This window comes from Lolium rigidum, chromosome 5 (assembly GCF_022539505.1).
Source record: "Lolium rigidum isolate FL_2022 chromosome 5, APGP_CSIRO_Lrig_0.1, whole genome shotgun sequence".
In the NCBI taxonomy this organism is placed as follows: Eukaryota; Viridiplantae; Streptophyta; class Magnoliopsida; order Poales; family Poaceae; genus Lolium; species Lolium rigidum.
Window position 1 is genome coordinate 103388912 of NC_061512.1, and position 72089 is coordinate 103461000.

General features: G+C 45.4%; 2 protein-coding genes across 2 annotated transcripts; both read left to right on the forward strand.

The window, feature by feature from the left end:
- The first annotated feature begins 19852 nt into the window (after positions 1-19852).
- Positions 19853-24527, forward strand: LOC124651386 (probable alpha,alpha-trehalose-phosphate synthase [UDP-forming] 7). Its single transcript, XM_047190479.1, has 3 exons — positions 19853-21911; positions 22803-23076; positions 23802-24527. Exons 1-3 carry the CDS (start codon positions 19888-19890, stop codon positions 24123-24125), a joined length of 2622 nt encoding a protein of 873 aa, XP_047046435.1. The 5' UTR covers positions 19853-19887; the 3' UTR covers positions 24126-24527.
- A 3452-nt stretch (positions 24528-27979) lies between these two features.
- Positions 27980-32834, forward strand: LOC124652346 (long chain acyl-CoA synthetase 9, chloroplastic-like). The gene is made up of 11 exons (XM_047191369.1): positions 27980-28451; positions 29327-29407; positions 29771-30043; positions 30194-30325; positions 30402-30575; positions 30653-30882; positions 30959-31076; positions 31361-31492; positions 31609-31743; positions 31814-32020; positions 32492-32834. Exons 1-11 carry the CDS (start codon positions 28002-28004, stop codon positions 32654-32656), a joined length of 2097 nt encoding a protein of 698 aa, XP_047047325.1. The 5' UTR covers positions 27980-28001; the 3' UTR covers positions 32657-32834.
- Positions 32835-72089: the final 39255 nt, after the last annotated feature.

Genomic DNA, 72089 nt, shown 5'->3' on the forward strand with positions numbered 1-72089 from the left:
CCTCCTTCGAGCCCCCTTGTCCCTTCACCAAAAAGGGCAAGGACTGAAGCAATTCCGGAGCCGAGTCTCCAATTGAGTAGCTCTTCTAACCCTCTCTTGGATGATGTAAGTTCTCAATGCTCTTATCTCTGTCTGTACTTTCTCTGTTTGCTTCTGTATGCCATTATATTTTCCTCATATCGAAATTTTCTTTCTTTTTCCCTTTCTTTTCTTGACAGCCCATGATTAAAGACCTTATCCGCATCGGTGCTCAATTCATTGGGTATCGTGAATATGCCAACAAAACTGAAGGTGATGCCTTGCTGCTTTCTTTTTACCATTACTCTGTTACTCCGTTGTTGTCGATATTTTAACGAAATTTTATCTTTCTTGGCGAGAAAAATTGGCGGCTATCAACGAGCGTGCCAATGCACTTGCTCAAAAATTAGAGCAAAGTGAAGAGGCTCGTAAGAAGGCCGAATTAGACGCTGTTCAAGCTAGAGCGAGAGGCTGACAAGGCCAAGGCCGACGCTCGCTGGTGTCGAAGATCTTAGAAAGAGACTTCACATTGCCGAGACTTCGGCGAGCGAGCATATAGCTGCACAATCTGCTCGCGAGGAAGCGATCCTTAAGCGTATAAGGACGCAAAGTCGCCGCTTTGTCGGTAAGTATCCGAACCACTTCATATCCTTTGTATTTTCTTCTCTCGCACTCGTTTGTTGCTCAATAAGTTTCTTCCTTGACAGATAGAACAGCTCAAGAGTTTGAACTTGAAGATCCCGACAATGATCCTCTTCTTGACGCCCTTTCATTCCTCGAGTTTCATGGGTCAGAGGCACGCGAAGGCATTGATCAAGCTAAAGCAGGGCTGTCGCGGCTCTTTCCCTATTTCTTCCCAAAGAAAGAGGAACCCGCAACTTTCCTTAACCTGGCCAAGTGCTTTAATCCACCAGAAGATCTTGGGCTGAAGGTGCGTCATGAGAATATGAAGGTCGCCGTTGAAAACACTATTGCCTTGGTTGCCGATAGCCTGACAAACTATCGGTCGGGCGAAAGTTGGCGACAACGAGCGAGATAGAACAATCGAGGTGGAAGTTGTTGATCAAGGCGGCTAAGCCCAACACGAAGAAAATCTCGGGCTATCTCGGGATCAAGCCGTCTTCAACTCCTAGCTCATCAAGGCCGGAGGTCTAGTTGAATGCCTCTTTGCTTTTTCTTTTTAGCGTACCTCATTCTTTTGGCATTGTCGCCGTAGTGTTCTTGGCGATAACGCGCTTCGATGAGGTCTCTAGAAGGTCCTTCTTTTGTAATAGACATGTATATATTATGGGAATGAATGGAAATCTATCTTTACTCGGTGATTGATGTCGAAATATTTCTTTTTTCCGGTTAATTTTTGACAATTATACGCCAGCTCCTGGTCCTTCCAATATTTCGCCTTCTTCTTCTCGCTCAAGGAGAGCTCTTGCGATACTACACTGTCGAAGATTCCTTGCCGCAAGAATTGGATGAACTTCGGCAGCAACTTCGATATGCGAAAGCGAGACACTTGTGATGTTGGAAAAGTCTCGTAAGTCATCTGAAGCCGAAAAAATTGCACTTCAGCAAGCTCACGAGGCCGCGGCTGCTAGGGAAATTGCTGCTTCCGAGGCTGAAAAGGCAACTGCTCGAGAGAATTTTATGCTCGAGTTAATGAATGAAGCCAGTGCGGATATGTCGGGTATGCGTGTTTCATCCTCAATATCTTCCGTTTTCATGCTACGTCTCTTAAAGTTTTCTGCTCCTTTGTTTTGATAGGTTCCTTTACTGATCTTTGTTGCCGAAGAGGAGAGGGTAAATACTAGGGCAAACCTCCTTGTTAACCTTTCCCTTGATCATGGTTCTCTGTTTTGGGCTACCCCAGAGAGGACCCGCCAAATTGTCAGATTTCAGGATCGCGCCTCTCAAACTCGCGACTTCCTTGACTTCTGTACTAAGACCTTGTCTATGGTTTATAACTCCATGTTTCCTCGGAACGTTCAACCAAAGACTCTTCTCGAGTTAATGGAGAAATTTAAGGATGCCCACAGGGATCCATGACTTTGTCAAAGCTCAGCCGGTAGTGGCGCGCAGTTTGCCCTTATCATGCTTCGGATCTCGCCACTCAAAGCTTGACCTGACCCAAGTTGTTGCGAAAGTTCACGCGAAGGTACGGCGTCGAAGAGTTGGTGTCGATCGTATTAATACGAAGGTTTCGCCTATAGCTGAAGAAATGATTGAAGACCTTCTTCGGATGGATGCCGACTTTTTTGCGGATGGTCATTATGCTGATTTTCTTGGCGCTGCTCCGAAGAAAACAGAGTTACCCTTGATGATATACTTGAATCATGACTAATTATTTTCCTTTGGTAGACAATTCTTCCTTGTAAATCATGATTGTGATTATATTGTGAAGCAAACATCATATTTCTATATTTGTCTAGCCCCAGAGTGTTTTCGGTGGCTATTCATCTGTATTTGTATAATGCGAGGTTTTGAACCAAGGCATTTATTCAATATGTAGTTTTGGCGAATATCAGCCCCAGAGCTTCTTTATTGAGTACTATTTTGTATTTTTATTGACTCACGAGGTATTTTAATACCAAGGCAAGGCTTTTCTTTTTGCGAGGAACTATATTGAAATTCGTCGGGTCGGGGATTTTGAGCATGTCGATAAAGAAAAGTTATATTGACACTATCTTTATTATATTGCAGCACCGCGAGCCCGCCTCATTAAAAACCTTTCCCGCTCCACTCGGTGCCCCGAAAAAGGAAAAGAGTGCGTCTGAAAACTCGCGGGCGTTTCAGTACATTGAAGTTTTACAAGGACTATATTTTAGCTCTAGGCGTAGAACCGCTCGAGTTGCGCCACGTTCCAGGGGTTTTGCTCCTCCACCCCTGTCTTCTTGTCCTTTATCCTGTATGCTCCTCCTCCGATTACTTCCGTGACTATATAAGGGCCAAGCCATGGTGACTCGAGTTTTTCATGACTTTTTTGCGTGAGCCGAAGAACTAGGTCTCCCACACGAAAAGATCTTGGCCGCAAACGTCGACTGTGGTAATTCTTCAAGTCCTGTTGATATTTGGTTACCCTTGATAATACTTCGTCTCGAGCTTCGTCGAGTGCGTCTACGTCGTCTTCCAATGCTATCCTGGAAGTTTCTTCATTATACTCGCGACTACGGGGAGTCGTGCTCTATTTCTATTGGTAGTATCGCCTCTGCTCCATGGACCAGAAAAACGGGGTCTCCTGTGTCGCTGTATTTGGTGTTGTTCGGATGCTCCACAACACACTTGGTAATTCTTCTGGCCAGGTATGTCGAGCTTTTTCCAGTGGTCCTAACAGGCGTTTCTTGATGCCATTGGCTTTCTCGACTTGCCCATTGGTTTGAGGATGTGCAACTGACGCAAAGTGCAACTTGATACCCACTTCTTCGCAATAATCTTTGAATTCGTGGGAGGTGAAGTTACTGCCATTGTCTGTGACGATGTTGTGGGGCACTCCAAATGCTGAAGACGAGGCCTTTTATGAATTTTACTCGCGGATGCTCCGTCCGGTGAATTTATCGGCTTCGCTTCTATCCACTTTGTAAATTTGTCGACGGCTACTAGCATGTATTCCTTCCCTCCACGGCCATGATTTGTGTAACTTGCCCACCATATCGAGTCCCCATTGTGCAAGGGCCACGACAATGGTATTGGTGTTAGTTCTGCTGCTGGAGAGTGAGGTTTCTTCTGCAAACCTTTGACACGCATCGCAAGTCCTTACTATTTCTTTGGCGTCCTCGATTGCTGTCAACCGGTAGAATCTCGCCCGAAAAACCTTGGCTGCAATTGCTCGACTACTCGCGTGGTGTCCGCATATTCCTTCGTGTACATCCTTCAGAATTATTCTTCCTTCTTCGGGTGTGACACACCTTTGCAGGACGCCTGAAATACTTCGCTTGTACAATTCTCCTTTGACCACCGTGAAAGCTTTAGAGCATCGAATTACTCGCCTTGCTTCAACTGGATCATTGGGTATTTCTTTCCGAAGGATGTATGATATATATGCTTGCATCCAAGGAACCTGTACCATCATCACAAGCTCTTGTTCCTCTTCATCTTCCGTTGTTTCTGTGAGGGGTGTCGAAGTTTTCTCTTCTTTTGCTTTTTTCTTCACCTTTTTTGGCTTCGTAGATCTCTCCGCTATTTCTTCCCAGAATACTCCTGGTGGGATTGGGAGGCATTGCGACCCGATGTTTGCGAGGACGTCAGCTTCATCATTGCTCAATCTACTGATGTGATTTACCTCGCATCCATCAAATAGCTTCTCGAGTTCATTATACACCTCCTTGTATGCTACCATGCTATCATTGACTGCATCACATTGGTTCATAACTTGTTGAGCCACCAATTGTGAGTCGCCAAAGATTTTTAGTCGAGTTGCACCGCAAGCTTTCGCCATCTTCATCCCGTGTATGAGGGCTTCATATTCTGCTTCATTGTTAGATGCGTTAGGGAACGTCATCCGAAGGATGTACTTCAATTTGTCGCCTTCAGGTGATATAAGTACTACTCCTGCGCCAGCTCCTTCTACTCTCTTGGACCCGTCGAAATTCATGGTCCAGGTTCTCGACAAGTCTAGGGGTCCGGTGTTTTGCAGCTCCATCCACTCTGCGATGAAGTCACGGCAAAACTTGCGACTTGATTGCTTTTCTTTTTTCATACGTGATGTCCCGAGGGAAAGTTCTATTCCCCAAAGGGAGACACGACCCGTAGCTTCCGGATTGTTCGGTATATTTGACAAGGGAGCCTCATTGACCACTATGATCGGGTGTGCCGAAAAATAGTGGCGCAATTTTCGTGCTTTGTTGTGAACACTCCGTATGCTAACTTTTGGTGCCGAGGGTACCTTTGTTTTGATGGCGATAAGACTTCGCCGACGAAGTATCTTGGCCTCTGTACTCCGTGGAGTTTTCCTTCTTCTTCTCTTTCGACAACTAGCACCGTGCTCACCACTTGGGGCGTGGCTGCGATATATAGCGAGGAGAGGTTCCTTTTCCTTCGGCGCCACCAAAATTGGTGGTGTCGAAGTCTCAGTGCTTCAAATCTTCGAAAGCTCTGTCGGCCTCTTCGTTCCACTTGGAATTTGTCCCCTTGCTTTATCGAGCGTAAAATGGTAATGCTTTTTCTCCCGAGCCTGGCGACGAATCTGCTCAGAGCTGCGACTCGCCCAGTTAGCTGTTGTATTTCTTTCAACTTTGTTGGCTTTCTCATTGTTACGATAGCTTGTATTTTATCGGGATTTGCTTCAATCCCTCTTGCTGAGACTAGAAACCCCAGAAGTTCTCCTGCTGGGACCCCGAAGGAACACTTCGTCGGGTTCAACTTCGAGCGAGAATTTGTCGAGGTTGTCAAAAGTTTCCTTGAGATCCTCGATCGGTGTTGTCCCTTTTTGGACGTTATGACGACATCGTCGATATATACTTGCACATTTTTCCCAATCGTAGTCGCCAAACACTTACGCATCATCCTTCGATATGTTGCTCCCGCATTTTTTAGACCAAAGGGCATTGTTCCGTAGCAAAACACGCCGTAAGGTGTAATAAACGCGGTCTTTACTTCATCTTCTTCTTTCAATCTGATCTGGTTATAACCGAGAATATGCGTCCGAGGAAGGAAAGACATTCACATCCAGCCGTGGAGTCGATAATTTGATCGATCCTCGGGAGGGGAAAGTGATCCTTTGGACAATGTTTATTGAGACACGTAAAGTCGACGCACATGCGAAGAACTTTAGTGTTTTTCTTTGGCACCAACACAGGATTTGCTACCCATGTGGCTTCGTGAATATCTCTTTGATAAAACCAGCTTCTTGTAGTCGATTGATTTCACGACGACGATAGCTTTGCGGTTTGGTTCCAAAAATGCCGCAAAGGTTGTTTGATTGGTCTCGCTAGTGGATCCAAATTTAGGTGGTGCTCGGCAAGTTCCCTGGGTACTCCTGGCATGTCAGCTGGACACCATGCGAAGATTTTCCAGTTCTCACGGAGGAACTCGACGAGCGCGCTTTCCTATGCGATATCCATGTCGTTTGCGATAGAAGTCGTCTTTTTCGGGTCTGTCGGGTGAATCTGCACCTCCTTAGAATTTTTCTCGGTATTGAAAGTTGATTCTTTATTTGGCCTTCCCACGTCTGGCAGTACGTCGTAATCAGTCATACTTTTTGACGCCAAGTACTCAGCTTGCATCCCGAAAGTTTCTGATAACCGATGAAAATCCTTGTCGCACTTATCGGCTAAGGCGAAACTTCCTTTAACTGTGATTGGTCCCTTTGGTCCAGGCAATCTCCACAACAGGTATGTATAGTGTGGTACCGCCATAAATCTAGCATATGCTGGGTCGTCCCAACAAAGCGTGAGTGCTCGCGATGGAAAATCCACGACTTCAAATTCCAGCTTCTCGATTCTATAATTTTCTCGGGTTCCAAACTGAACGTCGAGATTGATCTTCCCCAATGGATAACTTGGTTTCTCCTGTGTGATGCCGTGGAATCTCGTGTCTGTTGGTTTTAGGTTTGCCAGGGAGATGTTCATCTTCCTTAATGTATCTGCGTACATGAGGTTCAAGCTGCTGCCGCCATCTATAAATACGCGAGACACGTCAAATCCTCGCGATGACCGTTGGTAGTATAAGTGTCTGACCGCCCTGGTCGAGGAACTTGCTGCGGATGATCTGCTATGGTGAAGCCGATGTCTTGCCCCGACCAATTGAGGTACTCAGCTGTTGGTGGAGCCATTTTCTCGCCATGAACACTGTCGCGAGATTACTTTTTGAGTTCCGTTGGACGGCCTTCCCTTCGAATCATCGACACCGCTCCGTTTGAGTTAGGATCGACATAAGGTGGTGGTGGAGGTGCTGCCGCTATTCCGAGTCGATGCCGATTGTCGTCCGTAATCGCGGGAGGTGGTGGCAAGTGAATCTCGCTCCCGGGCTCCCGAGGATTTCTCCGTGCTGCTCGAGCGTTAGCGTTCTCCGCATACTCGAACATTGCACGAAAATTTCGACAGTCTTTCTGCAGGTGCCCTGACTGTCTTTTTCCGTTGCTATCGAGGAAAAAATGCATCTGGCACGGTCCGTTCATCATTTCTTCGGGGGATACGAAAGGCCTTGGGAACCTAGGCCCGCTATTTTGCCTGTTGCGAGAGTCGTCCCTGTTATCGCCTCGCTGCTCACTGCTTCTCTGATAATCATCTCTATTGTTTCCTCCTGTGTTTGCCCGAAAGCTCGCCGAAATTTGCCCCGGGGCGTCATAGTTCGGATACTGCCGAGGAAATCGTCGCCTCGGTTGGTAATTTCGACCACGGTCCTCCTCCGGCGACTTCGTGCCGTTTGTTGTGGACAGCATCCTCTCCATCTGCCCATCTGTTTGCTATCTCCATTAACGCGGATACTGTCTTTGGATTGGTCCTTCCCAAGTGCTCGACGAAATCTCCACGCCTAATTCCTGCGACAAACGCATCTATTGCTCTCTCGTCGGATATATTTTCTCGCCGAGTTTTTTATGATGTTCCACCTTTGGATGTATTTTCTCATTGACTCATCCGGCTTTTGTCGAATGCTCTCAGCTCTTCTAACGACGCGAGTTTTTTGCACGTGGACTCGAAGTTCTTGACGAATACGTCCTCGAAACTTTCCCAGTTGTCGATAGATCTCGGCGGAAGCTTTTTGATCCAAGATCGTGCGGCTCCACTTAAGTGCACCTGAATACTTTGCATGGCTGTTGCCCTAGTCCCTCCGAGTTAACTTCACCAGTCTCGAGGTAATCAACTAGCCAATCCTCTGGATCTTGCAGGCCGTCGATTTTTTTGAAGTGATCAGGTAACTTAAATCCCGAAGGGACTCGAGTTTTTCGTACTCTCCTTGTGAAGCACGGCAAACCGCACATATCCTCATCGTTTAGTTCTGGGGATTGTCGATGTTCCCTTCTGCCTTGCCGTGCTCTCGTCTACCCTTGCTTGTGCTTGCCGTATCTCTTGCTCCACTTGTTCCTTCGACATTTGCTTCTGCTCGCCGCCATAGGTCGTGGACTATTTTGCCTTGCGGCTCCTTACGGCGGTGTTGATACAAACGCCGTTCCCATGGCTTCAGCTCCCGCTATCGCCATGTTGTACAAAGCCTCCCTTGGATCTCCTGGAGGTGGCCTGGATGCAAGGATAAAGGCTTGTGTCGCCATATACCCAGCTTCTGGTGTTTTAGGGATAATATTCCCTCTTGTGTCTATCGACATAAAAGACATGTCGAGATTTTGAACCAGGTACTCTCTTTCTCCTTCGGGTATGTGTTGCAATCTGGACCTTGCTCGTTCCGAGCTTCTCTATGACTATCTCCCGAGGTTCTAGATTGTCGACTTAGATCCGCCCTTCGTACGCTTGACGCGGAGGCTGCCTCCTTTCTTTTATTTAAAGCTTCTGTCTGTTTTTCCAGTTCTCTTCCAGCTCTGGCGAGTCTGTATTGATAAGCTTGTAGTTCTTGGACTGTAGCGGTTGTCGTCATTGGCTCTGAACCATCTAAAGCTCAAGATCATTCACACATGCATATATTATGGGGGAGTTTGCTCTATATATTCAACCTATTTGTTACTTAAATTCCTTATATAAACCCTCTCAAAGAGATTGTCATCAATTACCAAAATGGGGGAGATTGAAAGTGCATGGAGCCCCCATGTGTGGTTTTGGTAATTAATGACAATCCCTATGGACTAATGTTTGCATTGAGTTATATTTGTAGGAGTTGTCCATAGGCAATTCTTGAACAATATGTTGGCTTCAAGGTTGCAATAAGAAGAATTTGATGAAGGATATCAAGTGTCAAGTATGTCTTGAAGATGAAGATGAAGTGAGCCCTCAAGTTACTTCAAGACATCAACATGTTTGTATTAGGTTGCAATAAGAAGAAATTGATGAAGGATATCAAGTGTCAAGTATGTCTTGAAGATGAAGATGAAGTGAGCCCTCAAGTTACTTCAAGACATCAACATGATGAAGAATGAAGAAATGAAGTGCAAGTTCAAGATGAGCCAACTCGAAGAATTCATAAGCTTGAAGCTTGCCATGGAGAAATGAAGTGCAAGTTCAAGATGAGCCATCTCGAAGAGGTCCTTTGCTTGAGTCTTGTCATCCATATGGTGATCATGGATATGTGAAGATGCGCCGAAGAAGAAGCTCTCCCATGGTGGATTATGGGGGAGAAATCCACATGGTGGTCATGGTTATGTGAAGATGCGCCGAAGAAGAAGCTCTCCCATGGTGGATTATGGGGGAGCAATCCACAAGACTTCGTCAAGAAAACACAAGCATGAAAGGCGTTCCATCTTGTTGAGGTCAAGATCGTCGTCATCGAGCTCAAGTGGAATGCGCAAGTATAAGGTTTTCTCTTGATAGGGTTTCTTTCTCACCGGTCTCATAGTGTAGTTGGAGACCGGTTTATAGTTTAGTTGCCGTACTATCAAGAGGGCTCTCGAGTGAGTAACTCGATCGTATCGTTCGGAGAGAGCTCAAACCTTTGCATCCTTGCATCATCTTTCTTGGTTGTTATTTGGACCTTATCCATGTGATGTTTTAGAGCTTGTGCTTATTCTCATGACAAGCTCTAGTTCATCGAAAACGGATTTCGCATAGATCACTTGTTGCGTTTTCAAGTTTAGTTCATCATCTTTCTTGGTTTTTTTGGATCTTATCCATGTGATTTTTTAGAGCTTGTGCTTATTCTCATGACAAGCTCTAGTTCATTGAGAATGGTTTTTGCATGGGAAACTTGTTGCATTTTCGAGATTGGAGGTTTTACCGGTATGTCTTTTTTAGATAGGTCAAACCTTTCATCATTTGTTTCTATCCTCCTTTGTTGTACTATTATGGTTTCCTGCATGATCTTGTAGAGCTTGTTCCTAGCTTCAAAACAAGCCCAAGATCATCAAAATCGGAGTCCGGATGCTAAAGTTATGCCCGTTTTAGTTTTGGTGTTTCTGCAGTTTTCTGGGGGGCGGATAATCCGGCCCGAATGGCCAATTCCGGGAAAATATCCGGCCAAATATCCGGCCCGAGTCCAGGGGCGATTTCGGGGGGCGGATAATCCGGCCCGGGGGCAAATTTTCCGGCCTGGGAGGCCCCAAACGGTCATATTTCGTTGGGAGGGGGTATATAAGACCCCCTTCTTCCTCCTTGGGCTGGGGGGTTCACTCTCTCTCTCTCTCCCCTCCATTGTTGTCCTTCAAAGCTTGCCCTAGTTCTTGATTCCTCCCATGATTCTTGCATATTCTTGAGGGAAAAGAGAGAAGAGATCTAGATCTACATCTTCACCAATCAAATCCCTCTCTTTGTGAGGGGAACCCACTAGATCTTGATCTTGGAGGATTTTGTGTTCTCCTCTTTGTTCTTCCTCTCTTATTCCCCAATAGCTTTTGTAGCTTTGTTGGAATTTGAGAGAGAAGGATTTGAGCATCTTTGTGGTGTTCTTGCCATTGCATTTGGTGCATCGGTTTGAGTTCTCCACGGTGATTCATGGTGGTGAAAACAAGAAGGTTGTTACTCTTGGGTTCTTGGAACCCTAGACGGATTCTAGGCCTTTGTGGCGGTTTGTTGGGAGCCTCCAATTAAGTTGTGGATGTGTGCCCCAATCTTTGTGTAAGGCCCGGTTTCCGCCTCGAAGGAAATCCCTTAGTGGAACCGTGACCTAGGCCTTTGTGGCGAGGGTCACCGGAGATTTAGGTGAGGCGCCTTCGTGGCGTTCGGTGTGTGGTGTGAGTACCGCATCTTGTGGTGAGGCCTTTGTGGCGTTGGTGTGCATCGAGCAACCACACCTCAAGGTGAGCCTCTTGTGGCGTTCGGGAGCACTAAGCAACCGCACCTCTCCACCGGAGATTAGCACTCGCAAGAGTGTGAACTCCGGGATAAATCATCGTCTCCCGCGTGCCTCGGTTATCTCTATACCCGAGCTCTTTACTTATGCACTTTACCTTGTGATAGCCATCGTGCTTGAAGTTATATATATCTTGCTATCACATACTTGCTTGTATTGCTTAGCTTAAGTTGTTGGTGCACATAGGTGAACCTTTGCTTAGAATAAGTTGTTGGTGCACATAGGTGAACCATAGTATATAGGCTTTGGGCTTGACAAAGTAAACGCTAGTTTTGTTCCACATTTGTTAAGCCCATCTCGTAAAAGTATTAAACCGCCTATTCACCCCCCCCTCTAGGCGACATCCGTGTCCTTTCAATCACGCTCGTCATCATCATCCTCATCACATTCATTCTCTTCATCATCATCATTAGCATCAGCAGGGGCACGAGCAGTCCTAGGAGGAAGACCACCATGAGCATACATGGAGAGGTCAACGTTCTGGAACATATCATCAGTAATGGGAGGCATATCCGAAGCAGGTGCAACCACATGCTCCATCTCATGTCCAGAAGGAGGAACAGGGGCATTCCTTGCAGCCATGAACTCATTATGTCGCCTCCGTGTCTCCTGGTTCAAAGCAAGACTTTGATGTGGACCATCATTGGTATTCTTGCACATTTTCCACAAGCTGGAGAAGAAGCGAGAGGCGTCGTGCTTGGGGCGCCTAGAGTAGCTGGAGCTAGCTGCATGATCATGTCGTTCCTTGGAACAGCGCTCAGAGGGCATCATGGCAGGGACTTTCGGACGAGTGTCCTGAGTGGGGAACTTGAATGGTTCCATCGTGATTCTTTGATCTAGCGTGTTGTTGGGAGGAGGTACCATCTTGTTGATGAGCCGCTGAACGTACTGAGCATAGTTGGGAGTCATGCGGCCCAGAACAGAACACTTCAGTTCACAGTAAAGGAGATCACATCCATCAATTTGCCTTATGTTGTCAGGTGGTACATCAGATTCAGGTGGTAGTTCCTAACTTCACTGGAGTCGCCTGACTTGCTGATGAGACTCTCACGGAACATCTTGGAAAGTACAAGATAGGATTAATACATCCCAGAGATAGTGGGAGGACCAGCTGTAGGGTTCGGGGGATAGCAAAAGGAAATGTCACCTTTAACGAGCCTAGGCCGAGAATGAATGCTGAACCCATGAGCACGGCCACCACCAAAACCCAAGGCCTCACAGAACTGAGTATAGGTGCATGAGTACTTCTCTTTGCCAGTCATCCAAGTCATAGTGCGATCATCATCATCATGGAAGAATACGGTGCAATGGAATTGACGGACAAGAAGGGGACAATAGGTGCCTTCTCTTTGGTCATCATCGGGCTTCAGGCACACAAGATCATACAGTCCCAAACTCCTCAAGGTATCAACCACAAAGCGGTACTTGGTGGCTTCATGCAAGGCAAGCTCTTCCGTGTTGATGACCTTGGGCATCACAATAGCACCATTCTTCATACACTCTCTAGTGTTGTAGAAATCTTCCCATAGGCTTGCTTGAGTCTTGGTCCAGAAGAACCTGTCCCCCCACCAGTGTAAGTCCGTTGCACGAAGCGATACGGATTTTCCTCCCTCACACTTTTCCAATCACCAAGATGTGCTGTGCCCACATTGTAGTCTGGCACTATTTCATCATCATCTTGGGCTGCGTGTTTGTCTTTCCTCTTAGTGCCAACTGACTTGCTTCTTCCCCGGTGGAGCTGCCGATGCCGATGAACGGAGGTGCTTTAGAAGGCACACGGCCGCTAGTACGGCATCCAGGAGGCCTTGTCGCATGCCTTCCTCTCTTGGCAAGACTACCACGGTCATCACCACTCGAACCACCTGTGAATCAGCAAATAGAGCGAGGATAGCAGTGGGGTAAGTGTACATTTCATCAGGAAATATGGAGACCAAAAAGCATAGCATATATTCACGTGTTTTGACGGAGTTGTGCAAAAAACTGGGCGACCCGGCGTATGGTCCGGTCAAACCGGACGAGAGACCGGGGTGGCCGGTTTCCTATCCGGTCCACCGGGCCACGCGCCGGACCGGCCGGTTGACCGGGCTAGGGGCCGGGTACTGTCGATTTGTGAGATGTTGCCCAGAAATTCCACCACAAAATCATGCAAAAACTCATAAACTTGAACATAGACTTGAAGTAGCCAAGCCTCCAGTTCCCTTCACATGTACCTATTGATCAAGTTTGAGCTTGTCGGTCCCCAACCAAGTTGGGTCCTAAGAGGTTAGTCACAATAGGCTTGGCAACCCAAATGGTTCTTTTCTTGAAACCACTTTGAGTTCCAACAAACTTGGCAAACACATTGCCATCCTTATCCTTCCCTAGATAATAATCATCATCAACAATTATAGGGTTAGATAAGGTACCACCTAAGCATGAAGAAGCAAGATGCCCCTTCTCACGGCATAAGTAGCAAGTGTTCCCCTTTTTCTTCTTTATTGATTTCTTCTCTTGGGGAACAATAGCTTGATACTCTTTGGGAAATGGCCTATCTTCAACTTTAGGCCGAGCTTGAGCTTGAGCTTGAACTTGACCTTGTGGCCATTTCCCTTGTTGCTTCTCACTTAAGTGCTTCTTCTTCTTCAATGGGCATGATCTAACATGATGCCTTTCAACCTTGCACTTGAATCAAACAATCTTGGCCGAATCCTTGACTTTGTCTTGGCCCTTCTTCTTGTTGCTCTTGCTCTTGGACTTGTTCTTGTTATTGGAGTTGAATCCAAGTCCACTCTTGTCATTGGGGGATTGTTGCATACTCAACATCTTGTCAAATACGAATTTCCCTTCATTACGCTTTTCCAAGTCTTTCTTCAAAGAAAGGACTTGGGCCTCGAGCTCTTTTATTTCCTCTACATGGTTAGTAGAAATACAAGTAAGTAGAATCTTCATTGTTAGAGCAACAAGGCAAAGCAAGTAATCCAACACAAGGTGTATCACTAGTTTTACTAGATGGATTACTAGGACTAGCACATGGCAAAATAGTATTTTGAGTTGAGGTTGTGCTAATGTCCACATGAGGCTCACAAGATACTACTTTAGTGATACTTGCCTCATGAGCTAACTTTAGCCCATCATAGGAAATTAGAAGATCATTATGAGAGCTTGAGAGCTTTTTATGACTTTCTTCCAATTCCCTATAATTGATAGTTAGCAAATCAAATTGAGCCCTTAGCTCAACACTCTCCTTTAAGGTAGATGCTTCCCAAGAATTAGAGTTAGTAGCACAAGCATCATCAATAGATTTTTCATTTTCAAGCTCATAGGATTCAATTTTTTGTGTGAGCATAAAGTTAGTATGCTTCTCATCTTTTAGCTCTTGCTTGAGGAGATTGAATCTCATTCTCCCATTTTCGACATGGGACTCCAACTCCACTATGGTTTCCTTGTATTTATTCAAGGTTTCCATAGAGTGTTCGAGATTAGCACGAGCTTCTTTATTACCAAGAAGAGAAGCATATACCATTCCCATATCATGCAACAAAGTATTATATTCTTCATCATTATCATCATCATCACTCTCATCATTAGAGGAAGTGTTAGGAGTCAAAGTAGGAGATACCTTTGATCCATTTGCCATAAGGCACATGTGCATACCGGAGGATGATAATGAGGATATTCTTGAATCCCCATTTGAAATCGTGTCTTGATCCATAGAGTGTTCAGTTTCCTCTACATTGTTAGTCAATAAACCACTAGAGGAAAAAGCATTTTGATTATGGAAACAAGACAAGGCAAGCATATCATCATGAGATCTATGTAAGCAATTTACACATGATATGCAAGGACTATGAACACAAGCATGTAGATTATTTTTAGTGCTATATGTGTTCAAGTCCAAAGAGGAAACATTGCAATGGGATAGAGATGAAGAATCATCACTATTGAGCACAATATCAATATTGCAATTTTCCTCAGCACTCACCATATCATTACCTTGTGTCTTGCAACACGTTGGTGAAGTGGAAGAAGATGAGAACTCATCACAGCCGGAGGTGGAAGCAACTTGGAGCTCTTCATGATGTGAAGGGGAAGAGAGCTCCGCGGAGACACCACCGACCAAATGAGAAATGGATCCACCAACCATTTCCTTAAGCTTGATCCACATCTCATGAGACGACTTTTGCTTTATATATATCAAGAACCTACGAAAATCTGTTCTCAAGGAGAATAAAAGCTCATTAGATACTTGAGCTTCAAGATGTAAGTTTTTCTCATCCTCTAAAGATAGATTTTGAGGATCCATCGGAGGAGAAAAACCTACATCTAGAAATCGCTCTATATTTGGACACAAGGTCCGAAGATTACAAAGCAAGCAATTTCTCCATAAAAGATAATTTGTGCCATTAAAGATAATTGTGTCATTGTGCACTATATTACTAGCCGACATCTTTACTCTCAAGGCGGTGAAGCCTTAAACAAGGAGAGACCTTGCTCTGATACCAATTGAAAGATCGAGATGTCGCCTAGAGGGGGGGTGAATAGGCAATTAAAAACTCTTACGGATTTGTCTTGTAAGAATGCGGAATTAAACTAACGGTTGGATTACATGCACAAACCCTAAATATGCTAATCTCAACTAAGTGTAACAATAACAACTAGAGCTAGGCAAGATAGGCACAAGATATATGTAGCACAAGTGATAGCAAGATATGTGTACTTCAAGCACGATGGATATCACAAGGAAAGAGAGCTCGGGTATAGAAATAACCGAGGCACGCGGAGACGAGGATGTATTCCCGTGTTCCCTTCCTTTGCAAGAAGGTACGTCACGTTTGGAGGAGTGGAGGTCCCACGAAGGATTCCCCAACGCCACGAAGGCTCACCCTATTCTCCGAGCCACACCCACGAAGGATAATGGCCCTTTCATTATGGTTAGCTTTTCCTCCACTCCGGAGATGGCAAGCTCCACAACCACTTCACAAGCTCCACGAAGGAGAAGCCGAGGCCCCTTCAGAATCTTCCACGAAGAGATCACCGGGACACCAACCAAGCCAACTAGGAGGTCTCCCTCCAAGAGTAACAAGCTCACGGTCTCTCACTCAAACTAATCGTGGTGGAGAGCTCAACACTATGCAATGATGCAAAGCAAGAACACCAAAGGTGTTCAAATCCTTCACACTCAAATCCCACCCAAGCAACGAATGCTAGGATGAGATTAGAGAGGAATAACAATGGGGAAAGTCAACAAAAGACTCCAAGATCTAGATCCAAAGGGTTCCCCTCACTTAGAGGAGAAATTGATTGGTGGGGATTGTAGATCTAGATCTCCTCTCTCAAATCCTCAAGAATGGGCAAGAATCATGGGAGGAATCAAGAGGGGAAGCAAGTTCTTCAAATAGCAACAATGGAGGTGAAGAAGGGGAAGAACTAGCTCAGCCCAAGGTGGAAGAAAGCTATTTATAGCAAAGGAGGAGAAATAACCGTTGGGGGAAAAAGACACACAAAATCGCACAGGAAAAATGGGCCCAGCCAGCGGCCCAGCCGGCCGATCGGGGCAGGAGCAGGCCAGGCCGGTCAGCAGCCCGACCGAGCCGGGGCCCATGCCAGATGGGGGCGACCAGGCCGCGTGGTGAGAGAATGGGCCAGGAACTTGGGGGGGGGGGGGCGCTCGGTCTGGCCGGGGGACGTGCCGGGCGGACCGGCGGCTGCCGGACCCTGGGAGGACCAGACCGGATGGCCCACAGTAGGCGGTCCGGCTGGCATCAGCGCTAGAGCCGACGCAAGCCGGATGGGCGGGTGGCTGGGCCGGCAGGCCGGTCGGTTGGCAGCCCCTTCCCTTTCCTTTCCTTTTTATTTCGCTTTTTCCTTTTCTTTAATAACAAATGCTCCCGAACTCCGAATTGAATGAAACCAATTTTGTTTGAGAGATAAGAACAAATGCTATCCTATGGAAAGTGAAAACACAAGAATCTGTAGGAGGGGATTTTATCATGAATATAAAATGTAGAACCTTATATCATGAATAACCGGTAAAATCTCCCAACCTTGAAAATGCCATAGAAGAGTCATACGAACTCCATTTTCGATGAACTTGGACTTGTTGTAAAGCTAGCAACAAGCTCAAGAACCTCACACAGAGAAACACCAAGAAGCAATAGGGATATGCAAAGTATGCAAAGGATTGAGCTCCCTAAGACGATGTGATCAAGTTACCCAACCGAAAGCCCCTCTTGATAGTGCGGCTATCTATCCTATAATCCGGTCTCCCAACAACCACCTTGAGACCGGTAAAAGGAAAACCTAGCAAGGCCATACCTTTGCCTTGCGCATCCCGCTTGATCTTGATGATTGCTTTTCAAGCTCCACTCAAGCCGGAATGCCTTACTTGATCATCGTTACTTCGTGAAGACTCACAAATGCTCCCCCATACACTATGATAGGAAAGCTCCATTGATGTACATCTTCACATGTCCATTATCATCAAATGGACGGCAAGCTTCAAGCATATGATCCTCTCGAGATGCTCAACTTGAACTTTCCCAACTCAACCTTGATGACGATCACCACTTGCCGTCATCCTCTCATGGGCTATATGAGATCTCACTTTTGATGCATTCCCATGGAAAGATACCATGTGACTTCACGTGGCACATTCTCCATGCTTCATGTGTTGACCAAACTTGATTCTATTCTTTACTCTTTGTATTGGTCAACCTTGTATCTTCTCATGCTCTATCATACTATCTTGATCGATGATCTTGATGCCAATACACAAGGTGTATCTTTATCTTCATGGCATCCATACTTGAATCCAACACATGGAATATTCCTTCATATAAACTCAATGAAAACATTAGTCCATAGGTCTTGTCATTAATTACCAAAACCACACATAGGGGCAATATACCCTTACAATCTCCCCCATATTAGAGACAAGTACGCAACTTATCCGAGAATAAGTTATATACAAGAGGTTGTATTTGATATGGTTAAGTAACACAAAGCTACTATCCCATATCAAAACCAACTCTACTCACACAACTACAACTAATGCAAGGGATGTGAGTAGAATCAATATATATAGAGCAAACTCCCCCACAATGCATGCACGTGTGATGAACATGAATTCACTGCATACATTGTCAAGATTAACCTTTGGGACAATTTCCACTATATATAAACAACCATGCAAGACATAATAAATATGGAATGCATGAGAGGCAAAACACTTAAGCACACACCAAACTTAAGCGTAAAACCATTCCCTTAAACCCTCTAAACTTCTTCCACATTGGCATCAAGTGCCAAAATGGGTGAAAAATATAGAAAGCCAATATAATGTGAGATCCTCCCCAAAGTGTGCACTTCTCATAATTTAAGTGGAATCAAATGCACATATCCAATGATGGCTTGAAGGAAGTCAAACTATATTGAGGATCAAAGATTGCATAAGATAACATGGTAAAGTAAGCTTCAATCAAATAAAGCAAGCAATCAAAGATCCAATTGGACAAACAAAGATATCATGATAAGATATATCAAAGAATATGCATCGTCTCTCATGTATATGGTCCAAGCTTTTACTAATTGCAGGTACTCAGGGCCTTGGAGAGGTTCAAGGCAACACATAAGAAGGGTTTCTATATGGTCCATTGCTGGGATAAGCCGAAGGACGCGCCAAAGTGGAGGGTTGGCTATGCGGCCTACCATGAAGCTGTCAAGAATGGGACAACAACGGTTGTCGTCAACGGCGAAGACGATGATCCTGGGAAGAAAGCCCTTCCACCTCGTCTCCGGGGCCATAAGTCTACCAAGGCCGATCTAGCCCGGGAGGCATCAGCCCTTGCGTTGAGCCAGACCTTGGAGAAGATCATGAAGGACTCTCAAGCCACCCTGGACAAAAGGGACGAGAAGAAGCGTCTGGAAAAAGAGGCCGCAACTGCCATGTACCTCAACCTCAACAAAGATGTCATTGAGGTCCAAAGGATGTATGTCGAGGCCAAAATGCGTGACGCCGAGGCTAGAAGGATGCATGCCGAGTCCAAAATCCGGGCAGAGGACACAATGATTATGCTGGCCAATTTGAACAACATGGACGACGACACTAGGGCATTGTTAATGAAGAAGCGCGCCTAAATCCACGCGCGAGACGGATCTGATTTTCGGCACCATTGTTAACCACCATGGCTTCTTTTTTGACTATATTTGATGTTCTGGTCATGTTTGGGTACCTTTTGGACTACATGTTTTGTCGTATCGTATGCACAATGTGATAAACTTATTTGAGACTTTAATTTAAACCATATGATGGCCCACGGCCAATATACGTCGGGTCTCTAGAGACACCCGACGTAACGGACGCATAACCATTTTTACGTCTACGTAAATCGATGATATTTTAGATATCCAAAATATATCGGTACCATAGAGATGCCGTGAGTTACTCAGAAGAACCGGAACGAGACAGGGCACCTCGGCTGCGCCTATACACATGAGGGGCGCGCGGCGCAGTCGTTGTGGTTTGTCCGCGTCAGGCGCGCGTCCCGCAGCCCGAGCCGCTCGTGGTCCCACTGCCTCCAGCCCCACGGGCCAGTGAGACATCGCCGTCTCAGCTAGCTCCGGTGGGCGCCCACCTTATCATCCGTCTCCTAGTGCCATTCCCGCATGTGCTTGTCGCGGCCCGCTGCAGGCACAGGCCTTCCACGTCGCCCCGTGGACCTCGGCCGTCCGATCCGTCGGCGGGCGGCCCAGATGGAACGGGCCTTCCTCTCGCCGCAAATAAAATATCTGCCCCGTTTCTAGAAGCTGCGTGTCGCACGACGCCCTCCCCCGTGCCCTCCTCCTCCCGGGGCTCCCTAGCCCTCCTCTCCTCCAACCCGCATCTTCCGGCGCCGCTCCTCCGGGCTCGGCCGGGGCGGATCATCGTCGGGAGGATCCGGCCGGAGGCGAGGTCGATTCCATTGGATTCGATCCACCCACCAATCCGATCCAGGCGGCGGCGGCGGCGGCACCATGTTCTCGCGATCCTACACCAACCTGCTCGATCTCGCCAACGGCAACCTCTCGGCGCTCGACTATGCGGGCTCCGGCGGGGGCGGCGGCGGCGGGGGCCGCCCGCCGCGGCCCAGGCGGATGCAGCGCACCCTAACCACGCCGGGGACGCTGGCGGACCTCGACGAGGAGCTGGCGGGCAGCGTGGCCTCGGACGTGCAGTCCTCGCTGGCCAGCGACCGCATCATCGTCGTCGCCAACACTCTCCCCGTGCGCTGCGAGCGGCGCCCCGACGGCCGCGGCTGGGCCTTCTCCTGGGACGAGGACTCGCTGCTCCTCCACCTCCGCGACGGCCTCCCGGAGGACATGGAGGTGCTCTACGTCGGCTCCCTCCGCGCCGACGTCCCCCCCGCCGAGCAGGACGACGTCGCGCAGGCGCTCCTCGACAGGTTCCGCTGCGTGCCGGCCTTCCTCCCCAGGGACGTCTGCGACCGCTTCTACCACGGCTTCTGCAAGCAGACGCTCTGGCCGCTCTTCCACTACATGCTCCCCTTCACCTCCGACCACGGCGGCCGCTTCGACCGCTCCAACTGGGAGGCCTACGTGCTCGCCAACAAGCTCTTCTCGCAGCGCGTCATCGAGGTGCTCAACCCGGAGGACGACTACATCTGGATCCACGACTACCACCTCCTCGCGCTCCCCTCCTTCCTCCGCCGCCGGTTCAACCGCCTCCGCATCGGCTTCTTCCTCCACAGCCCCTTCCCTTCCTCGGAGCTCTACCGCAGCCTGCCCGTCCGCGACGAGATCCTCAAGTCGCTCCTCAACTGCGACCTCATCGGCTTCCACACCTTCGACTACGCCCGCCATTTCCTCTCCTGCTGCAGCCGCATGCTCGGCCTCGAGTACCAGTCCAAGAGGGGATACATTGGGCTCGACTACTTTGGCCGCACCGTCGGGATAAAGATCATGCCCGTGGGGATCAACATGGTGCAGCTCAAGTCGCAGCTCCAGCTGCCTGATCTCGAGTGGCGTGTTGCCGAGCTCCGCAAGCAGTTTGCTGGGAAGACTGTCCTGCTTGGTGTCGATGACTTGGACATATTCAAGGGGATTAACCTCAAGATCCTCGCCTTCGAGCAGATGCTCAAGATACACCCAAAATGGCAGGGCCGAGCTGTGCTAGTGCAGATCGCAAACCCAAGGGCTGGTAATGGAAAGGACCTGGAAGGATTAAAGGCTGAGATCGAGCAAAGTTGCGCCAGGATCAATGGACAGCTTGGCCGGCCGGGGTATAGTCCTGTGGAGCTTGTTAATAGGACCCTGTCGAGCGTGGAAAGGATGGCGTATTACACTGTGGCCGAGTGTGTCGTTGTCACTGCAGTGAGGGATGGGATGAACCTCACACCGTACGAGTACATTGTGTGCAGACAAGGGATTCCAGGTCTGGATGGTTCTGGTAGCGATACACAGAAAAGAAAGAGTATGCTAGTTGTGTCAGAGTTCATAGGTTGCTCGCCCTCACTGAGTGGAGCAATCCGGGTGAACCCTTGGAACATCGATACAACCGCTGAGGCAATGAACGAGTCCATTGCTCTGTCGGATAATGAAAAGCAATTGCGCCATGAGAAGCATTATCGATATGTCAGCACACATGACGTTGCCTATTGGTCCAAGAGCTACATTCATGATCTGGAGAGAAGCTGCAGGGACCATTTTAGGAGGAGGTGCTGGGGTATTGGGCTAGGATTTGGATTTAGAGTGGTTGCTCTAGACCGCAACTTCAAGAAGCTTACCGTGGATTCTATTGTGGCTGATTACAAGAAGTCAAACAGCAGGGTTATACTCCTGGACTATGATGGAACTCTAGTGCCACAAACGACCATCAATCGAACTCCGAATGAAACTGTGGTTAACATAATGAATGCTCTATGTGCTGATAAGAAGAATGTTGTTTTTATTGTCAGTGGAAGAGGTAGGGTTAGCCTTGAGAAGTGGTTCAGCTCCTGCCCAGAGCTTGGCATCGCGGCTGAACATGGCTACTTCATGAGGTATGATGTAGTTTAATTCTAGCATGTATTGCATTGACTTTGTGCCTTCTGATACTACTAGTATTTGTTTCCATCTTCTATGAACAAATGCAAAACCTACCATATTCCAGGCTCTCACAAAAGAAAAGGGGGACAGGGTTCAGTTTTGTTGTGAGTATCTTGGTAAAATATTTTGGATGAATAACAATATTATGGCATAGTGACATCATAGAGCGATCTGTGAACAACCTAGGTCTTAACTCGTGTGGTACAGGACTACACATCCATTAAAGTTCTGGGACAGCACATATATCTGTCAATTTTTTGTAGACCCATTCCTTGGGTGAAATCACCAACATGAACCATGTATTTTAATTGCTGAATGTTGGTTCCTGAAGGTATATATGTCATTACGAGGAAGACATTGCCACATCAACATCATCCAGATCATTAGTAGGTTAACCTAATAATGTTGAGAACATGATAATCTGTTGATGTGACTTACAGGAGGATGATGTTACATGTTTGTGCTGCAATCAAGAGTAGTATTATAGGAGGTTCTACCCTAATAGCTCCCATGTTAGCCATTTCATGAATCATGTGACAATTAGGACCTGTAGTAACATCAGTTGGTAGAAACTATTTCAGCCGCAACCATTAGGTATATGTCTCATGACCCAATCAAGCAGTAGCACAGTGAAAAGTTGAACTATAAACAGTTGGAGGCAAAAAAGTGGATTCAATTTCTTAATTCTGCATACTTTTAATTCTTGTTTGTGACCATTGAACCTGGGTATATCTTTTACTGGCAACTTGTGGATTGTTTTATGGTATTCTTATTAGTCATGGGGTTGATTTGGCCTAAAATGTTGAGTTTCAGCTAGTTTCATCTCCACAGTTCTTCCTTTGCAGGCGGACCAGAGATGAGCAATGGCAAATAAATAACCAGTGCTCAGAGTTTGGATGGATGCAAATGGCGGAGCCAGTAATGAACCTATATACAGAAGCAACTGACGGATCATATATTGAAACCAAAGAGAGTGCTTTGGTCTGGCACCACCAAGATGCTGACCCTGGTTTTGGATCTGCACAAGCAAAGGAAATGTTGGATCATCTGGAGAGTGTTCTTGCGAATGAGCCAGTCTCTGTGAAGAGTGGCCAACACATTGTCGAAGTTAAACCTCAGGTACTACGGTTCTCAATACATCATTGATCTAGTACTTGGTAGACTCTCAGAAGGTGCAAAATGCTCAACCTAGTAATGTGGTGATTAATAATTTAATATTTGTGAGTAGATGTTGATTTTAAAAAGGAACACTATATATAGTACTTCCTCCGTCTGGAAATAAGCGGCTCGGATTTGTCTAGATATGCATGTATCTACACAATAAAACGTGTCTAGATACATGCGAATCTAAACAAATCCGAGTCACTTATTTCCGGATGGAGTATGATTTTTAGGCCACAGCAGTCATAACATCCAATGTTTCATGTTTACGTATTGTGATTCTCTGGCTGGAATAGCAAATTTTGTAGATGTTTAACTTGTGAAGGATGTAATAAGAGTTGCATTCAAGCCTAAAAAATATTACTACTACCTCTGTCTATTTTTAGATGTCAAAAGTTTGTCTAAATTTAAATGTATCTAGACACTCTTTAGTACCTAGATACATCTGAATTTAGACGAACCTTCGGACATGTATTAATGGACGGAGGGAGTACATCCGTTCCGAAATATAATCCTTTTTAGAAACCTAATTTAGCTTTCTAAAAGGGCTTATATTTTGGAACAGAGGTAATAGTTCATAAAAGAAATCCTGAATGCTTGTCTGGAAACTGATTTTTTCATCTGGCAATAGCCATTTATTTGCTTGCTTGCTGAGTTCGTAATATGCTTCTGTTGAATTGCAGGGTGTCAACAAAGGATTTGTTGCTGAGAAGATCCTATCAATGCTGACAGAAAACAAAAGACAAGCAGATTTTGTCCTCTGCATTGGCGATGATCGATCAGATGAGGATATGTTTGAAGGAATTGCTGATATTATGAAGAGGAGCATTGTTGATCCCGAGACCTCGTTATATGCCTGCACAGTCGGCCAGAAACCAAGCAAGGCCAAGTATTATTTGGATGATACTAATGATGTTCTGAACATGCTGGAGGCACTTGCAGATGCATCAGAGGAGGTTAGTTCACCAGAAGAATCGGAGATACTATCTCCATCGGAAGATGCATGATGAAGTGCTGGATGTCCTGGAGATGTCAGAAGAAGGAAGAGCATAGTTTGTAGTGCACTGCAACCAGCAGTGTTCTGACTAAAATTGATGGCAATTTCCGTCAGCAGAAAATGCAACTTTAGCAATATTCAGATAGTCAGATCAATGTCAATAATGTAGTATTGATCTGTGTTCTTTTTGCTCCTTTTACTTTTTTTGCCTTATCTTATTTTTGGGGTAAATTTTCATTTTCTCTCGATAGATAAGTGGCCTGGAGGGAAGAATCCATGGCGGGTACCTTTTCTAGCCTTTTTTTCACCTTAGTATTAGTATCAGGTAGTGTAAGTAAGATTTGAGTTTTCTGGAAGTTTATAGAGTATAAGTCAAAATTAGTATGTGACGATCATATGGCCATTTTGCCTACTCCTGATTGTTCGTGATGCTCTCTGCTATGTCTGACCCATATTTAGTTATGCAAGCATTGTAGTGTGTATTGGGTTCATTCGTGTATTTTGATGATGAGCCAGACGACCCTGGAGTAGATCTTAGTAACTACTCCCTTCGTTCTTTTTTAATTGACTCAAATTTAGTATAAAGTTGTACTTGACTTAAATTTAGTATAAAGTTGTACTAAAATCCGAGTCAATTAAAAGAGACTGGAGGGAGTACTCTTGTATAGTGCCTGCAACTGTACTGTGTGTTTGGGACTTTGGGTTCATTGGTGTATTCCCTGTCATTGTCACGCTCTACACGGTAGAGTCAAATAAAATCCAAAAAGACCACCACAATTGCGAATGAAGTTTTCTATATTTGGCATATTGTTGGAAATGATATTACTTCGGAAGTCTTAAGTGCAATTAACAGTAGGGTGATACCGGAAGGATGGAATTCTACCACGGTGGTAGGGTGGAATTCTACCACAGTGGTCTTTATTTCGAAAGTGGACCCTCTAGAATGTATTACTCAGTATCGTCCGATAATTAAGTCTCTATAATATGATTTACAAGATTAGCTCTAAAATGTTTTTTAGATGATCTCTAAAATGTTAGCAGGATAAGTCTCTATAATGTGATTTACAATATTATGTCTAAAATGTTAGCAGGTCGGTTGAAAGAAATTCTCCCTGGGATCATTTCAGAGGCCCAAAGCACCTTTGTACCAGGATGGTTGATTACTGACAATGTCCTGGTAGCGTATGAGTGTGTACATAAAATCAAGAATAAACGCAAGTGGAAGAAGGGTCTTTGTGCGGTGAAATTGGACATGCACAAAGCGTATGATCGAGTGGAATTTTCTCTGAAACATGATGATCAAGATGGGTTTCCATGAACGATGGGTGGACATGATGATGGCATGTGTGTCATCGGTGTCGTACTCCATTAGGTTCAATTCTCAAGAGACAAATTCTTTTGCCCCGAGTAGATGGCTACGCCAAGGGATCCATTGTCCCTTATTTGTTTCTATTGTGTGGAGAAGGCCTTTCTAGTATGTTATTGCACGAAGAGGAAGTTGATGACATCGATGGGATTAGTGTGTGCATGAATGCACCGTCAGTATCACACCTTTTACTCACTGATGATTCTCTAATTCTTATGAACGCAGATATGAAAAATGTAACTTCAGTGCAACGGGTGCTAGATGACTACTGTGCAAACACATGACAGCTGGTGAGTGTGGAGAAATCAAGCGTTTATTTCAGTCCAAATACAAAGGTGGATATGAGAGCAAATATTTGTCAAGTCCTACACATTGACACAAAAGCTTTATTTGATAAGTACCTATGCTTGCCAGCCCTAGTGAGGGTAGAAAGAAGTGATTGTTTCATACATCTTGTGGAAAGGATTCTTCAGCGCCTAGCAGGATGGGAAGAGAAGTTGTTGTCTCTTGGGGGAAAAGAAATTCTATTAAAAGTTGTGCTTCTGTCCATTCCAGTGTATACTATAGGAGATTTTGAACTACCAAAGAAGGTGTGCAAACAAATTTCTTATTCCATTGCAAACTTATGGTGGCGTGATGATGAACAACACAAGAGAATGCACTAGTATGCTTGGTGAAAAATGTGTTTCTCAAAGAAAGAAGTGGAGATGGGGTTTCGTGACCTTCATTCTTTTAATCTTGCAATGTTGGCTAAGCAAGTGTGTCGGTTGTTAGACAATCCCGATTCTTTGTGTGCCAAGGTTTTGAAAGCAAAGTACTACCTAATTGTTACATCTTACATGCGGGCAAGAAGAGTGGCTCCTCTTTTACATGTCAAAACATTACCTCAGGGAACCAAACATTCAAGAGAGGATGCATTTGGAGGATTGGTGATGCACAACACGTTGATATTTGGTCAGACCCTTGGATACCGTCTAGTCCAAACCGCAAAATTCTTACGCAAAGAGGTACCGTGTACTCCTTTCCAAGGTACACGAGGCGGTTAGTTCAATCAATCTTTTCGCTCATTGATGCTCAAAGAATTCTGCAAATTCCTTTGAATCATGGTGGTTTTGATGATTTCCTAGCTTGGAACTACACAAGTACTAGTTATTTTTCAGTCAAGTCGGCATATCACGTTGAATGGAAACATCAGTTCATCGGTAATACTTGTACTGAATCTAGAGGTGGAGTCAGATTGTTTGGAGGTTATAAATATTTGTTCAGGTGATGATTGATCGAATAGGGGGACCAACCACGACGATATGTGCCATTTGATTCGTTTCGATAGGAAGAATTGGTAGAGTGGAGTTTGCTTATTGTATTGCAAACAAAGCTGCACGTGAGATACTAAGGAGTGTTTTAGATTGCAAAACTGTTGTAATCGGGTAGATGTTCCTCCTGATTTCCCGTTGAACTATCTCGTGAACGATGTGATTTTATTTCGTAATCAATAAAACTTGCCGTGGTGCCGTGGTGGCTTTCCCTCACAAAAGAAAGTTTGCAAACCCACCACTTTTTTTTCTCAAAAATCAAGAGGACAGTTCAAATTAGCAGACAGAAGGTCCATGTCGGCCCATCTTAGCAGGCGCTACCCTATAGATTGGGCCTTGGGCCTTGGGCCTCACTGGATAGAAGAGAATCGAGGGGATTGGTGGGGCCAGAGCTCACACCGGCCTCAAGCGAATTTAGCGGCTGGAGACTTGGAGCAGTGCGGCCTCCTCTCTCCTCTTCTCTTCTCCCCGCCCCGCCGCGCCGATCGATCCTCCTCCGCGTGACGTCACGCCTCCTCCTCCTCCTCCTCCTCCTTCTAGAACCTTCCGCGCCCCGACGAGACGCCCCGACAGAAGGTACGCACCCGCATCCTCCTCTCCGCACCTCGCAACATCTGAACTAGCGCTCGTGGTCGTGGAATCTAGAGAACATGACCAGCTTCTCGGTAGATTCCCTAGGTTTCAATGCATCTGTGGGAACGGGTTCCTTGTGCATCGCGTCGCATTGTTACGCCGGATACTGGATTTCATCCGTGAATGCAGATAGATAAGTAGTACTGAAGCGGTGTTTCATGGCGGTGTGGTACGTTTCTACCGGAGCGCATCTGTGCGCGCGGGTGCACGGGTAGATTCCACCAGGTTTCAGTTTCAGATGGTACTTCTGATGACTGGAAAAGCAATTGTATTTCTGCTCATCTGTAAAAAAAAATATGTAAAAAAGTTTAGATGTAAAGATGATTATCTTTATGAATGATCTTCCTTTACCTGACTGCTGAGTGCTTTATACTTAGCCAGTTGCTATTCTATCGATTACTGGAGTGGGTGTACAATGTACATAAAAATACTAACCGTGCAATTAGTTTCTGCATTACAACCTGTACGTACAGGAATTTCAGTTCTCTTACCCCATGAGGTTATATTTTGCAGATTTTTTCTTCAAGGCATCTGGACTCTGTAGTTCTAGCTGTCAGATCACCCTTGCACAAGTATGAATCCTTATTTCGTTGGCCTTCTTGTGCCCATCGCGGTCTCTCTTCTGCTCCAGAAAAGGCGAAAGGTTGAAAAGAAGAGAGGGGTGCCCGTTGATGTTGGTGGAGAGCCTGGCTACGCGGTCCGCAACCATCGATTTGAACATCCTGTTGAAACGCACTGGGAAGGGGTCACCACACTTGCCGAGCTATTTGAGCATGCTTGCAAGGAGTATGTCTACATGCCCCTCCTTGGCACCAGGAAGCTCATTTCAAGGGAAATGGAAGCATCGCCTGATGGGAGGTCCTTTGAGAAGCTTCATCTGGGGGAGTACGAGTGGAAATGTTACGCTGAGGCCTTTAAGAGCGTTTGCAACTTTTCGTCAGGGTTGATTCAATTAGGTCACCAGAAGAATGAGCGTGTTGCTATTTTTGCTGAGACACGGGCCGAGTGGCAGATTGCACTGCAGGTAAACCATTTTTCTTCTGCAATCGATAGATAGACCAATCTGTGCCTTTTTGTTTCTTCACGTGGAACTAAGTGAGGTGCATGCTTTTGGTTATGTAAATTGAGGTGCACATGTAATGCAGAAACAAGGCTAATCAGGGTTCCTGCATCACAGAGTGATTATACACACACTGTGAATTCGAAATGAATTCTCCAGTTATCTTGTCCTCTTTAGATATTTAGTGAGTGGACGTGGCTAATCACTGCTAAAATTTTACTATAAGCAATACACTGGGAACAACTGACATTCAACTAGTACGGGGATATCCTGATAACATTCGTTCCTTCCCTTCACATTGTCATGTAAACCGAGGATAAAAATTTCATATGTGTCTGGCTAGCATGATGTTCCATATTATTATGCTTGACAGGATGTCAATAGTAGTTGTGGCGGCAGATTCTAGATGGATGGAGACTTGAGTATACAGTTGCACCCCAATTTTATTTGAAAAATGAGTATAAACACCTACTGATACATTGATATATACCTTGTTTTTCTCTGTTTCACTATAACTGTCTCTGCACACATATCAAATAAATGCTATATTTGAGAAAAATAATAATCATAAATGTCCATGCTTAACCCTTTTAAATGATATATTGTCCAGCTTAATACACAAGGAGCATATAGAAGTATACAGCTTCTACCTTGATCTCTTAGGGTTTGAACACCCTTACTGTGTAGTTAGAGTGTGTTAACTTCTCTACCAACTAGTAGTTGTCTCTTCTGTACAAACAATTATTCTGGTATGTTCATTGTACATGTCTTCATAATGTTATGCATTGAACTCTGGTCACCGGTCTCAAGTTCTGAGTTACTACTTCTGTGTTTGCAAGGCATGCTTCAGACAAAACATATCAGTTGTCACCATCTATGCCTCCTTGGGGGAGGAAGCACTATGCCATTCACTAAATGAGGTTAGTACTGTTACTTGTGTCATATGTTCTACACTTATCCTTTGCTCTTTGCTATGTTTTTTTATGTGGTCTGCTTATAATACTTTATGAAGAATAGGAAATTGTAGACTTCTGGTAGCATTTTCGCTATAGGTAGGCTACAGATATTTCTCTGCAGTGGCCAGCGTGCTCGAAAGAGTATTGCTTAATGTAATTAACATTCATTTGCTGTTTGGTTGATTTATAATTTTTTTTTGCTACAGATAGGCTACAGATATTTCTCCGCAGTTGCTAGCGTACTCCAAAGAGTATTGCTTAATGCAATTAACACTCATTTGCTGTTTGGTCGATTTATAATCTCGTTTTTTCCCTTTGGCTCTACAGACTGAGGTCACAACCGTAGTATGTGGTCAGAAGGAATTTAAGAAGTTGATTGATATAGGCTGGCAACTTGACACTGTTAAGCGTGTGATCTACATCAATGAGGAAGGCATCTCAGCCGAAGTTTCTCTAGCTAAAAACAGCACTAGCTGGACAGTCGCGTCATTTGAGGAAGTAGGCAAATTAGGAACTGAAGCACCTGTTGATGCAAACATGCCTCTCCCATCTGATGTTGCTGTAATAATGTACACAAGTGGAAGCACTGGATTGCCCAAGGTCCGTTGATTTTGACTGTTCATTGTGCTACAAATATGTGCTTGTTTATACAGATTTTTTCATAATTTAAAAGATGACCTACCTTTGCTATACATGTTTGATCAGATCTTACATCTTATGAACAAATATGCCCCCCGTATGTTCTTGTAGGGAGTTATGATGACCCACCGCAATGTCTTGGCTACACTTTCAGCAGTTATGACCATTGTGCCTGAACTCGGCAAAAAGGATATATACATGGCCTACCTTCCACTTGCACACATTCTTGAGTTGGCAGCTGAGGTAACTGTTGAATAGCATTTCAATATATTAACATTTTTGTTGATTAAGTTTTCATCATCTGTCTGATTTTTTGTAGACGCTTATGGCTGCTGTTGGGGCCTCCATTGGATATGGATCAGCTTTGACCTTGACTGATACATCAAGCAAAATAAAAAAAGGGACTCTAGGTGATGCTTCTGCACTGAAGCCAACACTGATGACTGCTGTACCTGCTATACTTGATCGTGTCCGTGATGGTGTGAGAAAAAAGGTATTTTCCATCATTGTTTGGATCATGTACTCTCATTGGTTTACTGATTGCTAATTTTCACATTGAAATGGTTTTAGGTGGATGCAAATGGTGGTGTAGCGAAGAAATTGTTTGACATTGGCTATAGCCGTCGGCTTGCTGCTATCGATGGAAGTTGGCTTGGTGCATGGGGAGTAGAGAAACTATTGTGGGATAGGCTAGTCTTCACCAAGGTGCGTGCTATATTGGGAGGAAAGATTCGCTTTGTACTCTCAGGTGGAGCACCTCTGTCCGGAGATACGCAGAGATTTATCAATATATGCCTTGGGTAAGATTATCTACACCATGATTTTATGTCGTTACTGGCAACCTAGTTTACAGTCCTAAGGCTTATGTAAATTCAGGGCTCCAATAGGCCAAGGGTATGGCCTGACTGAAACTTGTGCTGGAGGAACATTTTCTGAGTATGATGACACATCTGTTGGCCGTGTTGGTGCTCCACTGCCTTGTTCATACATTAAGGTTAGATGATAGTGTTGCCTCACTTTTTTTATCATATGAGCTGGACCCATTTTCCACATCAAATATGTTTGTTCCTGTTCCAACTTCTATAATTACTATTTCTAATTTCTGATATCTGACAAGGCCAATGTCTTGAAGATATTCCTTAATGAGAGGAATTAATTTTTTTCTTCTTCTTTTTGATATCATAGTTCATGCTTTGACATTTCTGACATGATCTTTAACTTGGGATATCTGACATATTATCTCATGATTCTTAACATAATGGAAACTGTATTTTGCAGTTGATCGACTGGGCTGAAGGTGGATACTTGACAACTGATTCACCAATGCCTCGGGGGGAGATAGTCATAGGAGGCCCCAATGTAACGAAGGGCTATTTCAAGAATGAAGCTAAAACAAGTGAAGTCTATAAGGTATGTTGCCGACTTGTTACTGATCTGTTCATACACCCGTCATGCATCATTATTAATGGTTACTGACTTCTCTTTCACAATATTGGTCTAACATGTTCCTCATATATCATGTAAAGGATGACGAAAGAGGTCTGCGATGGTTCTATTCTGGTGACATCGGGCGTTTTCATCCAGATGGCTGCCTTGAAATCATTGACCGCAAGAAAGACATCGTGAAGCTTCAGCATGGTGAATATGTATCTCTGGGGAAGGTAAACACGTTCTTGCTCTGGTGAGATAACTTTCTGGTACCATTTGTATTAACTGATTAGATGATCACAGGTGGAAGCTGCGTTGGCTATGAGCCCATATGTTGAGAATATCATGATCCATGCCGATCCTTTCAACAGTTACTGTGTTGCACTGGTGGTAGTTGCACAAAGTGAGCTTGAAAAATGGGCAACGCAGCAAGGACTTGCATACAGCGACTTCTCTGATTTGTGCCAGAAGCAAGAGGCTGTTAAAGAAGTGCTTGGGTCTTTAGCAACGGTCTGTGTTCTGTGTTCTTCTCAGTCAATTTCTGGTTCCTTGACTTGTTTGAATTCAATCAGACATAGATCAAAATCACTACCTATCCAAGTAATCTTTACAATATTGAAAATAAAAAAATATTTGCAACAGTATATGAAATAAAAGAAACAAGAAAATTTCGAGCAATAGCATATTCACAGTTTGCTTTGTTATAATTTCTCAGAAGTTATCCACTATTGAGCATGTTGTCAATATTCTAAAGAGTACTGAAGCATTTGTGGTTGGCTTCCACTTCCAAACTTTGGCCAATACCATATATGCACATATCCTTGGAAGACTTTACATGTGTGTGAAGCCAAAAAAAACTGAACATATTGTGTCGTTTGATCCAATAGCATGCTGAGAGTTGCAGCCAAGATTAAGCTAGACAAATCCTGCATGATGTATGGACAACAGTTTCAGTATTGACATTCACTTTCTGTACTTCAGGTTGCGAAACAAGCACGTCTAGAGAAGTTTGAGACGCCAGCCAAAGTCAAGCTGATACCAGATCCATGGACCCCTGAGTCGGGCCTTGTGACAGCTGCCCTCAAGCTCAAGAGGGAGGTGCTCAGGAAGAAGTATGAGAACGATCTGGCTGAGTTATATGCCTGATGGTTCTGCTACTCTTTCTGATACGTTGGGATGACATAGGATAAACCTCTTATGCCGACACCTAGATGTCGGGGTAGATCACTGAGGGAGTATGACTGTCTTATGCGGCAGTAACCTGGAATCTTGGAGTTGCCTTATGTCCTATTCCGAAAATCAATTTTGTGTTTCCTGTGGCCTAGCTCTACACTTCATTGCTTCTACTATGCATTCTAGCATAATTGCACCAAGTTTTGACTGTATTGTTCATCTCTGATCGTAAGATATTTGATATTATAATTTAGAGTGGTAGCCTTCTGTCAGATATTTTAGCCCGAATGCTCTAAATATGGATGAGTTCCTTGTTTTTTTATTGCTAGACCTTTTTCGACTTCACAGATGGTTTATATATCTGTATATTGGGCGTGTAAGTGCCAAATAGCAGCCGACAGTACTTTTAACTAGGTTACTGTTTCACTGTCAAGTCTGATAATGATATCTCATTCTGGAAATGTGTGGCCTATTGGCCATCTTGACGATCTACAGTAGACCATCAGTTTTTACATACGAGAATTACAGGGTGGAGGTGCTAATATACGAGATTAATATAAACGAGGGCACAAGCAATGACGCAATCCCAAGTGGAAGTTTGACAACTGAAGGTCTTGTCCTGGACGGAAGTCTCACGCATTGCCTCCGGGACTCTGATTTGCAGATCGAACGGCAGCATCACCACCTCCAGGCAAGGGCAAGGGGGCAAGGTCACCAAAAGTGACTGCACGCGTCCATTTGAGTCGGATCGTGGACGTGGCAACGGTTGCCATCCCACGAAATACCATTTGTGTCCAGGGATGCCCCCGACGGCCCTACGCATTTTTTTATAAATTTTTCATTGATAGAGATACATAATTGATATGGTTTAAACAAAGTAAAAAAACACAACATAATCTAAAAACGTAGGAAAATCTACTTGGCGTCCAGTTGTCGCCAATGAGGTCGACGATCTCCGTCATCTCCCATGGCTAATGCGGCACCGGTGGCGGGATACGGTATACCAGTGGCGCAAGAGGAGGAGGAGGAGCAAGGGTAGCACTGCCGCCATCTTAGACCACGGATCCCACACCATGGGAGGAGCAGCAGACGGGCCACGCGTGCCGCGCTCCGGAGTCACCGGTGTCTCCTGCGCCTGCGCACAGTCGTGAAGCTAGAAGGCGAGGCCATCCCACTGGGCGAGCTGGTTGAGCTCGCTCTAGTCAATGGCGAGCTGGATGGCCTCGTCCTCGTTGAGACCAGCGGCTGGTTCCTGATCCCACGCCGCGCCGCAGTCATCGAAGTGGACGTCGCCGTGGTCATTGGCTTCCTCATCACCGACCTCCTCCTCGTCACTGTCCTTTTCGTCGTCCATGAGGACGCTTACGAGTTCCCGCTTGAAGAACCCAACCTCACCAAGGTATCCCGCTCGGCGGTGCGGGTCGAACTCACATGTCTTGAATGTGATCCAGTGGTACGAGTTGAGGTCGAACGCCAGATCGTCACGCAGATCCAGCAACAGTATGAACCGGCAGCGTCGGACCTCGTCGCGCCGCTCTCGTCCCGCATGCGGCACAAGAGGGACCGACACACGACGGGAGTTGATGTACCAGCCTCCGCCCGGTAGGCTGGCATCTTGGCCATGGCACCGACCGGTTTGCCTATAACATCCCAGGTTTAGAGGCTAGAAAATGGAGAATATAGATGTGTGCATTGCATTCATGCATAGAAAATCTGGGAAATTTTCGCACTTCCAAATAAAACTAGTCACAACGACTGAAGTATCACTCGAGTTGATGGAATTGAAGCAGATCATCAACTCAAACGCTATAAATTTAATATGACCTTTACTAAAACCTTGTTTTGGGTAGAGATGATTTGATCTATGGGTCAGATCAAATGAACTTAGCTTTATTACAATAACTCATTAAGTGAGGATCGAATACCATATCTTCCAAATGATCATTGTAACACCCCATTTTTCAGAACCTGCATATTTTCCAAACAAGTTAAAATTTTGAGCCAACAAAAACTTTGGTTTAGCACTTGTGTTTGAATGTAGGTTAGAATCTTGCTTAACTTGAACTCAACTACCTCCTTTGTGTTTTGTTTTGTATGTCACCACTTTATGAACTAGGCAAGCACACCACTTCTTATTATTTTCATGGTAGCACTTTTTAATTTATTGGGCACCATCTCTCGGTGCACCTCACCCCTCAAAACCCTAACCCCGGCATGGTGAGCATCACTTCGGGTTAAGAGGGAACACTTGCCCCTCTTCTTTACACCACCACCGGACCACCTAGGGTTACATCACCAACACCACCCTCACCTTATTTTATTTTCCCAAAAACTTTCTACACCCGTGCATATGCACTTGGTCACATCTTGGCACATGCACACGGCATGGCCCCCTCTCTTTTTCACCCTCGCCCCTTTTTCCTTATCTCTCTCTTCTCTCTTTGGTTTTGGCCGAGAGACAAGAGGGGGAACTTCCCCTCTCTTTTTCCTTTCTCTTTTCTCTCTCTTTCTTTTCTGTTTTGGGCCGTGGACACCACCACCTCTCTCTCTTTCGGCCCAAACCTCACCAAGGCACCTCTCTCCCGCCCAAAACCCTAGCCCCTTAAACACACGCGCGCGCCACGCCGGCAGGAGACATGATGGCGTCGCCTCGCACGACGCGCCATCGCCCTCGACCGCCCGCCCACCGCCTCGACTCCCTCCCGACGCCGACGCCACCAGGGCGACGTCACCGTGGGGCCAGCCCGTGACGCCAGCCCTCGCGCGCCCGTTGGCCGCCGCCACCGCCCACGCCACTACCGCGCCCCCGCCCGCCTATAAAACCCTCCCCAAACGCCACCCTCTCCCTTCGGCTCCCACCTCCACAGCGCCGTTAGGCTGCCCCACTCCACCCCGGCCGCTCGAGCCGCCGCTCGGGCCGCCGCCACCACCGCCCGACGCCATCCCGTCGTGGTCACCGCGAGGGTGACGCGCGAGTGGTCACCCGTCGCGACGCCGCCAGGCACTCCTCTCCTCACTCTCTCTTCACCCGCACCCTCTTCTCGCTTGTCCTAACCCCGCTCCCCGCATCCGACGCGCGGATCGGCGGCGGAACGACGACGCCGACGACAAGCCGACGCCGCCCGTGTTGCCGTTGACGCCGCCCGAGGAGGAGCAGACGCCCCCGGACGCCGCCGCACACGCACCCGACGCACGCCTACGCCTCCACACCACCTCGCACCGATCCGCGCCACCGCCGGCCGCCGGTAAGCCCCCGGCCGCCCCTTTTTCCCTCCGCGCCGGCGAGCGCCTCCGACGTCGCGCACGCGCCGGATCCGGGCCGTCGGATCCGGATCGGGCGGGCGCATGGCGCATGCACGGCCACGTCGGCGTGCATGGCCACGTCGGCCCGCCCGGCCCGCCACGGGCCCCCGGCCATTTTTCTTTTTTCTTTTTCACCGGCCACGGGAGAGCCCCACCGGGCCGGCCCATTCGGCACAACACCCGCACGGCCCGTGGCGTTCCCGCCCTTTTCTTTTGTTTGAAAATTAATAAACAGTAAATTAAAATGTAAAAAGGGCAGTATACTCGTTTTGCTAATTAAGTTAGTTTGGTAACTCTGATTAATCTAATTCCAATTGCATTAGCACCGGCATAAAATTATCTTTCAGATGCCACCGGCCTAGTATTTTTAGGATTTTTGTGCGATTTTTAATAAATATAACAAGATTTCTGTTTCTGGTTAGTATTCCTAAATCCTAAAATTGAAAAATTAATATTTTTGAATGATTCCAACTCGGGTTAATCTTATATTGTTACTGTGCACCTAGAATAAATACCTGGAGCCTCCGATAGTAATGTTAGTCTCTGGTTATGTTTATATGTGTGCCACATGCAATGATAGGTTATGAATTAGAAGTTCTTAATTTAAAATATTGATGCATTATTTATAAAAATGGCCAAATCATGTTTTGCTATCTGTCAAGCAACTCCCCTGCATATTCTTCTGTTTTCTTTTAGTTGCTCTTGTTTCTCAAGTTATGTGTTGATTGTATGCAACGTTTATTTTTGCGACGCTAGATACCAACGAGGGAGAAGTAGAAGGGGAGGACTTTGGTGAAGAACTTGAGGAAGACCAGGGACAAGCCAACCAAGGCAAGCCATCTTTGATCTCTGATTGATGTCAAGTGGATGTCATTTGTTGATGTCCCAAAGTATCTTGTTTCTATGTGTGTTGTTCTCTTTATATGTGTCATCTTTATATGATTGCAAGTGGGGTACTCTCTAGTGGTGCTACCCCACCTTTGCTCTTATGTTGGTGGGAATGCATGGTATTATGGCCGTGCTACCCTCATTGGTCTACTAGAGTACCCAACATGATCATGTCTTGTTCCAAGATAGAGGTCTACATCACACCCACCACTTTGTTAAATCTAGAGGTATCCAAGTCATGAATCTTGGTGTAATTCTCAACTTGAGAGAAGTATGCCGTGTACCCTTGTGAATGTGGATTGGATAGTGAACCATCACCATCCAAGTTGTATCATAACACCACCAAATCTGAAAGTTGATCCACCCTATATTATCATCTTACATGCTTACCTTAAGCAAGTGAGACCCTTTTCTTTTACCACCCACTTATACTCTCATGGCATGATGACCCTCATCTCGGCCATGGTGCCATAGTAGTTCCTTCTCAAGAAACTTTAGGATGGGAACCCCTCAAGGTTTACCTTGTTGTAAATGTTTATGAAAACCTTGGGTGAGTCAACCCAAGTGTATGGTTTATGAAAGCAAAGGATCTTGATAAAGATGTTTGGGAAAGATATGTATGTGAGATGGTTGAGCAACCGTGGTGTTGTGGGGAAAAGGAAATGGTTTTTCTAAAAAGGAGCACCGCGTATAAGTGTTCGCCGTCCCAACTTTTATTCGCGCAACCACATTACCCAAAGTGGGCACGGGCTTAGTCCGTAGTCTCGTTGAAATTGGCATAAGCACCCTTCACAACTCTCTAGGGAGGGTCAAGAGGACCTCCGACGCCGGGTTGCGCTCCGGAGGAGGCAATACACCGTCTTAACCGATAGCCGGACGATCATCGAGGGTCTTCCGTCGTGGCGCCGGAGATACGCTCAAAAGGAGGTATCGTCGCCGGGGTGCCGGGAAGGGGTAAGCCCGCAGGGAAGGACTTGTGCCAAGGGAGACGGGCGAAAGACTATGACTAATTATCCGAGACTCGCATACTTTCGTATGACGACCCGGGGATGATCCCGGCGGATTTATTAGTTCTTGTGGGGAAAGTGTGCAAACTCTGCAGAGTCAAATCTATTCGAATAGCCGCGTCCGCGGTCATGGACGGGTTGAGGTGGCCATACTTAATCGGGGCTTGTGTTTTGTTTTGATAAATGCTTTGCAAAGAAAGTGTTGTGTTGGATGTACCGGAAGGGTACGGAAAAAGGGTGTGTGTCGACCATATGGAGATGGTCGAGGAAAAATGAGACCAAGTGGGGAACTCTTTCCTAGTGTTTCATGTTGAGGAACTCTTCTTCAATAAAGATATAGAGATGTCATAGAACATTCCCTCGCATATCCATCAATTGAGATGGAGAAATGCAACTCTTCTTCAATAAAGATATAGAGATGTCATAGAACATTCCCTCGCATATCCATCAATTGAGATGGAGAAATGCAACTCTTCTTCAATAAAGATATAGAGATGTCATAGAACATTCCCTCGCATATCCATCAATTGAGATGGAGAAATGCAACTCTTCTTCAATAAAGATATAGAGATGTCATAGAACATTCCCTCGCATATCCATCAATTGAGATGGAGAAATGCAACTCTTCTTCAATAAAGATATAGAGATGTCATAGAACACCATTAGTGCTCACTTCACTTGAGAAGCCGAGACGCTATGTAGACAGATTGTTGATGCACGCTATATCCACCGAGAGAAATTGTTCTTCCTCTCGTGTCTCCTTTAGATAGCTTTTGTAGCACCCCTTTTGATGGTTTGCGAGTACAATTCCAAATGTACTCACGGCTTTGTCCCCGGCTATTAACTTGGCCAGACTATGAGGAGGACTATGAAGAGGACGGAGGATATCATGACGACTATGCGACCTAGGACGCTTTCCAAGTCAGTCGCCCGTAGGTCTAAGGCATGACTTGGGCCCGACGACGTTGATGTGTATCCGCTGCATGTGTTTGGTGAACTTGCCCATCGAGGCATTTGTGTAAGCTTGGTCATGTGACCCGCATTGTAAGACTTTATTATTCGGTACTCGTAATGGATGATGTAATTCTGGATATTCGGTTCGGTTATGTGCTCGCGATGCAATGATCATGGGGTCGTGAGTTGAATGCATAACAGGGTATTTCGGACAGCTAGTCCGGGGTCCCCACAGAGCTGGTATCAGAGCCATCCTGACCATAGGAAGCCCTAGTTAGCATGGACGTTAAGATAGTGAAAAAAACTATTTTCTACAATAAAAACGAGATGACTATATGCTGAAATAATGCCTAGTCTCTCCCCTACTTTCTCTTAGAAGTTAACTTTACTTGCATTAATTATTACTGTTTTACCTTATGCACTTAAAATTTGGCACACTTTGATCATCATACTAATTAAGGAACTTAAAAATTTTTGTAGATGGATCCACCGATGTTCACTGAGAGCATCCAGCTTGGCTACAAGAAGCCTCCCTACCTGTTCGAGACCTCCCTTGTTGAGGTGTCCCGGCTGTTGGACGCCTGGCGCCCGAAGTGAAGGGAGGACAGATGGAGAGCACCAAGGACGGTGAGATGTCCCGGATGGTGGTTTGCACACTCCGAGGCTCACATGTGAAGCAGCTTGAGGAGATTGAGGTCCAGGTCTTTGACCGCACATGGGAGGACGGACTTGTGAGGGTGCTCCAAGCGGCCCTCTCTCGTCTTGTCTTTCACCACCGTGTCGAGTTGGAGGCCATGGGACTTCCTCATGCCTTCTTGGGACGCCGCAATGAGGAGGGGGTTCCCACCATGATCCCCTACTTTTGCCCCCTTGGACGTCAAGTGAGCCAGATGGAGAACTTGTTGTTCAAGACACAGCTCAGCCTTGACTCCAACAGGATGGAGAATGAGGTGTTGAAGCATGAGATGGAGGGGCTCAAGATGGACTTGAAGTTGGCTAAGCTCAAGCATCGTCGCCAACAGAAGAAGACCCTCCGTGTTCGCGAATCCAACTACATGCTCAAGGTTAAGGTTATGCACCTCAAGGCCGCCCTCCGCGAGGCCGAGGAGAAGCTTGAAGAGACTCAGGATGACGGCGAAGATATCCGCAAGGAGAACACCGCCCTTGTGAGCGATGATGAGGACTACATGGAGGAAGAAGGACTTGATGGGCTTGATGATGAAGATGACGAGGACCGCGCCTTCATCAACGACGCGATCGAGGAGCCCGCACCCCTTCACACCGTGGAGGCTACTCCGGATGATGAGGAGGATCCCGAGGAGCCCCCGTTCGATGGCCCTTCCTCACCACTTGATGATTTCTAGATGAGCACCTTCGAGGCTTGGTCGATGTTAGGATGTCCCTGTTGATGCGATGAACTTGTTGGTCCGTATGTGATCATGTTGGTTGTGAACTAAATGCTTTTGGTGGTATCTATGTTTGGGATTTCATTTCAAAAATTGAGTTGGTTGTTATTTCCCTTTTTGTTGAAGTTTCTTTTATGCATGCGCATTCCTTCCCCTTATTTCACGGGCACTTGAACCACCGAACTTTTCCACCATCTTATTTTCCCGTATGTCGTTTTCCCCTCCGCAGATGGTTGAAACCCGCCATGGAGGTTCCACTTCCGGAAACCCACCACCACCACCTCCGGACCCTAGCATGGCTCGCATCCTACGCCTCTTGATGGAGGATCGCCGGCGTGCCCGCCAGAGAGTGAAGCCAACATTGCCGCACTTCGGCAAATCGCTCAAGCAGCGGCGGAAACCGCAACAATGAAGAAGGAGAAGGACACGGCGAGGAAGCACCAAGGTCACGCCTTAGGGACTTCCGAATACCAACCCGCCCGTGTTCTCCAAGTGTGTCGCTCCCCTCGACGCAGATGATTGGCTCCGCACCATTGAAAATAACCTTGAAGTCGCCGCGGTAGGAGATCACGAGAAAGTTCTTCTCGCCACTCATTTTCTCTCGGGACCCGCCCGAGCTTGGTGGGAGAATGTCAAGGCCATGCAAGCTCCTGATCATGTCATCAACTCGGATGGAATTCACCGCCAAGTTCCGTAAGGCTCACATTCCCACGGGTCCGATCAAGATGAAGCGTGATGAGTTTTTCAACTTGAAGCAGAACAACTCCAACGTGGTGGATTATCTTGAGAAGTTCAACACTCTGGCCAGGTATGCCCCGCAAGATGTAGACACCGACGAGAAAAAGCGCGACCGTTTCATGAATGGTCTGCATGAGGAAATACAGAGTATCCTTGTGGCTGTACCTTACCCCGACTTGGAAGCGCCGGTAGACGCCGCCATTTTGGTGGAGTCTAAGCGCAAGGCTGCCTACGAAACCGGAAGCGCAAGATGCAACGAGCAGCAGAGTGGACCCAACAATCCCAAGTACCGCAGCCCGCCCTCATCAAGGCCTGCTCACCCTCCCCGGAGGAACTCAAACCCAGCTCCAACTTATCGCTCCAACAACTACACCCCCAACCGTTCAGCTCCACAAGACCGTTCCGGAGGGGAGGGTATAATAACAACCCTCGCCCCAATCAGCCGGCTCGTCCTCAAGGAGATGGATGTTTTGCTTGTGGGAAGCCGGGGCATTTCTCTCGAGATTGCCCTACCAAGATGAGGACACCTCGGCGTGCCAACGCCCCTGCACCCAATCAAGCTCAAGCTAGGACAGCGTCGGGAAAGAAGCCGGTTATCAAGAAGCGAGCAAATCTTGCTCATGGCCATCTGAACCACGCCAACGCTGAAGAAGCCGAGGAAGCTCCGGATATCATGATGGGTACGTTTCTAGTTAACTCCACTCCTGCCCGAGTTCTTTTCGATTCCGGCGCATCTCATTCCTTCGTTACCGAACCTTTCGTTAAAAAGAGTGGGCTAAAACCAACCATAATGAAACGCCTCATGTTAGTCCAAATTCCAGGATCCACCGCCAAAACCCGTTTATCTTGCAAACAAGTTCCTATAACTATACACCAAGTACCTTTCCGAGCGTAACTCATAATCTTAGGAGCCCAAGGCTTAGAGGTAATACTAGGAATGGATTGGATGACCAAGTATAAGGGGCAAATAAACTGCGTTGAAAAATCCATTACCCTCACCAATGATCAAGGTCTGCCAGTAAAGTACACTGCTACCGTACATTCATCCAGAGCCTCTCGTAGGAAAAGCATCTCTAGACCCCACCCCGAACAAGTCCCTATTGTCTGTGAGTACCCTGATGTCTTTCCCGAGGAATTGCCCGGTATGCCCCCAGACCGCGACATCGAGTTCATCATAGAACTAATTCCGGGTACCGCCCCCATAGCCCAGAGACCTTACCGTATGAACCCCCAAGAACTAATCGAGTTAAAGAAACAATTGGATGACATGTTGGCCAAAGGACTGATTCGACCTAGTGCTTCGCCACTGGGATCGCCTCGTGATCTTTGTGGACAAAAGAGACGGAACCATTCGCTTATGTGTGGATTACCGGAGGCTCAACGAAGTCACCATTAAGAATAAGTACCCTCTCGCCCAAGATCGATGATTTGTTCGATCGGATGAATGGAGCTAAAGTTTTCTCCAAAATTGACCTTCGCACCGGGTATCACCAACTTAAAGTGCGGGAATCCGACATTCCCAAGACTGCTTTCACTACTCGTTACGGACTGTATGAGTACACCGTAATGTCTTTTGGACTCACTAATGCCCCCGCCTACTTCATGAATCTCATGAACAAGGTTTTCATGGAATACCTGGACAAGTTTGTTGTGGTGTTTATTGATGACATCTTGGTTTATTCCAAAACCGAGGAAGAGCATGAAGAACATCTACGACTCGTTTTGGGCACCCTTAGGCAACACCGGTCGTATGCTAAATTCAGTAAATGTCAATTCGGCTCAAGGAAGTTGGATTTCTTGGTCACGTATTGTCGCCGAAGGACTCTCTGTTGATCCCTCTTTGATCAAGTCCATTGTGGACCGAAAACCCCCTAAGAATGTTACAGAAGTGAGATCCTTCCTCGGGTTGGCAGGATATTACCGCAAGTTCGTTGAAGGATTTTCGAGTATCGCCAAGCCAATGACCCTCCCGCTTAAAAAGGGTAAGAGGTTTGAATGGACGGAAAAGTGTGAAGAAAGTTTCCAAGAGTTAAAAAGGCGGCTTGTATCCGCCCCCATCTTGACCATGCCCGATGTTACCAAGGATTTTGTGATCTATTGTGATGCTTCCAAAATTGGGCTTGGGAGTGTCTTAATGCGGGAAGGAAAAGTAATCTCTTATCTCTCTCGACAGCTGAAGCCCCACGAAGCCAATTACCCCACTCATGACCTGGAATTAGCAGCCGTGGTTCATGCTCTCAAAACTTGGCGCCACTATCTCATCGGAAATAGGTGTGATATTTACACCGATCACAAAAGCCTTAAGTATATCTTTACCCAGAAAGAGTTGAATATGCGACAGAGGAGATGGATAGAACTCATTAAGGATTATGACCTTAGTATCCATTACCACCCAGGAAAGGCTAATGTTGTTGCCGATGCCCTTAGCCGAGAACCATGTTCCCCGAACTCTCGTTTAAAAATCGAGCAACCCTTGTCTGTATCAAGAATTCGAAGAATTCGGATTAGAATTAGTCGGCCATGGATTCCTTGCTGCCATGGAAGCCAAACCCACCCTTCGGGATCAGATCAAGGAAGCCCAAGTTGGGCATGATAGTATTGAAGGGATCAAGCGTCGCATGAGCTGGAAAAAGCTAGAAGGATTTTCGATAGACCCCAAGGGTGTACTTTGGTACAATGGGCGCCTCTGCGTACCCAATATTCCCGACTTGAAAAATCTTATAATGGAGGAGGCCCATAATACCCCTTACTCTATTCACCCTGGAGGATCCAAGATGTACCAAGACCTCAAAGACACTTTTTGGTGGCATGGGATGAAGCGGGATATTGCCTTCTTTATTGCCCGTTGTGACATCCGCCGAGAAAGTTAAAGCTGAGCACCAACGCCCGGCTGGTTTGTTGCAACCCTTGAAGATACCCGTGTGGAAGTGGGAAGAGGTTGGTATGGACTTTATCACCGGACTTCCCAGATCTAACCGAGGACATGATTCCATTTGGGTGATAGTGGACCGTCTCACCAAAGTCGCTCACTTCCGCCGCTCAAGACCACCGATCACGGAAAAGCGTTAGCCGACCTCTACATCTCCCGTATTGTTAGCCTTCACGGCGTTCCCAAAGTTATTGTATCCGATCGAGGCACCCAATTCACATCTCGTTTCGGCAAAAACTTCATGAAGCTTTGGGCACCAAGTTATCGTTAAGTACCGCCTATCATCCCCAAACCGGAGGACAGACCGAAAGGGTAAATCAAATCCTGGAGGACATGCTCCGAGCCTGCGTTCTCGCTTACGGGACTAAGTGGGAAGATTGCTTGCCCTTCGCCGAGTTCTCATATAACAACGGTTATCGTGCCGGTCTTCGGATGGCACCTTTTGAAGCCCTCTATGGGAGGAGATGCCGAACCCCTCTCAACCGGACCGAGACCGGAGAAAGCCAAGTGTTCGGACCAGATATACTTCGAGAAGCGTAAGAACAAGTACAGCTTATCCGTGACCGTCTCAAGGCTGCACAGGTCCCGCCGAAGAGCTACGCTGATCCCAAGCGTCGAGAATTAACCTTCCGCGCCGGAGATTTTGCTTATCTCCGGGTAACTCCTCTCAAGGGAATGAAGCGTTTCCATGTTAAAGGCAAGCTTGCGCCAAGATACATTGGTCCTTTCAAAGTACTAGGGCGAAGGGGAGAAGTATCTTACCAGCTGGAGTTACCTCCCGAATTGTCTGAGTTCCATGACGTTTTTCATGTCTCCCAGCTTCGAAAATGCCTCCAAGCACCAAGCAAGCCTGAAGTTTTTAAGGATATTGATTACCGTGCCATTGACCTCAACCACGACTTAACCTACCGAGAGAACCCTATCCGTATTCTGGATGAGGCCGTTAGGGTCACCCGCCGAAGGAAGATCAAATTCTTCAAGGTCCGATGGAGTAACCACTCGAGAGACGAAGCCACCCGGGAACGGGAGGATTATCCGAGACAAGAATTCCCACACCTATTCAAGCTCTTAGCCGTGGAATCTCGGGACGAGATTCTTCTAAGGGGAAGGTCCGTAACACCCCATTTTTCGGAACCTGCATATTTTCCAAACAAGTTAAAATTTTGAGCCAACAAAAACTTTGGTTTAGCACTTGTGTTTGAATGTAGGTTAGAATCTTGCTTAACTTGAACTCAACTACCTCCTTTGTGTTTTGTTTTGTATGTCACCACTTTATGAACTAGGCAAGCACACCACTTCTTATTATTTTCATGGTAGCACTTTTTAATTTATTGGGCACCATCTCTGGTGCACCTCACCCCTCAAAACCCTAACCCTGGCATGGTGAGCATCACTTCAGGTTAAGAGGGAACACTTGCCCCTCTTCTTTACACCACCACCAGACCACCTAGGGTTACATCACCAACACCACCCTCACCTTATTTTATTTTCCCAAAAACTTTCTACACCTGTGCATATGCACTTGGTCACATCTTGGCACATGCACACGGCATGGCCCCCTCTCTTTTTCACCCCTGCCCCTTTTTCCTTATCTCTCTCTTCTCTCTTTGGTTTTGGCCGAGAGACAAGAGGGGAACTTCCCCTCTCTTTTTCCTTTCTCTTTCTCTCTCTTTCTTTTCTGTTTTGGGCCGTGGACACCACCACCTCTCTCTCTTTCGGCCCAAACCTCACCGAGCACCTCTCTCCCGCCCAAAACCCTAGCCCCTAAACACACGCGCGCGCCACGCGCGGGAGACATGATGGCGTCGCCTCGCACGACGCGCCATCAGCCTCGACTGCCCGCCCACCGCCTCGACTCCCTCCCGACGCCGACGCCACCGGGCGACGTCACCGTGGGGCCAGCCCGTGACGCCAGCCCTCGCGCGCCCGTTGGCCGTCGCCACCGCCCACGCCACTACCGCGCCCCCGCCTGCCTATAAAACCCTCCCCAAACGCCCACCCTCTCCCTTCAGCTCCCACCTCCACGGCCGCCGTTAGGCTGCCCCACTCCACCCCCGGCCGCTCGAGCTGCCGCTCGGGCCGCGCCACCACCGCCCGACGCCATCCCGTCGTGGTCACCGCGAGGGTGACGCGCAGGTGGTCACCGCCGCGACGCCGCCAGCACTCCTCTCCTCACTCTCTCTTCACCCGCACCCTCTTCTCGCTTGTCCTAACCCCGCTCCCCGCATCCGACGCGCGGATCGGCGGCGAACGACGACGCCGACGACAAGCCGACGCCGCCCGTGTTGCCGTTGACGCCGCTCGAGGAGGAGCGAGACGCCCCCGGACGCCGCCGATACACGCACCCGACGCACGCCTACGCCTCCACACCACCTGCACCGATCCGCGCCACCGCCAGCCGCCGGTAAGCCCCTGGCCGCCCCCTTTTTCCCTCCGCGCCGGCGAGCGCCTCCGACGTCGCGCACGCGCCAGATCTGGGCCGTCGGATCCAGATCGGGCGGGCGCATGGCGCATGCACGGCCACGTCGGCGTGCATGGCCACGTCGGCCTGCCTGGCCCGCCACGGGCCCCCGGCCATTTTTTCTTTTTCTTTTTCACCGGCCACGGGAGAGCCCCACTGGGCCGGCCCATTCGGCACAACACCTGCACGGCCCAGGGCGTTCCCGCCCTTTTCTTTTGTTTGAAAATTAATAAACAGAAATTAAAATGTAAAAAGGGCAGTATACTGTTTTGCTAATTAAGTTAGTTTGGTAACTCTGATTAATCTAATTCCAATTGCATTAGCACCGGCATAAAATTATCTTTCAGATGCCACTGGCCTAGTATTTTTAGGATTTTTGTGCGATTTTTAATAAATATAACAAGATTTCTGTTTCTGGTTAGTATTCCTAAATCCTAAAATTGAAAAATTAATATTTTTGAATGATTCCAACTGGGTTAATCTTATATTGTTACTGTGCACCTAGAATAAATACCTGGAGCCTCTGATAGTAATGTTAGTCTCTGGTTATGTTTATATGTGTGCCACATGCAATGATAGGTTATGAATTAGAAGTTCTTAATTTAAAATATTGATGCATTATTTATAAAAATGGCCAAATCATGTTTTGCTACTGTCAAGCAACTCCCCTGCATATTCTTCTGTTTTCTTTTAGTTGCTCTTGTTTCTCAAGTTATGTGTTGATTGTATGCAACGTTTATTTTTGCGACGCTAGATACCAACGAGGGAGAAGTAGAAGGGGAGGACTTTGGTGAAGAACTTGAGGAAGACCAGGGACAAGCCAACCAAGGCAAGCCATCTTTGATCTCCGATTGATGTCAAGTGGATGTCATTTGTTGATGTCCCAAAGTATCTTGTTTCTATGTGTGTTGTTCTCTTTATATGTGTCATCTTTATATGATTGCAAGTGGGGTACTCTCTAGTGGTGCTACCCCACCTTTGCTCTTATGTTGGTGGGAATGCATGGTATTATGGCCGTGCTACCCTCATTGGTCTACTAGAGTACCCAACATGATCATGTCTTGTTCCAAGATAGAGGTCTACATCACACCCACCACTTTGTTAAATCTAGAGGTATCCAAGTCATGAATCTTGGTGTAATTCTCAACTTGAGAGAAGTATGCCGTGTACCCTTGTGAATGTGGATTGGATAGTGAACCATCACCATCCAAGTTGTATCATAACACCACCAAATCTGAAAGTTGATCCACCCTATATTATCATCTTACATGCTTACCTTAAGCAAGTGAGACCCTTTTCTTTTACCACCCACTTATACTCTCATGGCATGATGACCCTCATCTCGGCCATGGTGCCATAGTAGTTCCTTCTCAAGAAACTTTAGGATGGGAACCCCTCAAGGTTTACCTTGTTGTAAATGTTTATGAAAACCTTGGGTGAGTCAACCCAAGTGTATGGTTTATGAAAGCAAAGGATCTTGATAAAGATGTTTGGGAAAGATATGTATGTGAGATGGTTGAGCAACCGTGGTGTTGTGGGGAAAAGGAAATGGTTTTTCTAAAAGGAGCACTCGCGTATAAGTGTTCGCCGTCCCAACTTTTATTCGCGCAACCACATTACCCAAAGTGGGCACGGGCTTAGTCCGTAGTCCGTTGAAATTGGCATAAGCACCCTTCACAACTCTCTAGGGAGGGTCAAGAGGACCTCCGACGCCGGGTTGCGCTCCGGAGGAGGCAATACACCGTCTTAACCGATAGCCGGACGATTACCGAGGGTCTTCCGTCGTGGCGCCGGAGATACGCTCAAAAGGAGGTATGCTTGCCGGGGTGCCGGGAAGGGGTAAGCCCGCAGGGAAGGACTTGTGCCAAGGGAGACGGGCGAAAGACTATGACTAATTATCCGAGACTCGCATACTTTCGTATGACGACCCGGGGATGATCCCGGCGGATTTATTAGTTCTTGTGGGGAAAGTGTGCAAACTCTGCGAGTCAAATCTATTCGAATAGCCGCGTCCGCGGTCATGGACGGGTTGAGGTGGCCATACTTAACTCGGGGCTTGTGTTTTGTTTTGATAAATGCTTTGCAAAGAAAGTGTTGTGTTGGATGTACTCGGAAGGGTACGGAAAAAGGTGTGTGTCGACCATATGGAGATGGTCGAGGAAAAATGAGACCAAGTGGGGAACTCTTTCCTAGTGTTTCATGTTGAGGAACTCTTCTTCAATAAAGATATAGAGATGTCATAGAACATTCCCTCGCATATCCATCAATTGAGATGGAGAAATGCAACTCTTCTTCAATAAAGATATAGAGATGTCATAGAACATTCCCTCGCATATCCATCAATTGAGATGGAGAAATGCAACTCTTCTTCAATAAAGATATAGAGATGTCATAGAACATTCCCTCGCATATCCATCAATTGAGATGGAGAAATGCAACTCTTCTTCAATAAAGATATAGAGATGTCATAGAACATTCCCTCGCATATCCATCAATTGAGATGGAGAAATGCAACTCTTCTTCAATAAAGATATAGAGATGTCATAGAACACCATTAGTGCTCACTTCACTTGAGAAGCCGAGACGCTATGTAGACGAGTTGTTGATGCACGCTATATCCACCGGAGAAATTGTTCTTCCTCTCGTGTCTCCTTTAGATAGCTTTTGTAGCACCCCTTTTGATGGTTTGCGAGTACAATTCCAAATGTACTCACGGCTTTGTCCCTGGCTATTAACTTGGCCGGACTATGAGGAGGACTATGAAGAGGACGGAGGATATCATGACGACTATGCGACCTAGGACGCTTTCCAAGTCGGCCGCTCGTAGGTCTAAGGCATGACTTGGGCCCGACGACGTTGATGTGTATCCGCTGCATGTGTTTGGTGAACTTGCCCATCGAGGCATTTGTGTAAGCTTGGTCATGTGACCCGCATTGTAAGACTTTATTATTCGGTATCGTAATGGATGATGTAATTCTGGATATTCAGTTCGGTTATGTGCTCGCGATGCAATGATCATGGGGTCGTGAGTTGAATGCATAACAGGGTATTTCGGACAGCTAGTCCGGGGTCCCCACAATCATAGTATGGTATTCCTTGCAACCACATGTGAATACTACCCAGTTACAAATTAAAGCAACGAAATAGAATTTATAAAGTATTCTTGACTGATCTTTTCCATGTCTTTAACTAAACCATGTTCCTACCATGAACCTCATGGTATATTTTCAACTCTAATCTTGAACTCATGTCAAGAACATTTACACAAGATCTTTTTCAAACCTTGACTATTCCAATCTTGTATGTCCAAATCTATCTTCATCAAACCTCAGAGAAAGGATATGACTATCCATATATCCAATTGATTATACCATCATTCATTGAGTAGAACCCTAGGTGATTAATCAAGTCATTCCCTAGTAAGTAAAATCATAGATACTAACCTTAGCCATGCCTAGATCAAAGAGAGTAGAAGATAAGTACTATACCCTAACTGATCAAGCCAACACTTGATATGGGAGGTGAGAACCCTATTTGACTAGTGATACCTTATGTAGTCAATACAATGATCATCAAAACCTAGTAATGATCATAAACCCTAATAACCTTAAGTAAGAAGCTATTGAGAATAAGTCGATCATGTTCCATGCATGATTATGCTTTGGATATATAAGAGGATAAGTTAAACCCTAGTGTGATAAGAAGATATTATCCATCACATGAAATGATAGGGAGACTGCTACTAATCAACCTTAGACCATTCTCAACATCTTAAGCAGAGAGATAAAAAATGAAGGACCACAAGACCTTGCTTAGCCAAGCACCTATGTCAACCCTAGCAATATTTTGAAGCAATTATCATTTGAATTGTGAGGAAGAGCAAGCCTAGTCAACTTAATATGATATCAACATACACCGATAACACTCTATGTCCAGATCTTAACTTAGCTTGTGTATTACTAGAGGATCACAAGTAAAGCCCTAGTATAATAATATACATTCCAATAATAATGATCTGATCAATGGGTTAATCTTAGAAACAAATAAAGGGAGTGGAACAAATACTCATTTCACACATTAGTGTGAACCATAACTATTGTGTGAACCATAACTATTGTTTCCAAACAAATAAAATCATTATGAGTAAAATAAGATTTACTCACTTTAAACCAAGGATATATAAAATAATAAGAAATTTAGAAAAACCCTAAACTAATTTCCAAGTACTTAGAAAAACATGGGCACATAAAACAACACCCAAGTAACCATATTTTTCATAAACAACCAAAAATGCTATTCCTTGCAAAATAATACAAACAAAGCCTTACCTATCACTAGGTAATTTTACAAGTTTAAAGAAATATAAATTAAACCCAAAAAAAGAGAGAATGAAAATCATCTCCATTAACCCTTCTATTTGAAATATACAGTTATAATTTAAAATACAACAATACCAATATATTTAATGATCTTGTAATTTAGATCACGACTTGGACTCCATCTCTGATAAATTTTAGCAGAGGATATGCATTCCAAATCGTTGCAAACATATTTGAATTCATATGGAATTTCAAACCAGAAAATAGAAAGATAAAAATAGAAAAGAGGAGCAGGCCACCATAGCCCAGAGCCGGCCCAAGCGTAGCCCAACACCATCCTCACAACAACCCAACCCCACCCAGATAACACTATGGTATATAAAAAAGAAGAATCAAAACCACTTCTTGTTCCCCACGATCGACATTGCGATGGGAACGACTCGGCCACGTCCCGACCATCGTCCTCGTCCGAGTTCAGAACTAATCGCTATCATCGGAGGTTGACTTGACTGCATCAACCGTCACGCCGTAACAGGGTGACCATAAATGTGTTGCTCAGGTATACCTAAGGGGTAGGCTGAGGCGTATATATCAAGATCGGGATTTGTTCATCTGCATGATGGAAAGATACTTTGTGCCCACTCGGTAAGATTACATCCATAAAGTTGCACATCGTATGACTAGATCATGAGGATGGAACATCACAAGAATGAGTTGAATAGGTAGTTCGGTAACGAGATAGAACTAGGTATAGTGATACCTATGATCACATCACGGACATGACTAATATCTAAGTAACAAATGGAATAGGACCCAACATTTATGGTTCAATGACATATGCATATTTGTGGAATACACAGGGGTCATTATGGGCATCCAGGCCCGATGATGATCATTGATTGAAGAGACGTCTTGATCATGTCTGTAGTATTCCTGAGCCGTAGGGTAACACACTTAAAGGTTTGGTGATGCTTAGAGATGGTTTTGGTATCATTGGAAACAACGGAGAATAGAGAAGAGAGAAGAGAGAACCGAAAAAGTTCTGTGTGTATCCGAAGGATGTTCGGAGTGATTCGAAAGGTGTGTTTCGGATTACTGGGAATTAAATAATATGTATGATATATTAATTAAATATATTTATTTAATTAAATAGGTGCAACCCCCAAATGGATAAGGATGCAGGGTGCATCCAGGGTTAGGGTTGGGGTGGGGCCATCTTGGCCGACGCCCCCTCCCCTCTTGGCCGGACACCAGCCCGTCCCCTATATAAGTTGGGGGAACATGGGAGGAGGAGAGCACACAACCCAAGGAGCAAAAGGAGAGCCCCCTCTCCCTTGCGCCCCCTCCCACTCTCTCTAGTTTTCTCTCCCGCGCGCGGTTCCTCGAAGATTTGCGCACGTGAGAGTTGAATCCATCCCAGTACACCGTTGTGATGCTGGTGTTCCGATCCAAAAGATCTACTTCCACACTCTCTACTGGATCGGAGAACCGGTCATCTTTGTTGAGCATCGTACATGTGCAGGACCACAAAGGTGATGTCATTTTTGGTGCCAGTCGGTGTATGAGGATCATCACAACCCTGAGGTCAGCGACGAAATATGACTACATCATCCACATTCCAGGAGATGTTAACCGCTTTCGGTCTACGAGGGTATGTCACCAAAATCTCTCTCCGTTACAACATTACTCCTAGATAGATCTGGGCAATCGAAGTACACTTGTTAGAATAATTATTGTTTTATGTTGCGAACCCCTTCAGAGACACCACTTCATTGGGATGCGATACGATTTTTTGGGAGCACACACACGTGTTCTAAAGACAAATATCATGTTTCAGACTCCTTGATCATGCAATTTTCCTACCTTGTGAGCATTGGTTGATCTTGTCGATAATGACATGGAAATCTTCAAGGAAGACCTTATGAGGAAAAGTGGGAGCCCACCGTACTATCACGGAATGAGGCAATGAGGAGCCGAAGGTTGCATAGAGGGAGGGGGCCAGCCCATCTTTAAATTGACATAGATATGCACAAACATGGACTTGTCATAGTTGAGTCTAGACTAGTTTCAATGGTGAAGGCATTCAACATGGTCCTGCACCAAAGCAACTGGGAGCACTCCACACTGAGGATAATTAGGGTCTTTTGAGTGTATTTGAGGATGGATTATTGTAGGAAAGGGTCTAGGGATGCGCCTTGTTGTCCCCGATATCATCACCAAGGACTAATGACATCATGGAGAAGAATGAACAAGTATGGTGAGATGCAGTCTGCTATCAAATTCTCGCTTACAAGGGATCCAATGCCTAGGAACGTCGTTGAGAAGCAAAACATATAGGACATCTTGAGGTCCTCAATTTTCAACAAGAATCCTTTTACCGGAAGGATGCAATCAGGGGAAACCTAGCTGATAAAGTCGAATTTCTAATCGACCTTTAGGACAATAGTAGGATCTCGACACTTAAGGCCTCGGCCAGAGACAAAATTATAGGAGATGCACCGTCCTTCGAGGCATCACATCTCTTCCAGGTGAACATAAAACTAGAAAATAATATCGTCAGATACAAAATATGATTTTTTAATAATTTGGTAACTTGTAAGTTTGTAACCTTTTGTTCAAAACATATAATTTAGGAATTTGAAGATGGAACTTGCTTCCACATGTGATGATCAATAAGATAACTTGAGTTACTCTATTCTCAGGCTTTTTTTTTTTGTATAGTTAACACATTTTAGTTAGGATTCCAAACAAGATCCAAATAAAAAAGTAACTCTAGTAAGAATCACTTGATATTTTATTTGGTTACAAAATTTATCTCGATTAAAAAAAGATATATATGGTACAAAACACTTGGTGCAACAACTTTCGATCTGTTGGAGATAGTTTTGGAGCTATAGAAAAAACCAAGAGCTATCATGTTAGCGACCCAAGTACTGGCCCATGAGACGTCCCGGGAAGGAGGCCCAAAAGTACCAGGATCAAGCGAGTGTCAGCCTGTCTCCAAGAAGGAAGGACAACACACCGCATCGGCAGGTAGTCAAATAGGGATCATCATCGATCATTCGAACGCGTTTTGGTCGGCTTCAGCCGAGAGGGAGAGAGAACTCATGACCGAATCATGTGTCTTAATTCCTCGTAGATAATTGAAGAACTATCGACTGATTCCTCTCTCACATTCATATGGTAGCTAGGAGCTAACCATCTGGTATCAGAGCCATTCCGATCTAGAGCGATTTTCCCCCACCCACCACCACCGCACCCGACAGTACACCCGAAATCTCGCAATGGAGGTGGAGAGTTTCACCAAGCAGCAAATCTTCGACACTATGGTCAAGCTCGTCAACGACTAGAAGGCCGAGGCGGCGGCAGCGCTCGCAGATCACCAGCGGGAGATGATGGATCTCCATGACATCACCATGGCAGCTAGACGGCGGAGACCCCAAGCCCTCCGTGATGCCTACGACAACATCCTCGCACCCTTTCACGCCGCGTGACAGCAAAGCTTGCCTGGATGGGCTCGACAATGACAAGATATCCCGGGGGAAGGCTCATGACACCGTCGGTGCCTATGTGCCTCCTCCGGTAAGAGGTGCGCAATATGGTCGTAACCCTAATTCTTCATCTGATGCTACATACCATAGTTTTTGTCGCCCTGATAGTTCATATTCACATCATCGTGATACTGATTCGCATGTGCAACACCCTACACTTCCCAAATTTGATTTCCCAAAATTCGACGGCGTGTGTCCCAAGTTGTGGCAGCATCGATGTGAAGACTATTTTGCGCTCTACGGAACACATCGTTCGATGTGGATTACCATCGCAACCATGAAGTTCGTGGGTGCTTATGCGCGTGGCTGCAATCTGTGCAGCGCAAGCTAGCAACAACCACCTAGGACGACTTTTGCGCTTGGCTTGTGATTCATTTTGGTAGAGATCAATATCAGGCTATGTTGCGGCAGTTATACCACATAGATCAAGTTAGCACAGTAGCAAGTAGGCTAGCAGCTTATGTAGAAAGTTTCTCTGAACTCATTGATCAATTAACTACGTATGAACAAAATTTAGATACCATGCATTATGTTACTGCTCCGTTTCAGGAAGAAGTGGGTAATAATTCGAGGCATTGTCAACATATGTGTTGACAACAAGCTCAGTTACTAGCTCCAATGCCTATTCTGGCTTTACCTCCACCAAGACGGCCTCTACTGTTCCCGGCTCCTCCAACAAGCTCATCTGCATCCAATGAGGCGACTTCCAGTTCATCTGCTGATACAAAACAGAAACAACCACAAACACGTAATAGTTCTATTGATAGCAATTGGTCTGCATTGCGCAATTACAGGCGTGCACGTGGGCTCTGTTATACTTGTGGTGAATGATGGAGTCATGATCACCGTTGCAGCGGTACAATTCAGTTGCATGTGTTGCAAGAGGTTACCGACTTGTTTCGATCGATCAATCTGACGATGAACATGAGTCTACTGCCAGTTCTTCAGCTGGATTCCACCTAATTCAGCCAGTGAAAGTGATCAAAGATCCAAACACTCTCACATTCCAGTTACATGGTATAGTGCAAGGACGAACTGTGACACTGTTAGGTGATAAGGGGTGGCCCGATCTTCTCAGTAAGCAACGGGGGTGATGATGATCACGGGGTGATGGCAGCGGAGAAACACGACGATGAAGTGGATGATAACTTGTATGACGCAACGAGATCTCTCGATTGGTCCCTGTCGCCAATGCAACAGCTCTCAACCCTGCAAGATATTCGCAACTCCACACACTTGCGCACGTAGCCGCCGACCACGAAGCGGTAAGTTGCAACAGTCTAATTCCCAATGGAACAGCAGATCACACAAGACTTTTTCAGGATCTACACAATATCAAGCAATATGGTGTAGGGATTCAATAGTTTTGCTATCGCAAACAACTAAGAACTAGGGTTTATCTTTAAACGTGGTCTAAAGCAGCTAGGGGGCGTCCGGGCACTTATATAGGCGTCCGGGACGAGTTCCGGTCGAAAAGATACAAAAATAACCGACCCGGAATAGATCCGGTCGAGACAGACTCGGACGAATCCGGTCTGGAATCCGGTCAACCGGGCCAGGGACCGGGTCGGCCGGTCTGGCGTCCGGTCAACCGGTCGGCAACCGGAAACTTCGCAACTTTCCGGTTTTTGCCCGGTACGATGAATCCCATCCGGTTGGCGGCCGGTCAACCGGGCCAGGGACCGGGCTGGCCGGTCTAACCGGGTGCTGGACCGGCCTGGACGTCGTCTTCTCCTCTCGCGCATGCCTCCCGCTCCTCCCTCGCGCGACCATGAGATATCTTCATGTCCAGCTCCATGTCCAGCTTCACGTCCATCTTCATGTCCAGCTGCTCCTCTACTCCTCGTGCGATGCTTGTCTCCTCTTGATACCTGATGATACATAAGTAATAGGACTTAGGCAGTATAAAGTTCTCATCAATCAAAGTACCGTTTAGAAACAAGTTCACCTGTTGTTTAAGTAGCTTCGCACGAGCCCTTGTAATTGGTCCAATCCGAACTTCATTGGACTTGAGCTTCACAGCAGGTTCATCTTCATTTATCAATGACGGAGGTAGTGGTGTAGTAGGGATGTCCTCATCATCCCCCCCTTCAAAAGGCGTCGACCTCGACGCTGCAAGGTCTTCTCCGTCATATGGTGTCAAATCAGCAACATTGAAAGAATTACTGACACCAAACTCATCAACTGGAAGATCTATCGAGTATGCATTATTATTGATCTTGGCAAGCACTTTGTAAGGACCAGCACCACGAGGCTTCAACTTAGACTTCCGCAGCTTCGGGAACCTATCCTTGCGAAAATGTACCCAGACCATATCACCAGGCTTGAACAACATCTTTTTGCGCTTCTTGTTCATCCTTGCAGCATTGCTCTTGCCTTTCTTCTCTATCAACTCTTTAGTCTTCACATGGATCTTACGCACAAAATCTGCCCTCTTGGATGCCTCCATATTAACTCTTGATGCGTGTAGTTGACACGTCCGTTGGGAACCCCAAGAGGAAGGTGTGATGCGCACAGCGGCAAGTTTCCCTCAGTAAGAAACCAAGGTTTAATCGAACCAGTAGGAGTCAAGAAGCACGTTGAAGGTTGATGGCGGCGGGATGTAGTGCGGCACAACACCGAGATTCCGGCGCCAACGTGGAACCCGCACAACACAACCAAAGTACTTTGCCCCAACGAAACAGTGAGGTTGTCAATCTCACCGGCTTGCTGTAACAAAGGATTAACCGAATTGTGTGGAAGATGTTTGTTTGCGAGAAAACGAGTAAAACAAGTATTGCAGTGACATTTGTATTTCAAGTATTAAAAGAATGGACCGGGGTCCACGAGCTCACTAGAGGTGTCTCTCCCATAAGATAAAAGCATGTTGGGTGAACAAATTACGGTCGGGCAATTGACAAATAGAGAGGGCATAACAATGCACATACATGACATGATAAGTATAGTGAGATTTAATTGGGCATTACGACAAAGTACATAGACCGCCATCCAACCGCATCTATGCCTAAAAAGTCCACCTTCGAGGTTATCGTCCGAACCCCTTCCGGTATTAAGTTGCAAAGCAACAGGACAATTGCATTAAGTATGGTGCGTAATGTAATCAACAACTACATCCTCGGACATAGCGCCAATGTTTTATCCCTAGTGGAAACAACACAAGCACAACCTTAGAACTTTTCGTCACATCGTCCCGGGTGTCAATGCGGGCATGAACCCACTATCGAGCATAAATACTCCCTCTTGGAGTTAAAAGCAAAAACTTGGCCGGAGCCTCTACTAGTAACGGAGAGCATGCAAGATCATAAACAACACATATGTAATAACTTGATAATTAACATAACATGGTATTCTCTATCCATCGGATCCCGACAAACACAACATAGAGTATTACGAGATAGATGATCTTGATCATGTTAGGCAGCTCACAAGATCCAACAATGAAGCACAATGAGGAGAAGACAACCATCTAGCTACTGCTATGGACCCATAGTCCAGGGGTGAACTACTCACTCATCACTCCGGAGGCGACCATGGCGGTGTAGAGTCCTCCCGGGAGATGAATCCCCTCTCCGGCGAGGGTGCCGGAGGAGATCTCCGAATCCCCCGAGATGGGATCGGCAGCGGCGGCGTCTCGGTAAGGTTTTCCGTATCGTGGTTTTTCGCCTCGGGGGTTTCGCGACGGAGGCTTTAAGTAGGCGGAAGGGCGAGTCGGGGGCCGACGAGGGGCCCACACCAAGGGCGGCGCGGGCCCCCCTTGGCCGCGCCGCCATGTGGTCCGGCCACCTCGTGGCCCCACTTCGTATGCTCTTCGGTCTTCCGGAAGGTTCGTGGCAAAATAGGCCCCCGGGTCTTTGTTTCGTCCAATTCCGAGAATATTTCGTTACTAGGATTTCTGAAACCAAAAACAGCGAGAAAACGAGGAACCGGCACTTCGGCATCTTGTTAATAGGTTAGTTCCGGAAAATGCACGAATATGACATAAAGTGTGCATAAAACATGTAGGTATCATCAATAATATGGCATAGAACATAAGAAATTATCGATACGTCGGAGACGTATCAAGCATCCCCAAGCTTAGTTACTGCTCGTCCCGAGCAGGTAAAACGATAACAAAGATAATTTCTGAAGTGATATGCCATCATAACCTTGATCATACTATTTGTAAACATATGTAGTGGATGCAGCGATCAAAACAATGGTAATGTCATGAGTAAACAAGTGAATCATAAAGCAAAGACTTTTCATGAATAGTACTTCAAGACAAGTATTAATAAGTCTTGCATAAGAGTTAACTCATAAAGCAATAAATCAAAGTAAAGGCATTGAAGCAACACAAAGGAAGATTAAGTTTCAGCGGTTGCTTTCAACTTGTAACATGTATATCTCATGGATAATTGTCAACATAGAGTAATATAACAAGTACAATATGCAAGTATGTAGGAATCAATGCACAGTTCACACAAGTGTTTGCTTCTTGAGGTGGAGAGAGATAGGTGAAGCTGACTCAACAATAAAGTAAAAAGAATGGTCCTTCAAAGAGGAAAGCATCGATTGCTATATTTGTGCTAGAGCTTTTATTTTGAAAACATGAAACAATTTTGTCAACGGTAGTAATAAAGCATATGAGTTATGAAAGTTATATCTTACAAGTTGCAAGTCTCATGCATAGTATACTAATAGTGCCCGCACCTTGTCCTAATTAGCTTGGACTACCGGATCTTTGCAATGCACATGTTTTAACCAAGTGTCACAATGGGGTACCTCCATGCCGCCTGTACAAAGGTCTAAGGAGAAAGCTCGCATTTTGGATTTCTCGCTTTTGATTATTCTCAACTTAGACATCCATACCGGGACAACATGGACAACGAGATAATGGACTCCTCTTTAATGCATAAGCATGTGGCAACAATTATTATTCTCATATGAGATTGAGGATATGTGTCCAAAACTGAAACTTCCACCATGAATCATGGCTTTAGTTAGCGGCCCAATGCTCTTCTCTAACAATATGCATGCTCCAACCATAAAGGTGGTAGATCTCTCTTACTTCAGACAAGACGGACATGCATAGCAACTCACATGATATTCAACAAAGAATAGTTGATGGCTGACATGGGCATACCCTTCGGGTACCCATTATTAGTATACCTGGCTCGGCCCAATATGGAGAAGACCAAATATGGAGAAGGCCCAACAAGGCAACCCGAAGAAGTAGTCGACTAGGACTCTTGTAAAACCCTAGGCTGGTTGCATATATAAAGCTAGCCGGGGCACCCGAAATAAGGAGGCTAATAGATAGACAGAATATAGACAACATAACTCCGCTACGGCGGCACCATGTAAACATATTGTGACCATATAGTGGATTGCTAGCAGCACGTAGGGATCCTCCACCGAGGGGACCCGAAGCTGGGTACGTCGTGTGCCTAATCTCGTCCCCGGAATCTCCATCGTCGCTCTCTCCCGAAACCCTAGTCTACAATACGTAGGCATTGCCGAGGTGTTCCCTCGTCAATTGGCGCCGTCTGTGGGGATCTGCGACGACTGGATTTTGTCATCCGGGCGAGATCCCTCATCTACAACGTGTTTCACTTCATCGACAAAAGTATTCTATGGCGGCTAGATCGCATCCGCGTGATGGCAGCCAAGGATTCTACGCTAACTCCGTCCCTGTCGCTGCGCGTGTACAACCAGATAAGTTTCAGCAATCCAAGATTTCATCGCGTAGTTTTGTTTCTTCCAAAAGAGGCAAAGCTGAGTTTTACTACCCTTGCACGTGCATATGTATTATTAGCTTTTATGATTCGTTCACGGGGTACTTTTCATGTAATCATGGCAGATAGAAGTAGTAGTACTGCTAGTATCAGTTAAGGATCAGTCGCGTCACGGCAAGTTGCACTGATTCATCACGGAGCTCATCATCAATATTTTCTTGGTGCCTTGATTGGGTGACTAAAGGAGCCAACGGCAAAACAATCTAAATTGTTGGATCCTTGAAGATGCCTCGACTCGATCGGCCATATGAATCAGCAAAAAAAAAAGAGTTTCGGGTGATAGACAATTGCAGCGCTTATGTCGGGAGAAACGAAGCATCAATCTGAGAAAGTTTCAAAGACGCTGCATATTCCTCAGGCTATCTCGGTGCGCACACAAACTATACTGGTATTTCCGACGAGAGCCCGATTATACGATCCGAACTTGGGCTTCGTTGTGGCACTGCGTACATCCGACAAAAAGAACGTCAGCTCGGACTATTCGCCTTTCGCGGACTCGACATAGCGCACTCGCCTCGCCCGGGGGCTCGCCCGCCGCGAACTCGACGATTCTCTCCTCCATGCCGACTACTTCCACCTTGTCGAATAATTTCGGCTAAATGGCGTACGGCTCCGCTGCCTCGGTTGCGTCTACTTCTTCGACTGCGTCTGCCGGACAACCTACTTCCACGTTGACTCCGTCACACCTGATCAAAAAGCTAAGTGTTCCTTTCCCGAGTGTTAATTATTATTTACTTTCGCCACACCTGAATACTCGGGGGTTGCGCCATTGCATTATTACAACAAATTCATCCAAACACTGGGGGCTACGCCATTACTTCTTTACCACAAATATACTTGGTTACTTGGTGAATTTCTGTTCTTCGGCTCTGGATATATCTTCTCCGGCTCAGTGAAATTATTTTCTTCGGCTCAGTGGATTTATTTTCTTCGGCTTAGTGAAATTATCTTCTTCGGCTCAGTGGATTCATCTTCTTCGGCTTATTGGATTTTGCCTTCGTCGGATTTATCTTATAAGGTTATCATTGGTTTCCTCTAATATAATACTACCCGATGAGCTTCCGGGTCAATGGATTCATCTTCTATGGCCATTACTGGATTTATTTTCTTCGGGTCAATGGATTCATCTTCTATGGCCATTACTGGATTTATTTTCTTCGGGTCAATGGATTCATCTTCTATGGCCATTACTGGATTTATTTTCTTTGGGTCAATGGATTCATCCTCGATGATATCAGCAAATTCATCTTCTATGGTTATTACTGGATTCTTCGGATCAATGGATTCATCCTCTATGATATCGGCGGATTCATCTTCAATATATGATTTATAATATGGATTCATCTCAAGTACTTCATCTCGGATTCATCTTCAGTATTTCATCCTTAATGGCCTTCTTTCGGCGACACGGATAATACTCGGGGGCTCGATAACGACTTCGCCCCGAGTAACAACTGTGACACGGCGTCTAAGCAATAATAATGACATCACCCCAGCAGTGCTCGGGGGCTCGGCTATTTCTTCATCAACAATATGGCGGCATCTACTTTTGCTATTTGGTGGTTTCTACTTTGGCTAGATTTCTTATCTACACTCGAAGACTTCATCATGCGTCGATTTCGTCGTGTCCAAAAAGCTAAGTGTTCTTTTATTTTGCACAAAGTTGATTATCGTTTACTTTTGTTGCACCCGACACTTGGGGGCTGCGCGGCATATATTCACTTTACATATCATCGAATCCGAGCATCTGACACTGCATGCGAAAAAGAGAGTCAAGGAAAAGATAGAAAATGTTTGTTTATTTGTGCAGGAGAAAGTAAAATTCAAAGTATATAAAAGAGCACCCGACGAAATCTTCTTCAGGGAGGAACCCGATGAAATCAAAAGAAAACCTGACGAAATCGGCTTCAGGGAGGAACCCGACGAAATCTTGAGAGAACCCGACGAAATTTTATTCAATGAGAACCCGAAGAAATGTCTTCAAGAAAGAACAGGACCCGAAGAATTGTCCTCAAAGAGGACCCGAAGAAATTTTCCTGAGGGAGGAACCCGACGAAATTATCATCAAGGAGAAACAAAAAAAAAAGAGGAAAAAAAAGGAGGAAAAATAAAGGAGGATGGACAAATCTTCGGGTCCATTGACTCGTCATTTGTTCTGAGCAAGAGCATCGGCGATGTGCCTGCTGAAAATATAGAAGAACCCAATATATTCGGCTGTCTCATCACGCCCGAGAAAAATATAGAAGAACCCGCAAAATGGGTCATTGCATCAGCCGAACAAGGCACTCGACAATATATTCTCAGAACGCCAAAGTTGCGATCAATTTCTGAATGCCGCAAATTTGTGAAGGTAAGACCCCAGATCCGTTCTGCTGGGCGTGGCATCGCCGAAGACTGCGCTCGCTACTTTTATCCGTATCAACAGATACGAAGAAAAATCCTAACGGACGCGTTAGGTACCCGATAAATATGACTGGGACTCGACAGAATGGTAAGACCTTAAGCGGCACCTGTCGAAGTTTACACCAGTATCCCGGGATCATGTCCAGGGACGTGATCTTGAAGTAGGTTTTTGCGGATTGCCACTAGAGCAGTTAACTAGTACCTGATCCGTCAGATGAACTAGCCCCAATTACCATTATCCCTGTACAATATAGATATGGATGTCAAATAAAAATAGCAACGGCCTGGAGTTGATAAAAAGAGGGGCTGCGCCAAGTTGTTTATCGAGTAGTACAACTTGAGCCTATGCCTAGGTGCAAGCACCTGCTCATAGGCTCGGGGGCTACTCTTATCGAGAGTATTGTTCACCCTCCCGATAAGAAAGAGGAAAAATTGTGGAGTCAATAACAAGAAAGTTGAGCCTACACCCAAGTGCAAACACTTGGCTGTAGCCTCGGGGGCTACTCCCATCGGGAGCGCTGGTCGCGCACCCGATAGAAAAATAACTTCGACAGAATCTGTGACAATCAAAGTTTGTAGACTCAACTCGATTCTACGACTCGAGTGGAGCCTACTCCCATCGGGAGCACATGGATTTCATCAAGCCCTCCAGAAATATAGTTAAGTTCTTCATCGAGTAGTACAACTTGAGTCTATGCCTAAGTGCAAGCACTTACCCATAGACTCGGGGGCTACTCCCATCGGGAGCGCTGCCGCGCACCCGATAATTTCAAGAATCATCGACATCATCTACGCTACACATGATCTACGACATGGACCTCGCCTTGTATTTCTTCGACTTCGGAGATGGTTATGCTTGGAGTTTCTACGCAAGTCTTCGACTTCCCTATAAACTCGGGGGCTACTGACATGGGCATACCCTTCGGGTACCCATTATTAGTATACCTGGCTCGGCCCAATATGGAGAAGACCAAATATGGAGAAGGCCCAACAAGGCAACCCGAAGAAGTAGTCGACTAGGACTCTTGTAAAACCCTAGGCTGGTTGCATATATAAAGCTAGCCAGGGCACCCGAAATAAGGAGGCTAATAGATAGACAGAATATAGACAACATAACTCCGCTACAGCGGCACCATGTAAACATATTGTGACCATATAGTGGATTGCTAGCAGCACGTAGGGATCCTCCACCGAGGGGACCCGAAGCTGGGTACGTCGTGTGCCTAATCTCGTCCCCGGAATCTCCATCGTCGCTCTCTCCCGAAACCCTAGTCTACAATACGTAGGCATTGCCGAGGTGTTCCCTCGTCAATGGCGTCCCCAGAAGCATGGTTATCGCACAACAAGCAACTTAATAAGAGATAAAGTGCATAAGTACATATTCAATACCACAATAGTTTTTAAGCTATTTGTCCCATGAGCTATATATTGCAAAGGTGAATGATGGAATTTTAAAGGTAGCACTCAAGCAATTTACTTTGGAATGGCGGATAAATACCATGTAGTAGGTAGGTATGGTGGACACAAATGGCATAGTGGTTGGCTCAAGGATTTTGGATGCATGAGAAGTATTCCCTCTCGATACAAGGTTTAGGCTAGCAAGGTTATTTGAAACAAACACAAGGATGAACGGTACAGCAAAACTCACATAAAAGACATATTGTAAACATTATAAGACTCCATACCGTCTTCCTTGTTGTTCAAAACTCAATACTAGATGTTATCTAGACTCTAGAGAAACCAAATATGCAAACCAAATTAGCAAGATCTAAGTATTTCTTCATTAATGGGTGCAAAGTATATGATGCAAGAGCTTAAACATGAGCACAACAATTGCCAAGTATCAAATTATCCAAGACATTTTAGAGTTACTACATGTAGCATTTTCCAATTCCAACCATATAACAATTTAACGAAGGTGAAACTTCGCCATGAATACTATGAGTAGAGCCTAAGGACATATTTGTCCATATGCTACAGCGGAGCGTGTCTCTCTCCCATAAAGTGAATGCTAGGATCCATTTTATTCAAACAAAACAAAAACAAAAACAAACTGACGCTCCAAGCAAAGTACATAAGATGTGACGGAATAAAAATATAGTTTCAGGGGAGGAACCTGATAATGTTGTCGATGAAGAAGGGGATGCCTTGGGCATCCCCAAGCTTAGACGCTTGAGTCTTCTTATAATATGCAGGGGTGAACCACCGGGGCATCCCCAAGCTTAGAGCTTTCACTCTCCTTGATCATATTGCATCATACTCCTCTCTTGATCCTTGAAAACTTCCTCCACACCAAACTCGAAACAACTCTTTAGAGGGTTAGTGCATAATAAAAATTAACATGTTCAGAGGTGACACAATCATTCTTAACACTTCTGGACATTGCATAAAGCTACTGGACATTAATGGATCAAAGAAATTCATCCAACATAGCGAAAGAGGCAATGCGAAATAAAAGGCAGAATCTGTCAAAACAGAACAGTCCGTAAAGATGGATTTTATTAGGCCACCATACTTGCTCAAACGAAAATGCTCAAATTGAATGAAAGTTGCGTACATATCTGAGGATCATGCTCGTAAATTGGCTTAATTTTCTGAGCTACCTACAGGGAGGTAGACCCAGATTCGTGATAGCAAAGAAATCTGGAACTGCGCAGTAATCCAAATCTAGTACTTACTTTACTATCAAAGACTTTACTTGGCACAACAAAACTCAAAACTATGATAAGGAGAGGTTGCTACAGTAGTAAACAACTTCCAAGACACAAATATAAAACAAAAATACTGGAGTAAAAACATGGGTTGTCTCCCATAAGCGCTTTTCTTTAACGCCTTTCAGCTAGGCGCAGAAAGTGTAACTCAAGTAACATCGAGAGACGAAGCACCAACATCATAATTTGTTCTAATAATAGAATCATAAGGTAACTTCATTCTCTTTCTAGGGAAGTGTTCCATACCTTTCTTGAGAGGAAATTGATATTTAATATTACCTTCCTTCATATCAATAGTAGCACCAACGGTTCGAAGAAAAGATCTTCCCAATACAATGGGGCAAGATGCATTGCATTCAATATCCAAGACAACAAAATCAACGGGGACAAGGTTATTGTTAACCATAATATGAACATTATCAACTCTCCCCAAAGGTTTCTTTTTAGCATTATCAGCGAGATTAACATCCAGATAACAATTTTTCAATGGTGGCAAGTCAAGCATATCATAGACTTTCTTAGGCATAACAGAGATACTTGCACCAAGATCACATAAAGCATTACAATCAAAATCTTTGACTCTCATTTTAATGATGGGCTCCCAACCATCCTCTAGCTTTCTAGGAATAGAAGTTTCAAGTTTTAGTTTCTCTTCTCTAGCTTTTATGAGAGCATTTGTAATATGTTTTGTGAAAGCCAAGTTTATAGCACTAGCATTAGGACTTTTAGCAAGTTTTTGCAAGAACTTTATAACTTCAGAGATGTGGCAATCATCAAAATCTAAATCATTACAATCTAAAGCAATGGGATTATCATCCCCAAGGTTGGAAAAAATTTCAGCAGTTTTATCACAAGCAGTTTCAGCAGTTTTAGGTAATTTTGCGCGCTTTGCACTAGGAGTAGAAGCATTGCCAACACCAATTATTTTACCATTGATAGTAGGAGGTGCAGCAATATATGAATCATTAGCATTGCTAGTGGTGGTAATAGTCCAAACTTTAGCTACATTTTCCTTTTTAGCTAGTTTTTCATTTTCTTCTCTATCCCACCTAGCACGCAGTTCAGCCATTAATCTTATATTCTCATTAATTCTAACTTGGATGGCATTTGCTGTAGTAACAATTTTATTTTCAATATCCTCGGGTTTAGCAGCCATTTTATTAATTAAAGAAGATTGTGACGCAGACATGTATGAGATTCGGTCTTTAGCATTTGCAAGTTTAGTTTGCAACCCCGAAATCTCCATATTCAAATTTTCAAGTTGATTTCCTATTTTCTTCAACAAGGTAGATTGCTCATTCATAGTTTTAGTAAACAATTTATTTTGCTCATACTGTGATTGCATAAAGCTCTTGGTGGACCTTTCAATTTCTAACATCTTTTCCTCATTAGGTGAAACATATCTACCATAAGAATTACCATTAGCAGGATGTGGTCTAGAATTTTGAGCAACCAATGAAGCTAACGGAACATTATTAGGATCAACATTAGTCCTACCATTAACAAGCATAGACATAATAGCATCAATCTTATCACTCAAGGAAGAGGTTTCTTCAACAGAATTTACCTTCTTACCTTGTGGAGCTCTTTCCGTGTGCCATTCAGAGTAATTAATCATCATATTATCAAGAAGCTTTGTTGCTTCACCAAGAGTGATGGACATAAAGGTACCTCCAGCAGCTGAATCCAATAAATTCCGCGAAGAAAAATTTAGTCCTGCATAGAAGGTTTGGATGATCATCCAAGTAGTCGATCCATGGGTTGGGCAATTTTTAACCAAAGATTTCATTCTTTCCCAAGCTTGAGCAACATGTTCATTATCCAATTGTTTCAAATTCATTATGCTACTCCTCAAAGATATAATTTTAGCAGGGGGATAATATCTACCAATAAAAGCATCCTTGCATTTAGTCCAGGAATCAATACTATTCTTAGGCAAAGATAGCAACCAATCTTTAGCTCTTCCTCTTAATGAGAAAGGAAACAATTTTAATTTTATAATGTCACCATCTACATCTTTATACTTTTGCATTTCACATAGTTCAACAAAATTATTGAGATGGGCAGCAGCATCATCGGAACTAACACCGAGAAAATTGCTCTCTCATGACAAGATTCGGTAAAGCGGGTTTAATTTCAAAGTATTCTGCTTGTAGTAGCAGGTGGAGCAATAGGTGTGCATAAGAAATCATTATATTTGTGCTAGTGAAGTCACACAACTTAGTATTTTCAGGGTTGGCCATTTTAGCAGTAGTAAATAAAGCAAACTAGATAAAGTAAATGCAAGTAAACTAATTTTTTGTGTGTTTTTGATATAGAGTGCAAGACAATAAATAAAGTAAAGCTAGCAACTAATTTTTTTGTGTTTTGATATAAGTGCAGCAAACAAAGTAGTAAATAAAATAAAGCAAGACAAAAACAAAGTAAAGAGATTGAGAAGAGGAGACTCCCCTTGCAGCGTGTCTTGATCTCCCCGGCAACGGCGCCAGAAATTTGCTTGATGCGTGTAGTTGACACGTCCGTTGGGAACCCCAAGAGGAAGGTGTGATGCGCACAGCGGCAAGTTTCCCTCTGTAAGAAACCAAGGTTTAATCGAACCAGTAGGAGTCAAGAAGCACGTTGAAGGTTGATGGCGGCGGGATGTAGTGCGGCGCAACATTCCGGCGCCAACGTGGAACCTGCACAACACAACCAAAGTACTTTGCCCCAACGAAACAGTGAGGTTGTCAATCTCACCGGCTTGCTGTAACAAAGGATTAACCGAATTGTGTGGAAGATGATTGTTTGCGAGAGAAAACAGGTAAAACAAGTATTGCAGCAGATTTGTATTTCAGTATTAAAAAGAATGGACCGGGGTCCACAGTTCACTAGAGGTGTCTCTCCCATAAGATAAAAGCATGTTGGGTGAACAAATTACAGTCGGGCAATTGACAAATAGAGAGGGCATAACAATGCACATACATGACATGATAAGTATAGTGAGATTTAATTGGGCATTACGACAAAGTACGTAGACCGCCATCCAACTGCATCTATGCCTAAAAAGTCCACCTTCAGGTTATCGTCCGAACCCCTTCCGGTATTAAGTTGCAAAGCAACGAGACAATTGCATTAAGTATGGTGCGTAATGTAATCAACAACTACATCCTCGGACATAGCGCCAATGTTTTATCCCTAGTGGCAACAGCACAACACAACCTTAGAACTTTTCGTCACTGTCCCAGGTGTCAATGCGGGCATGAACCCACTATCGAGCATAAATACTCCCTCTTGGAGTTAAAAGCAAAAACTTGGCCGAGCCTCTACTAGTAACGGAGAGCATGCAAGATCATAAACAACACATATGTAATAACTTGATAATTAACATAACATGGTATTCTCTATCCATCGGATCCCGACAAACACAACATAGAGTATTACGAGATAGATGATCTTGATCATGTTAGGCAGCTCACAAGATCCAACAATGAAGCACAATGAGGAGAAGACAACCATCTAGCTACTTCTATGGACCCATAGTCCAGGGGTGAACTACTCACTCATCACTCCGGAGGCGACCATGGCGGTGTAGAGTCCTCCGGGAGATGAATCCCCTCTCCGGCAGGGTGCCGGAGGAGATCTCCGAATCCCCCGAGATGGGATCGGCGGCGGCGGCGTCTCGCAAGGTTTTCCGTATCGTGGTTTTTCGCCTCGGGGGTTTCGCGACGGAGGCTTTAAGTAGGCGGAAGGGCATAGTCGGGGTCGACGAGGGGCCCACACCACAGGGCGGCGCGGGCCCCCCTTGGCCGCGCCGCCATGTGGTCTCGGCCACCTCGTGGCCCCACTTCGTATGCTCTTCGGTCTTCTGGAAGGTTCGTGGCAAAATAGGCCCCCGGGTCTTTGTTTCGTCCAATTCCGAGAATATTTCGTTACTAGGATTTCGAAACCAAAAACAGCGAGAAAACGAGAACTGGCACTTCGGCATCTTGTTAATAGGTTAGTTCCAGAAAATGCACGAATATGACATAAAGTGTGCATAAAACATGTAGGTATCATCAATAATATGGCATAGAACATAAGAAATTATCGATACGTCGGAGACGTATCAACTCTCTCATGTATGGGCAAAGGCAACAAGTCAAGTGGAGTAATGGGTTTGAAACCATACACCACCTCAAAAGGACACAGCTCCGTGGTAGAATGTACCGCCCTGTTGTAAGCAAATTCTACATGCGGCAAACACTCTTCCCACTCCTTCGGGTTCTTCTTGATCATGGATCTCGGCGGTTGTGGCAAGGTTCGATTCACCACCTCGGTTTGACCATCGGTTTGGGGATGACAAGTAGTACTGAACAGTAGCTTTGTCCCCAGCTTTCCCCAAAGTGTCTTCCGGAAGTAGCTCATGAACTTCACATCACGATCGAAACAATAGTCTTCGGGACTCCATGTAGTCGAACAATCTCCCCGAAAAACAGGTTAGCAATATGCGACGCATCGTCGTTTTTGTGGCGAGCAATAAAGTGTGACATTTTAGAAAATCTGTCCACTACCACAAATATAGAATCATGGCCTCTTTTAGTACGCGGCAAACCCAACACAAAATCCATACTAATATCTTCCCAAGGTGTAGTAGGTGCCGGTAACGGAGTATACAAACCGTGAGGCTTCAACTTGGACTTGGACTTGTTGCAAGTAATGCACCTCTTCACATATCTGTCCACATCCCGCCTCATCTTTGGCCAATAAAAATGATTAGCGAGCATGAGTAGCGTCTTCTCACGCCCAAAGTGACCCATCAAACCTCCAGCATGTGATTCCTGCAATAAGAGCAAACGCACAGACGATTCTGGAACACATAGTTTGTTAGCTCTAAACAAGAACCCATCGTGTATGTGATACTTTTCCCATGCTTTACCCATAACACACAAGCGGTACGGTTCAGCAAAATCATGATCAGTCGCATATAAATCACATAACACCTCTAATCCAGGAATTTTAACATCAAGATGGGTTAATAGCATAGTCTTCCTAGATAGAGCATCATCAACAATATTATCTTTTCCCTTCTTATGCTTAATAATGTATGGAAAAGACTCAATGAACTCAACCCACTTAGCAAGACGCCTATGCAAAGTATATTGGGCTTTCAGATATTTCAAAGCTTCATGATCAGAATGTATGATAAATTCTTTTGGCCACAAATAATGTTGCCAAACCTCAAGAACTCTAATTAAAGCATACAATTCTTTATCATAGATAGGATAGTTCAACTTAGCACCAGAAAGTTTCTCAGAAAAATATGCAATTGGGCGACCCTCTTGCATCAACACACCACCAATTCCAATACCACTAGCATCACATTCAATCTCAAATTGCTTATTGAAATCAGGAAGTGCAAGCAACGGTGCGTGAAGTTAACAATCGTTTCAGTTCATCAAAAGCATGATCTTGGGCAACGCCCCACTCAAAGACAACACCCTTTTTAGTCAATTCATTCAAAGGTGCAGCAATAGTAGAAAAATTGGGCACAAAACGGCGATAAAACCCAGCTAGACCATGAAAACTTCTTACTTGACTCACATTCATGGGAGTAGGCCAATTTTGAATAGCTTCAATTTTATACACATCTACTTCTACTCCATGCTTAGAGACAACATAACCCAAAAATATGACCTTATCTTTACAAAATGTGCACTTCTCAAGATTACCATAGAGTTTACTATCACGCAACACTTGCAAAACATGTCGGATATGTATAATATGATCAGATTCATTGCGGCTGTAGATTAATATGTCATCAAAATACACAACCACAAACTTGCCAATAAAATCACGCAAAACATGGTTCATTAGTCTCATGAAAGTGCTAGGTGCATTAGTCAAACCAAAAGGCATTACTAACCACTCATATAAACCAAATTTTGTTTTAAAGGCGGTTTTCCACTCATCCCCTTCTTTCATCCTAATTTGATGATAACCACTACGCAAATCAATTTTAGTGAAAACAGCAGCACCACTCAATTCATCTAGCATATCCTCTAAACGGGGAATAGGATGACGATATCGAATAGTAATGTTGTTTATTGCTCTACAATCTACGCACATACGCCATGTACCATCTTTCTTAGGAACAAGAATAACAGGAACATCACAAGGACTAAGGCTTATGCGGATATAACCTTTGTCGAGTAGCGCTTGTACTTGCTTCTGTATCTCCTTCGTCTCTTCGGGGTTCGTTCTATATGGCGCCCGATTGGGTAGCGAAGCTCCGGGAATCAAGTCGATTTGATGCTCAATACCTCGCAATGGTGGAAGTCCTGCGGGTACCTCGTCCGGAAACACGTCGCCAAATTCCTGCAAAACATTAGAAACACCAAGAGGAAGAGGGTTCATGTCGTTAGAAACCAAAACCGTACCCCTGTACAAGAGCACAAGAGGCATGGCTGTAGGATCCTCACTAAATTCTGTCATGTCTTCTTTGGTGGCTAATGAGACTAAGGAATTCACTCTCTCACTTTTCGTTATATCACTCACAACATTACAATTCTCTCGCCTATCTAATGAAGCATCCTCCAAGTTGACTTCAACTTTCTGACGAGACTCATTGACAATTTGCTGTGGTGTCATAGGCTGTAAATTAATTTTCTTGCCCTTGAACTCCAAGTGATATGTATTAGCACGACCATTGTGTTGCACAGAACGGTCATAGAGCCAAGGCCGCCCCAATAGTAGGTGACACACCGTCATAGGAACGACATCAAAATCAATGCAATCCTTATACGGTCCAATAGCAAACTCAACACGCACCATGTGGTTTACCTTCATCTCACCATTGTCGCTCAACCACTGAATATAATATGGATGCGGGTGCGGTAGATACTTCAACTTCAGCTTGGTACACAACTCCTTGCTTGCTAAATTGCAGCAACTCCTGCCATCAATAATGACCTTGCAAGCCTTGTCAGGACCAACTAAAGCCTTTG

Bases quoted from the DNA above. Each gene is read 5' to 3' on its own strand.
- LOC124651386 (XM_047190479.1), top strand. From the start codon at position 19,888: ATGTTCTCGCGATCCTACACCAACCTGCTCGATCTCGCCAACGGCAAC. The intron at 21,912-22,802 runs GTATGATGTAGT...CTTCCTTTGCAG, and splicing joins GAACATGGCTACTTCATGAG to GCGGACCAGAGATGAGCAAT. The intron at 23,077-23,801 runs GTACTACGGTTC...GTTGAATTGCAG, and splicing joins TTGTCGAAGTTAAACCTCAG to GGTGTCAACAAAGGATTTGT.
- LOC124652346 (XM_047191369.1), top strand. From the start codon at position 28,002: ATGAATCCTTATTTCGTTGGCCTTCTTGTGCCCATCGCGGTCTCTCTT. The intron at 28,452-29,326 runs GTAAACCATTTT...TGTGTTTGCAAG, and splicing joins AGTGGCAGATTGCACTGCAG to GCATGCTTCAGACAAAACAT. The intron at 31,493-31,608 runs GTATGTTGCCGA...TATCATGTAAAG, and splicing joins AAACAAGTGAAGTCTATAAG to GATGACGAAAGAGGTCTGCG.